This window comes from Oncorhynchus mykiss, chromosome 24 (genome assembly GCF_057628025.1).
Source record: "Oncorhynchus mykiss isolate SJ-2025 chromosome 24, ASM5762802v1, whole genome shotgun sequence".
Lineage (NCBI taxonomy): Eukaryota > Metazoa > Chordata > Actinopteri > Salmoniformes > Salmonidae > Oncorhynchus > Oncorhynchus mykiss.
In genome coordinates, this window is record NC_143045.1 from 26292953 (window position 1) to 26365041 (window position 72089).

The following is a 72089-nucleotide window of genomic DNA, read 5'->3' on the forward strand; positions in this document are numbered from 1 at the left end:
ATACCCAAGCTGCCATCTCTTCACCATCAGGCATGGTGCTACAGTATATACCCAAGCTGCCATCTCTTCACCACCAGGCATGTTACTACAGTATATACCCAAGCTGCCCTCTCTTCACCACCAGTCATGTTGCTAGAGTATATACACAAGCTGCCATCTCTTCACCACCAGGCATGTTACTACAGTATATATCCAAGCTGCCATCTCTCCACCACCAGGCATGTTGCTAGAGTATATACCCAAGCTGCCATCTCTTCACCCCCAGGCATGTTGCTAGAGTATATACCCCAAGCTTCCCTCTCTCCACCACCTCATGCCTGCTCCATCTGTCAAGAGCCCCTTTTCTATCATTATTTAGAAATAAAGATTTTGGTGGAAGTTAGGCACAGAGAGAGGCTAAATGAGAGACTTTAATGTGCTGCCTGGGCCTTGAGAGCTCTCCAGGCCCGGTCCTTTTCAAGCTTAATCGTGAGCTCTGATGAGATTTTAAAAAGCGAGCATAAGCCACTGTATGCAATTTACGCTCATTAGGACGCCATTTCACAAGGATTCATTATCAGGCCAATTATTTTGAATTGTATCATGCGAAAGGTTAGCTGTAGGTGACAGGGGAGAGGGAACAGCCTGGGGGGGAGCCGAGAGATGCAATGCCGCCCAGAGCGAGCCTGTGCATTTTAATGCCGTCTGAAATGAACTAGCCTGCAGAGCAAATTACATTGACCTGGATCACACACACGTCGACAGTGAGGAGGCAGAACCCAGCAGGAAACCTTTTAACCCTTTACCCAGTCATGGACACAGTCAGCCTGCCAATTCTACTTGCAGACAGACATGAATAGAGAGACAGCCTACCAACACCACTACATGAGTTTTTATAATAATCAGAAATTCGTGCGAAATGCATCATTAAATGTCTAGATGGCACAATGCTCATTTAAGCTTCTGACGAAGTTCTCCAATGAAAAAGATGCACAAGCCGTGGGGAAATAGAACTGAGGAGAGATTGTACTATAAGACCAGCAGCACAAGAAACATGACCTTATTTGTTTGGAGCTTGTCCTCGAGTTATGGAGATTTGGTCTCACGCTTAGACTCCCAGCACAGATAAATAAATAAACAACAAACAGACAAGCAGGTTCCAATCAATACCCTGACCAGTACACTGGTCTAACAGTCTTTCTTCCAAGCCTGAGCTGCTTGCGGAGGAGTAAGACAAACACGGTTTGTGAAAAGGGCTCTAACCCCCAGAGGAGCCAACCTGCCATTGATTATGGTGATGTCCTTTACTGTCCGGGTGACAGAGACGAACCAGACCAGCGGTCCTCTTTGTTTGTCTTCAGACACTGCATGCTTGCAGAATGATATGAATAAGCGTTCAACATTTTATTAAAGGGACACTTCACCCAAATGACAAAATGTATCTTACCATAGTTAGGGTTAGGGTTATTGGTTTCGAACCACCTCCGTTACACATGTACTGTAGGCCTGGTGTTGTGAACACATACAGTACCTTCAGAAAGTATTCACACCCCTTCACTCTTTCCACATTGTGTTGTGTTACAGCTTGAATTTAGCCTGAGCTTAACAAGTCACATATTGCATTGCATGGACTCACTGTGTGTGCAATAATAGTGTTTAACAATATTTGTAAATGCCTACCTCATCTCTGTACCCCACACATACAATTATCTGTAAAGTACCTCAGTCAAGCAGTGAATTTCACAGATTCAACCACAAAGACTAGGGAGTTTTTTAATGCCTCACAAAGAAGGGCACCTATTGGTAGATGGGTAAAAAAGAAAAGAAAAGCAGACATCAACTATCCCTTTGACAATGGGGAAGTTATTACACTTTGGATGGTGTATCAATACAACCAGTCACTACAGAAATGCAGGCGTCCTTCCTAACTCAGTTACGGGAGAGGAAGGAAACCGCTCAGGGATTTCACCATGAGGCCAATGCTGACTTTAAAACAGTTACAGAGTTTAATGGATGTGATAGGAGAAAACCTTGTAGTTACTCCACAATACTAACTTCATTGACAGAGTGAAAATAAGGAAGCCTGTACAGAATAAAAATATTCCAAAACATGCATCCTGTTTGCAAAAAGGCACTAAAGTAAAACTGCAAAAAATGTGTCAAAGAAATAAACTTTATGTCCTGAATACAAAGTGTTATGTTTGGGGCGAATCCAACACAACACATCACTGATTACCACTCTTCATATTTTCAATCGTGGTGGTGGCTGTATCATATTATAATTGTCATCGGCAAGGACTGGATAATTTTTTTATGATACAAAGAAACAATAGCACAGGCAAAATCCTAGAGGAAAACCTGGTTAAGTCTTCTTTTTTCAAATTCATCTTTCAGCAGGAAAATAACCTAAAACACAAGGCCAAATATACACTGGAGGTGCTTACCAAGATGACATTGAATGTTCCTGAGTGGCCTAGTTACAGTTTTGACTTAAATCGGCTTGAAAATCTATGTCAAGACTTGAAAATGGCAGTCTAGCAATGATCAACCAACTTGACAGATAAAGAATTTTAAAAAATTATAATATGCAAATAATGTACAATCCTGGTGTGCAAAGCTCCACCTCCGTTACACATGCATGCTTGCAGAATGCGATTTACCCAGAAAGACTCACAGCTGTAATCTCTGCTAAAGTTAACCCAGGGGGTGTCATGTTCGTCATAAGGAGTAGACCAAGGTGCAGCGTGGTATGTTTCCATCCTTTATTTTGGAATAGAAAACTTCAAAGAACAAAACAACAAAGCAAACAAACGAAACGTGCCGCTATAATAATGCTCTCAGGCAACTATACATAGACAAGATCCCACAAAGCACAATGGGGAAATGGCTACCTAAATATGATCCCCAATCAGAGACAACGAGAAACAGCTGCCTCTGATTGGGAACCATACCAGGCCAACATAGATATACAATTTCCCTAGATAACCCACCCTTAATCACATCCTGACCTAACCAACATAGAGAATTGTCACGTTCGTCGTAAGGATCGGACCAAGGCGCAGCGTGGTATGCGTACATTCTTTATATTATAAGAATGAACACTGAACAAACTAACAAAATAACAAAATAACAAAATGACATGTGAAGCTATACAAAATGAGTGCTGACAGGCAACTACACATAGACAAGATCCCACAAACACCAAAGGGAAATGGTTACCTAAATATGATCTCCAATCAGAGACAACGATAAACAGCTGCCTCTGATAGGAATCCATATCAGACCACCATAAACATACAAATCACCTAGACCTACTAAACCTAGACATACAAAAATCCTAGACAATACAAAACCCCTAGACAATACAAAAACTAGCGTACCCACCCTAGTCACACCCTGACCTAACCAAAATATAAAGAAAACAGAGATATCTCAGGTCAGGGCGTGACAGGGGGTTGAATAATCAATATATATTAGTGTTTTATTTGTCATTAGCTTTTTACAAATGTTATACTTTTTCTTCCACTTTGACAGAGTATTTTGTGTAGATTGTTGTCAAAAAAATTACAATTAAATACATTTTAATCCCACTTTGTAACATAACAAATTATGGAAAAAGTCAAGGGGTGTATATACTATCTGAAGGCACTGTAAGGTCTAACGCAAGACAGTTATAATACTTTAATTAAGGTATTTATCAATGATCAGATGGAAATATCCCAGATTGTATTTTTAATATATCAATAACCAGAGGTGTGGACTAAAGTCACATGACTTGGACTCGAATTCAGATTTAGCCCTTGGAAAGATGATACCCAAAATTATTATTTTCGGATATAAAGACTACACTGTACCCATCAAAAAACGGATTGCAACTTGCAAAACATGCGGTAAGAAAATAACAGACTGAGGAGCAACTTCTAACTCTGTTTGACACTTGAAGCTGCATAAAGAACGGTAAGTCGTGGCTAATATACCCGACAGCTGTATATAGCTTTTCTAGTGTAGCATGTAGGTTAACGTAACTTTAAATCAATGAGCCTCCACACAGTCAGTCAGTGCAGGAACGTGATCATTGCACCCAAGATTGTGCTACAACTGGCCAGGCAGTTGGAAGCCTAAATCCTGCCTGATGTTACTGCTGACCCTGAAATTATGTGTGTGTGTGTGTGTGTGAGAGAGAGAGAATGTTTGACGATATCGTCTGATTGTGATCCTCGATAGTCAATCACAATGGGGGGGGGGGGGGGGGTCTTTCTCATGGCTACCCATGTATTTCCATGGAACTGTAAAGTTTATTTGGAAAGTAATAAATATATATATTTTTAGAAGCATTCATGATTTGCGTAAATGTAATATACTAGCTATTACTCTTGTTAAAAATATGAAATGGGATTACATTTGGTGAAGAGCACATTATGACTTGTTTAGGAGTCGTAACTCAAAGTTTAGGACTTGAAACTTGACTTGAGTTGATTTGAGACTTGACTCGGACTTGCCAGTCTTGACTTGGGACTTGACTTGGGACTTGAGTGCTAATAATTGGACCAATGGCTTGGTCCCATCTCTGTTAATAACCCAGGTGGACAATAACCCAGATGTCTAAAACTTCACCACAGCCAGCCACAGAGTTGAGGCTCTGAATTGAACATCTCAGCTCTTTGAATGGCTGGCTCTCTGGGTTGGAGTGTATGTGACTACTGTATCTGCATAATACATCCTGTGGCATTTGTCGCAGTAAATGAGGATGAAAGGAGCAGGCGGCATTTGTTCCTCTTCAGTTGTCATGGGTACTCGGCTGATGTGTTCACTCTCCCGTTTTATCTGGGTTTTGTTTGGAGGGGGCAAGACACCGCAAATCCAACCCCTTAAAATGTTCTAATTTAACCTGATCTCCCTCCTTCTCCCTCCCTCTCCCTCCCCCTCTCCCTCATTGTCGCCCTCCCTCTCCCTCTCTTTGAGTGACCGTTCCGCTCCTCTGAATTAACTACTTTCACGCCTCTTATTGTCTGTCTGCACCTGGGCCTCGGCGATGAAGGACTTCAGCCCTGATGCTAGCCAACCCCACACACTACCAGCAACTTAACTTTCATTCTAAGACAAGGGTCTAAACATTGGACAAAGAGACATATTTACAAATGCACCCACAAACACAGACATACACAGACAGACATACACACCGGTACAGAGTTAATTGAAGTATGTCCCTCATATGTCGAATTAAAGAAAGCTGCCATTCAATTTCATTTTCCCACCCACTTGACCCATTTTTCACTGGTGAAAATACACATTCATTAAATTGCATTCAACATACAATTTGTTACTCTCCACCCATTCCACTATTGGATTAGTGCTTGCTTGAACAACTAGACTGATGTGGACAAGGGTGGTATTGGACATGTCAAAGATGAATGCTTCCCAGTTGCCCAGTAGGAGATGGTTGTTGCACTCAATCAACATGATGTGTGCGCATAGAACCAGGGCAGTAGCACTAAGGAAGAGAGAATGCTCTCCACACACTGAAAAAACAAGTCTTTGAACTTAATTCATATTATTTTACATATGGCATAGTGGTTTTGTCAAAAAATAACAATATAATTCAGGTGCAGGTTTAAGAGCCAGGTCAAACAAACTGTTCAGTGTGACAGACAGGGTTGTCATCCAAGCCCACCCAGTTTCCCAGTTGGTCTAATGTAACCTAGTTAATGGAACACCGTACGTTACTGTGCTAAGGGACTGTGTCGGTCTTTATTATAATTAGAAACTCAGTGGCTAATGGCAGAAGCTAGTCCTTTTGCACGTTCATATACGGTATGTGGCCTCATACTGTATGTAGTCTCGTACTGTTTTGCATGTTATATTGGCATTAATACATATCAGTTTGCAAACAATGTCAAATATATATATATATATATATATATATATATATATATATATATATATATATATATATCATTGAGTTAATAAAGCTGCATACAAACATGGTCTCTTTTCTGTTTTCTTGAGTAAGTGCTTTCTGTGGTGGGGCAAGCCAGCAGAAAATAAGGAGCGTTGCGCCAGGATTGGCTCAGTGTTCTGTCACTCATGGGGACACTACCTCACTGCCAAGTCTAAGGGTAGAAGCTCTAAAATTCTAGCACCTTGGGTGCTGCCATAGAGTTACATTACAAGTGCCCATCCAAGAAGGTTCAAGGTCATTGGCCACAGATAATATTATGTCAAATCACATCATAAACTCAGCAAAAAAAGAAAATTCCCTTTTTCAGGACCCTGTCTTTCAAAGATAATTTGTAAAAATCCAAATAACTTCATAGATCTTCATTGTAAAGGGTTTAAACACTGTTTCCCATGCTTGTTCAATGAACCATAAACAATTAATGAACATGCACCTGTGGAACGGTCGTTAAGACACTAACAGCTTACAGACGGTAGGCAATTAAGGTCACAGTTGTGAAAACTTAGGACACTAAAGAGGCCTTTCTACTGACTCTGAAAAACACCAAAAGAAAGATGAGCAGGGTCCCTGCTCATCTGCGTGAATGTGTCTTAGGCATGCTGCAAGGAGGCATGAAGACTGCAGATGTGGCCAGGGCAATGAATTGCAATGTCCGTACTGTGAGACGCCTAAGACAGAGCTACAGGGAGACAGGACGGACAACTGATCGTCCTCGCAGTGGCAGACCACGTGTAACAACACCTGCACAGGATCAGTACATCTGAACATCACACCTGGGGATAGGTACAGGATGGCAACAACAACTTCCCGAGTTACACCAGGAACGCACAATCCCTCCATCAGTGCTCAGACTGTCCGCAATAGGCTGAGAAAGGCTGTACTGAGGGCTTGTAGGCCTGTTGTAAGGCAGGTCCTCATCAGACATCACCGGCAACAACGTCGCCTATGGGCACAAACCCAGGCTAGGGCTAGGGCCATTCCCCCCAGAAATGTCCGGGAACTTGCAGGTGCCTTGGTGGAAGAGTGGGGTAACATCTCACAGCAAGAACTGCCAAATCTGGTGCATCCAGCTGGTGGCCACACCAGACACTGACTGTTACTTTTGATTTTGACACCCCCCCCCCCCCTTTGTTCAGGGACACATTAATCAATTTCTGTTAGTCACATGTCTGTGGAACTTGTTCAGTTCATGTCTCAGTTGTTAAATCTTGTTACGTTAAGTTTGCTGAAAATAAACGCAGTTGACAGTGAGAGGACGTTTCTTTTTTTGTCTAGTTTATCTACAGTAGCTTTGGCTGGACTGATCATGTCAACATCATACTTTCAAAATCTTAGCTAGCTGTCATCATCATGAACCAAGTTGACAATCTACTGACAAATCCTTTCCAAATGGAGTTCCCAGTTATCTTGAAAGCAACACAAATCCAGAGAAGACAAAATTTGCCCAAGAAGGACCACCTCACCACCTTCCTGTTCAAGTGAGCACAGCACAACAAGGTGAGTCCAAACATGTATTGTATGCTGCTGTATAAATTATGTAATATGCCATGGAGATATGTATACTGTAACTAAGAAAGTAATACTAAGTGTATGCTGTGTAGTAAGCTGTTAGTAGCCCTTGTGCCTCAGTAGTAATTTGGTCTATTTTCACCTTTTAATTTCCTACTGTTGGTGCAGCCTATAGCCTTTTTTTGAGAAGTGTAATCATCGAATATTGAAAGAGCTTTCATTGTCTGCTTAGATGCCCCCTTTATTTATCCTACGGTTATGACATGTTGTACAGGGAGAATACTGTAAGAATGGCCCATGTTCTGAATTCTGTCGCAGTACATTTCAAAAGTGCTGAACGAATAGCTATATCGACTACGTCCGTCCTAGCTCGCTCACTAATGTCTTAATCGCAGTTACGGATTGCCTGTTATCTGCTTGTTGTTCCCTTATGCCATAGTTTGCACATCTCAATTGTCATTAGAAACCACATTTGTTTAAGTAAGTCAGCCATATTAGCTATGTTTTTTTTAAAGGCAGTGAATGAGGCTGAATGAACTGTTTCGCTGCAAGACAAGGCTCCGCTGATAGCCAGGTGTAGCAGTGGTATAGTGCAATTAATGTATTGTTTGGTGTTGTGTTGTGTTGTGTAGTGGCTTTGCTGGCATGCATCCCACTTTTTGGGGGGTTTTGCCCCACTAAGATTTACATACTAAAATCACCCTGGCTGGGTGGTGCCAGGAAAATAACCTCTCCCTCAATTTGAACTAAATGAAGAAGCTGATTGTGGACTACAGAAGACAGCAGAGAGAGCACCCCCCATCCACATTGACGGGGCCTTAGTGGAGAGGGTGAAAAGCTTCAAGTTCCTTGGTGTACACATCACTGACAACCTAAAATGGCCCCTTCACAGACAGCGTGGCTAAGAAGGCGCAACAGCGCATCTTCAAGCTCAGGAGGCTGAATAAATGTGGATTGCTTCCTAAGACAACCATGTATTTCTACAGATGCACCATTGAGAGCATCCTGTCGGGCTGTATCCCCGCCTGGTATGGCAATTGCACCGTCCGCAACTGTAAGGCACTCCAGATGGTGCTGCGGTCAGCCCAACACATCACCGGGGGCACAGTGCCTGCCCTCCAGGACAACTACAGCACCTTGTGTCACAGGAAGGCCAAGAAGATCATCAAGGACCTCAGCCACCTGAGCCACAGCCTGTTCAACCTGCTACCATCTAGAAGGTGGAGACAGTACAGGTGCATCACAGCTGGGACAGAGAAACAGCTTCTATCTCCAGGCCAACAGACTGTTAAAACAGTCACCATTAGCCGGCCTCCACCCAGTACCCTGCCCTGAACCTTAGTGACTGCTGAGGAGATTTTTTGTCGCAAAGTTTTTTTTACTCATCTTATACATTAGTAATAAAGGCCCAGTTCATTAATTTGTTGGATTTTTTATTTATTCTCAGTTTTTTTTATTGATTTATCAGGGGATGCCGTAGCACCCTCAGCAACCCTACATCCCATGGCTATGCTCTCTGGCAGAGGAGTTATGGTGCCTTGGGGAATGAAATATAGATGACTGTCTATTGATGGATGACTGGAGAAAATGACCTTAAAAAGGATGCTGCGACTGAAGTAAACTGAGAAAAGGCAGTATTTCCAAGGAGGATGTCTTAAAATGCCTGCTATACATACACAAATGACAGGCATGCTCTCCCACATTAGACATTTTGTGAACCCTTCTCCCTTGCAAAGTACTTATACTGTGAATAATGCAACAAAAGATCAATCAGGTGTCTTCATTTTTCTCATATTCATTATATATTCACTAAATCCAAACCCAGTCACAGGTAGAGGGAGGAAAACCAAGGCCTCGTAAAAAAATATTGACGAGATAATTTAAATAGAAAGTACGGTGGAACAAGCATCTGCCCTTCAATTTGCCACAGATGACAATTACTCACTGAACTGTTTTGTGTGTGTGTGTGTGTGTGTGTGTGTGTGTGTGTGTGTGTGTGTGTGTGTGTGTGTGTGTGTGTGTGTGTGTGTGTGTGTGTGTGTGTGTGTGTGTGTGTGTGTGTGTGTGTGTGCATGAGTGTGGGTAGACCCCAAAAACAAAGAAATACTTGGGATGCCACCCAGTGGCTGAGGAGAAAGCTATCACTCTCCCTCTCTCTCTACAGTTGGTGAAATCCTCATAACCCTGGGTTATTATTCAACAATGACACTTCTCAGCCAATCAATATCTCATCATTGGAGTCTACACGGCTAGAGGGGTATACTACGAAGCAAGCTAGATCTACTCAGGGTTTTCTAACGCTAGCCAACTCCAGGTAGTTTCCCATTCCAGCTCAGGCTTCATCCGTAGCCTATTACGATGGCGGATATTGCTCATCAGCGTGCCGCTAACTCTAGCCAATAGGGTCCAGCTGCGACGTCATCTCTCAGAGCAGTCTTTCCTCTGGAAAAGTAGGGGTGTCAAAAGGAACCGTATAAGGAGAAATTGGGGTTTCAAAAGGAACCATAGGAGAAGTAGGGATTTCGAAAGGAACCGTAGGAGAAGTGGGGATTTTGAAAGGAGTCTTTTAACCTGGGGCGGCAGGTAGCCTAGTGGTTAGAGCGTTGGGCCAGTAACCGAAAGGTTGCTAGATTGACTCCCGAGCTGACAAGGTGAAAATCTGTTGTTCTGCCCCTGAACAAGGGGCACTGTTCCTAGGCCGTCATTGTAAATAAGAATTTGTTCTTAAATGACTTGCCTAGTTAAAAAATACAAAAAAACACTAGAACCGCCATGACGTGATATTACTATTTGAAATTGTATTAATAAATAATACATTGTCAAATGAATGCCTTTTTTTGTTATGGTAGCTAATGCTATCTACCATTTACATTATGAAAAACTTCACAGTGAGTGAATATACTTTTTTTTTGCATTACTGACATTTCTTACCGTTATCTTTGCATTCATGAAATTTCTTACCATGACTACTGTTCGAAAATCCAAACCATGTCTTGAATGGCACCTTTTGTAACCCCACTTCTCCTTATATGGTTCCTTTCAAAACCCCCACTTCTCCTTATATGGTTCCTTTCAAAACCCCCACTTCTAATTATATGGTTCCTTTCAAAACCCCCACTTCTCCTTATATGGTTCCTTTCAAAACCCCCACTTCTCCTTATATGGTTCCTTTCAAAACCCCCACTTCTCCTTATATGGTTCCTTTCGAAACCACCACTTCTCCTTATATGGTTCCTTTCAAAACCCCCACTTCTCCTTATATGGTTCCTTTCAAAACCCCCACTTCTCCTTATATGGTTCCTTTCAAAACCCCCACTTCTCCTTATATGGTTCCTTTCGAAACCCCCACTTCTCCTTATATGGTTCCTTTCAAAACCCCCACTTCTCCTTATATGGTACCTTACTAAACCCCCACTTCTCCTTATATGGTTCCTTTCAAAACCCCCACTTCTCCTTATATGGTTCCTTTCAAAACCCCCACTTCTCCTTATATGGTTCCTTTCGAAACCCCCACTTCTCCTTATATGGTTCCTTTCAAAACCCCCACTTCTCCTTATATGGTTCCTTTCAAAACCCCCACTTCTCCTTATATGGTGCTGTTAACCCCCACTATTCCTGGGGGCTGATTGCTGAGAGATGATGTCGCAGCTGGACCCATCTCACTACAAGTTTGTAACTGCACATGCATGTCGCATGTGGCTAGTCGAACGGTGAACTCGTTATTGAGATGATGCTAAAACATCAATCCACATGGGTAAATCAGTGCCACATTTTAATTTGTGCCGAAATCAAATTTAAAGAAAAGTTATCTTGCAAATGAAGTAGGCTTAAGTATTAAATAGACTTTTAAACGTGCCGTCTTTATTTTACTACTTTAGTGTGGTTATCAACGGGCAAAATATTTTTTTCCCACTCCCATTGATAAAATAATAGTATTAATACTAAGGTTTTACTGACGTAAATGTGTAATGTATTTTAACACCCAAAACATATTTGATTAATTAAGGATGTAATAAGTTATCTTCCTCAAATGAAGTGGATGATGATGCAATCTTTGCTAGAGGAAGGGAATCTGATTTAGGCTAATTGGTCCTCAACTCAAGGCTCAGACACTAAATTCAGGATAAACATATACTGAACAAAAATACTAACACCAAGATGTTACTGAGTTACAGATGATAGAAGGAAATCAGTCAATTGAAATACATTTGGCTCAAATTTATGGATTTCACATGACTGGGCAGGGGCACAGCCATGGGTTGGCCTGGGAGGGCAGAGGCCCACACACTGGGGAGTCAGGCCCAGCCAATCAGAATGAGTTTTTCCCCACAAAAGGGCTTTATTACAGACAGAAATACTCAGCACCCCCACCCCTCCTCAGATGATCCCGCAGGTGAAGAAGCCGAATGTGGAAGTCCTGGGCTGGTGTGGTTACACATGGTCTGCGGTTGTGAGGCCGATTGAACGTATTGCCAAATTCTCTAAAACAAGCCTGGTGGAGAAATTAACATTAAAATATCTGGCAACAGCTCTGTTGGACATTCCTACAGTCAGCCTGCCAATTGCATGCTCCCTCAAAACCTGAGACATTTGTGGCATTGTGTTGTGTGACAAAACTGTACATTTTAGAGTGGCCTTTTAGTGTCCCCAGCACAAGGTGCACCTTTGTAACGGTCATACTGTTTAATCAGCTTCTTGATATACCACACCTGTCAGGTGGATTAATTATATTGCCAAATGATATATGAGCACTAATAGGGATGTAAACAAATTTGTGCACAACATTTGAGAGAAATAAGCTTTTTGTGAGTATGGAACATTTATGGGCTCTTTTTTTTCAGGTCATGAAACAAGGGACCAACACTATACATGTTGTGTTTATATTTTTATTCAGTATAGATAGCCCTGAGTTAACCTGTCCCGGATCAAGTTAGCTCTTAAGGATTCATTGCCATAGAAATGTACCTGGCTACAAGGTGAGCCACTTTCATGCTACCGGTTATCCCAAGTTTAACCAAAGTTACCTGCTAACTCTTCAAACTACATTCATAGTATAGGGCTCTGATTCTTGGTCCTAGAAAAAGTGAGTGTGAGCTGCCGACATGCTCCAGTGTGTTCTGTACATGCAGCTGTCAATCTGTCGGTCCACAAACAGAAGCAAAGTACATGAATTACGCTTGCTGTCTGAGTCCATTTAAATTTGATGACCACTGAAATTGGATTGCTGATTTGAATTCTGGATGTTTGTACACCTATTCTTACATGTTTACATACCGTTCATATGCAAGATGAACATATGAATGCATTATGAGTATGAGCTGTTGTAGTGTTAATTGTCCAGCCCAAATCAATTGCTCTTCCAGGTAAAACTACACATCAGGAGAAAAAATGTAAAACTTTCATCCAAGCTCGAGGGATTTTTCCTAGCATAGGCTAGGCTGTTTAAGGTGGAAAATGATTGTATGATAAGGACATCATAATGGCTACTGGGTATGCAGGATATCAAATTGAAAAATAAAACATGACATAAAAAAAAATTCAAACTCCCTCACCCACTGTGACTGACAAGCCTGGCTTTATTGTAAGCAATAGAAAGGCAAAAACAATTAAGGCTCTTTCAGACACTGACTGTATAATGCCAAAGAGATTAGATATCTTTGTGACAGCACTGCCATAGAGCAGGAAGACAAAGACAGAGTGGGATAAAGAATTGAAGAGAAAGACATTTCCATTTCGATCCATTTATGAATATGGAAAATGTTAAATACAGACATTGAATAGCTTACTGAATGTTCTATTGTATATAGGCTATGGTGCAGTATGTACATTGACTATATGCATTCTACAGCCTCTTACAAACCTGAATTAAAACACAATCAGTTATATATTTTACTGATCTACACAACCTAGGCTACCCAACATTAAGGAGAAAATACTTTTACATATTTAATTAATTCAGTTTTATTTTCTATCACTGACCATATTGACAACCAGCCAGGTGTACATATACACATAATATACAAATACACAGAACTGCCCTAACATTTTTCACATACAGAATTCACCCTTAAATGCTGTTGTTGGCATCTAGTCTCTCCTCCACAGCCCAAAAACGGTGCTTCTTTAGAAATCTATGCCAGAAGCGGAAATGTTATCCACGCTCACACTCCAGTGACAGAGAGAATGGCATTTTGATCAATTAAATTCCAGCCCATGCTCAATTGGAATCATTTGTATCCAGAGATCCTTGCCAGGAGTCTGGCAGGAAAAAAGTTAATTACCTGCCTGAAAATACACTTTGAAAGAAATAGAGAAATCTTGGGGGTGCTGCCAAGAAGTCATTTACGCAGACAGTGTTTCTCCAGTTTTTAAAGGCCTCCATCGTAAAGTTCATTGTATTAATTCCATCTTAAAACGAAGATTGCTCTTCACATTTCTCCACCTGGAACTTACAAACGCAAGCATGCAACACATACAAAAAGCAGAATATTCAGCAGGCTACATGCTCACCCACCCCTCTACAGAAACTATACTTAACAAAAATATAAACGCAACATGTAGTGTCGCTCCCATGTTTCATGAGCTGAAATAAAACAAAAGCACAAAGCTTATTTCTCTCCAATTTTGAGCACAATTTTTTTTTTACATCCCTGTTAATGAGCAATTCTCCTTCGCCTAAGATAATTCATCCACCTGACAGGTGTGGCATATCAAGAAGCTGAACAGCTAAACAGCATGATCATTACAGGTGCACCTTGTACTGGGGGACAATATAAGGCCACTAAAATGTGCAGTTTTGTCACAACACAATGCCACATATGTCTCAAGTTGAGGGAGCATGCAATTGGCATGCTGACTGCAGAAATGTCCAACAGAGCTGTTGCCAGAAAATGTAAGCCTCCAACATCATTTTAGAGAATTCAGCAGTACATCCAACCTGCCTCACAAACACAGACCACGTGCAACCTCGCCTGCCGAGGACCTCCACATCCGGTTTCTTCACCTACGGGATCATCTGAGGAGGGGGTGGGGGTGCTGAGGAGTATTTCCGTGTGTAAAAAAGCCCTTTGTGGGGAAAAACCCATTCTGATTGGCTGGGCCTGGCTCCGAAGTGGCCATTGCCCATTCATGTGAAATCCATAAATTAGGGCCTAATGAATTTATTTCAATTGATTTCTTTCTTTCTATGAACTGTAACAGTAAAATGTTTGAAATAGTTTACATATTTGTTCAGTATATATTATTTAACATTTAAAATAAGATAAAGGAAAACAGTGCAAAATCAACACCTTCAAGGATTGCGTCAAGCCACAGGTTTTGCCAACACACCCCACTGAGTGTCCGTTTCTCCCCTCAGCCTGTGGACACGGCAGACAAAGATTGTTTGTCTCATTCCAAACTTGACTCTCTCCCTCCTCCCCGATTCTTTCCCTCCTCTACATCTCTCCCCAATTCTATCCCTCCCTCCTGTTCATTAGGCCCTCAGACAGTCTTGCCATCCATCCACCAAAGAATTGCTTTCGCTTTGACTATGTGCAGACAATCACCCATTCCATTATGGTGTTGATATTATTTCTCCTCTCTGTGCGAGCGCAGAATAGACTGTGAGACGGACAGTTTTCCCTTTCGATAAACAGAAAGACAGCTGATAATGAGAAACACCGCCAAGGTCATCTTTTTGAAAAGACGATGGAGGAAAGAGAAGGGGGAACTGTGGTACTGTGAAAATGCTCATGGATGCTAGCTTTTTCCAGAGCAAATAACCCCGACCAGTGCTGTTCCACATCAAAGCCACGGCTCTAGATATAAGCCCTCTTTAGATGTATTTTCAAATGGCAGTTGAACTGCAGGGCTGCTAGGTCATATAGTGGATCAATGCCTCTACAAGTGGTGAGAACAGGAAGAATGATGATTATCCTGATTAGAGAAAGGGTAACCTGCAGAAGTTATAATAACCGGTTACTGTTTAATGTTATTCTGGTAGTTTGAGATACGTATTGAAAAATACATATATGCCAAGATTATGTTCAGAACAGGATGCAATGTTGGTGCGGTGCTTATTTGAATTGTGGCAGTAGACGCTAACATAAAATATAGTTTTGTACAGTTTAATTATTAATCATTCAGTGTATAGGTGTTGATGTCAAACCTTTCCTATCTGGTGGAATACCTTCCACAGATGTTACCTTACATTTATTTTAATATGGCACCTGTGATGCTTCTTTACTCACATTCTCATCTCCAGTCGGCTGATGTGGTTATGTGATCAGTGGTATTTCTCTGTGAAGCAATACGGCATTAATATCTCCATTTCATCCCAGATGCTCAGGCAGGCAGGCACTACCGAATTACACTGTCACAGCAGCAAATGGAGAATGCAATATCAACTTTCACTCACAGCCTGCTTGTCTTGCATGAATGTTCTGCAGCGTGATGGAAACATAACAGAGGATGAGCGGCAGAGGAAAAAAGGAAAAGAGGCCTCATTCTAGAATATAGAGTTACTTTACCTATCACTCACAATGCTAATTGATCATCATATCATATCAACAGGGGTGGCCTGTCGTAAGTCTGAAAACAGACTGCAGCGTAACCAGTTGGACGTACAGTGCATGTATGTACACACACAATATACATTTACAGCCTTATGCAGAACATCAATCTTACAAGTTTCCAGCCCAAAAATGTACAATAACTTGGACTCCTACACACCACCACACAAAACCCTGCAGTCAAGACGGACGGTCGTGAAAGCTGCCCAGGCACACCCATAACAAGTAGTCTTTCTTGTTAATCCACATTGTTCAGAAAGTCTGGACTGAGGAGTATGTCTTGTGTTGGACAGATACTGAAAGTCCCCTTTTTAGTCAGTGGAGGTGGATGATTGGTTCCATCTAGGTGAAGAGTGTGGTTGAAGCCATGCTGCAGAGGCCTACTGTGGATTCAATGGTACTTGTGTAGGCTTCTCTTTTCCTGGTGCCCGTGTTCCGCCAGGTGCATCTGCCTGCTGTTCTGCCAGCATGTCTGTCAGCTTCATGCCCAACACTGGATTCCTGGTCTCTGACGCCACCTGCAGGCCAAGCGGCAAAAGTGCAGCCAGTCAGTTTAACAGAAGGTCTCATGATTGTAAGTGATTAGTACATATCTGTCTATACAGTATTTGGGAAAAGGGCAGCCAGCATTACAATTAATAAGTTGTATCATTTGAACAGTCTACTCACCGCAGGAATACCCCTCCTCCTCAACCCCAAGCCCTCAGCAAGGAGAGCCTTCCCAGTCTCCTCAAACAGGGACTGTTTCTCCAGCTCTCCCTGGCTCTCGAACTCTGTGTACTTCTCCACAAACCTACAAAAAGGAAGAAAAAAAAAGAGAAACAAAAACACACGTACTTGTGTGTGTGTGTATCATATATATATATATATATATATATAATTAATCACATTGTTGGTTTGTTAAGTTTTGGGATTCCACATGTCTGTAATGCTGGATCCTAACTACTGCAATTCTATTCTTATGAATTGCAGACTTGTGAAAATTTGCCCATACCTTTGGCATGTTGAAACAAAGCTGGATTTGGAGAGATCAAAAGCTCTGGGCCCTGTTCCATACCCCTCATAAAATGTCCTGGAAGAGAGACTAGTGCTGATCAACAAATTGACATTTCCATTCCTAACAGCTTTTGAATGACAGTAAAAAGTTTAAGGCAAATCGTTTAACTAGCTTACGCTCTGTTTTCATCCTCTCTGTAGAAGATGTCTGGCACAGCCTCTTCTTTCTTCCCATATCTCTTGGCCACTGGTCTGACATAAAGTGGGTCCTTCATGGGTGGAAAGGTCTTGTATACATCATACCAAATGGGCTTGTCAGACTGTTTGACAACTCCAGATCGCATAAGATCTCTGACTCTGAAAAAGAAACCAGTGAGCAATTAGCAAAAATGTAAACAATAGAGCAAATGCATCCCATGCACTCTCAATTTCTCAATTGCAAAGAGCTAGCTAACGTTAGCATTTATTTATGTTATGCTGAACCATAGGCTAGATAACATTGGCTACAAGTAGCAGAAAAGTCACTCAACCATCAAAGAAAATTGTTTCTACCGAACATTAGCTAGATAGCAAACTCTAAAGGGTCTACAAAACTAGATAGCATCCTCCAGTAACCTTGACAACAAAATGATGCTAGCTAACATTAGCAGCATGACATTTGAACCTACCGCGTGAACACGGTCCCGAATTTTTCAAGTCGACTTCCAGCCATAATGGACTTGAATTTAACTACACTATGCGTGTAAAATGCAGCTAGGTATTTATACAGTAAACTCAAAGATCATAGTTAGCAACCACCAACAACAGAGCATATTTTCACCAGCATGGACGACCACCACCTCCGCATGTAGTTTCTGCAGGGACAAACTGCACCGAAAGCGCACTGTAAAAACATGGGCCGGGTTCCAGATCGTCTGCATTTTAAGCGCTGCGGTCACTGGCACTGAACAAGAGGCTTTCAATGAGGCATAAACGACAATCCGTGGCAACCCGTCATTCAGGGCAGGTGGAGCCCCACCTGTTTAGCAAAATTATTATGCCCGTTTTGCATGTTATTTTGGCATTAATACGTGTCACATATCAGTTTGCAAAAAAATATTGTTTATAAAGTCGCATTGAAACAGGGTCTCTTTTTTGCTTTCTTGAGTAAGACAGATCCAAAATGCAGGTGTTTTAGCCCAGCTCAGTGCTTTCTGTGGAGATGGGGCGGCCAGCAGAAAATAGTGTTGGGGTTGGTAATGGTCTCTAGTTGTGCTGTGATTGGCTCAGTGTTCTGTCACTCATGGGGACACTAGTCACTGCAAAATCTACTGTACAAGGAGAGCTCAAAAACTCAAGCCCCATGGGTGCTGCCATATAGTTACATTAGAAGTGCCCATCCAAGAAGGGTCAAGGTCATTGGCAAGAGAATACATTGAAATCATGTTATATCTTGATTGGACTGATCATGTCAACATCATACTTTCAAAATCTTAGCTAGCAAGAAAGCTGTCTTCATCATGAATCAAGTCGGCAATCTACTGGCAAATCATTTTCAATCCTTGTGAAGAGAAATTATGAAAATAGATGACAGATAAAACGTATCGGTGCTCATCGGCCATTGGACATAAACATTACACAACAAGTTGGAAATCTCAAATTCAACAATGAGTGATTTTGAAGGAATCAGTGGCTAACTGCAACCACTTGCCTGCTATTCAGTGGAGTGGGTGTGTGGTCCAAGTCTATGTTTAAGGGTCTCTTTTCCAAGCTTAAATGGATAAACATTCAACATTGGCCATGCTTTCAATCCAGCATGACTTTTGCCACGTTCAAAACAACTGGAAACTTAGAACGGGGAAATATCAGACTTCAGTGAGGTCAAGACAACTGGGAAATCTGAAAAAAACAAGCTCCGACCGGGCAAATACGTTTTGAACGGTCATCCAACTTGGAATTCCAAGTCGGGAACCTGGGCCTCTTTCTAGAACTCTGACCTGAAGATCACTGACGTCATGATTCAACCGTGTTTTTTTCAGAGTTCCCAGTTGTCTTGAAAGCACCACAAATCTAGAGAACGCCAGACTTGATGACAGAGTTTGATGACAAAATTTGTCTATGAAGGACTGCCGCACCACATTCCTGTTCAAGTGAACACAGCACAAGGTGAGTACAAAAATGTATTGTATGCTGCTGGATAAATGATGTAATATGACAGGGAGATATGTATACTGTAGCTAAGACAGTAATACGAAGTGTATGTTGTGAAGTAAGCTGTTAGTAGCCCACGTGTTTCGCCCTAATAATTTAGTCCTTTTTCCCCTCATAATTCAGCCTACTGTTCTGACTTGGTGTACAGGGAGTTTTACTGTAAGAATGGCCCATGTTCTGTTTCTGGCACTGTACATTTCAAAAGTGCTGAACAAATAGTTATATTGACTACGTACGTCCTAAGCTCTCTCCTTAGTGTCAATGTAAATTACAGATTGCCTCTTATCCGCTCATCGTCCCCTTTTTCCATAGTTTGTACATTTCATTGTCAGTAGAAACCACATTTGCTTAAGCAAGTCAGCCATATCAGCTTTGTTTTTTTAAAGGTAGTAAATGAGGCTGAATGAACTGTTTCGCTGCCAGACAAGGCTCTGCTGATAGTAGCAGTGGTAATATGTTGGGACTGCTTTCGGGACTGCTGTTGGGACAGCTTAATGTAGGCCCTAACAGTTTGTGGGCACCGTTTGACACCGTTAGAGTACAATTAATGTATTGTTTAGTGTTGTGTTGTGTAGTGGATTTGCTGACATGCATTTAAAAAAAAAAAAGAGTTTGCCCCACCAAGATTTACAGAGCATTCGGAAAATATTCAGACCCTTTGACTTTTTCCACATTTTGTTACGTTACAGCCTCATTCTAACATGTATTACATCTTCCCACACTACCCCACAATGATAAAGCAAAAACATTTTTTTTAAAACATTTTGATAATTTATATTAACATTTACATAAGTATTCAGACCCTTTACTCAGTACTTAAATGAAGCACCTTTGGCAGCGAATACAGCCTCGAGTCTTCTTGGGTATGATGCTACAAGTTTGGCACACATGTATTTGGGGAGTTTCTCCCATTCTTCTCTGCAGATTCTCTCAAACTCTGTCTGTTTGGATGGGTGTCAAGAAAATGTTGTTCTCATGTTCATTTTCCAATGCAATTAATACACTCTGTCGGTTTCTAAGATGTTAATACAACATCCTCATCGTCTAACAATGGGTCAAGTTACCACCTTCTGAATTCTCAGATGGGTCATGGTGTATTTAGGAACATTGCTCCCACAATAAGACAGCTCAGACCAATCAGCACTCCTGTAAAGCCCCACCCTTTCCCGGAGAACATATCCTCAGCTAGAGGCTAGCCCACACTTTCACTTCTATGAACAGGGATGACAAGACTGGGTCAGGGAATCTTCGTTAGAGAGAAAACCCCCAAACCTTATTGGTTTCGGTTCTCCTCCTAACACTGTGATTGTTCGACAGTGTCAGGGTGTCTTACCCTCCTGCAATGTGTGATATGCACCCAGGTAGCTCCTTCAGCTATTCTCAGCTATCCTGGCTGTCACCAGGAGTACTTGGCCCCTTCCAACGGGGCTGCTTCCCGTCTATTCTCCTCAGGGACTGGATTGAGTGAATCACCTTCCCCTGTAATTCACTTGTAGTGCATAAAATCCTGGACATACAGGTTTGGTTAACAAACAGTTTCTCATTTGTTCTATCTGATTATATCTTCAACTTCTATGCCTACTTGTTAGCTAGATTATTATTCTTTTTTTATTTGTTTATTATCCAATAGGCCACAAAGTGTCCTATCCTAGGCCCCCCTAGGCCCTGTCCTATCCTAGGCCACTACTACCCAACAACTACCCTTTGATACCTGGCTCTGCCCAGGTAACAACCTTGCCGCATCTCTAAACAATGACTTAGGTAAGATTAGTAAATGATCCTTATGTCTGACATTATCATGTAGGAACGCCCCTTTCGTTCTCCACATGTCCAATTCTCCCTTGGGCGTCCGTTCATGTCTATCCTGTATCAATTCTCTATCAAGTGTCTTATCTACTTTAAGAGTTATCTGTGCTGCTTTGTATGTTCTTAGATGTATATGTGCTTGTCTATTTAAACAGTAACCTTTCTCTCCTTTCTTATTTCACAGGCACTAGTCAATGCTACTCTTTCGACCTGATTGTGCAGAATAATTTCTGGGCAATGTTTCCATGTTTAACACCTTAGTTCCTGAAACCAACTAAGCTTTCATTCCCCTTTTTACTCCAAAATTTAAACGTACCATGCACTTCGCTAAATTTATAACGTATGTCAGTCAATCCATAAGAATAATAACATTTCAATGGGCACAACTCTATCGTAATTATCTCTTCGTTATTATTTAGAATTCATTAGATTTAGGTAATTGTCTCTTCTATGATTCAGCATTTTGAATACGACTCCATTCCCAATACGTTATTCCAGAGGGCTATTTAGGCAAGACAGCGTATTCCAACGACATCGCCCCGCTATTATTTAGAATGGATTGGTCTTTCAATTTAACCTAAACAAGCTATTAAAACGTTCAGTTTCTATCCTAAACAAACACTAACTTACCGTATCTCTCCCGGCAAAACATATCAGCATTTGAATTATAATCAGAATAGATTTTAGTCTATCGGTGCCAAGGTTGAGATACGAACCCTAGTCTCCCGAGTTGTAGGCAAAAGTTTTACTGCTGAACCACCAACGCCATTGAAATGATTGAGAAAAAAATAGCCTGTTATTTAACCCTCGACCTGCTGTTTCCCTTGACTATCTACACCTTTCTTTTGACTGTCTCTATATACTTTTACACAAATATAATCTTTATAGAACAAAAGGAACATTTGTTGTGTAACTGGGAGTCTCGTGAGTGAAAACATCCGAAGATCATCAGAGGTAAACGATTAATTTGATTGCTTTTCTGATTTTCGTGACCAAGCTACCTGATGCTAAGTGTACTTAATGTTTTATCGTGCGATCGATACATTTACTCAAACGCTTGGATTGCTTTCGCTGTAAAGCATAATTTCAAAATCTGACACGACAGCTGGATTAACAAAGGGCTAAGCTGTGTTTTCCTATATTGCACTTGTGAGTTCATGAATATAAATATTTATAGTAATATTTATTGAATGTAGCGCTATGCTATTCAGCGATTGTTGATGACACTTATCCCATTAGTGGGATTGCAGCCATAACAAGTTAATGTGTGTTTCTCCTTTCTGGAAACGTTATCTATAGAGTTGAATGTCGATCGGACATTAGGTCTCACCCGGACAACTACAAGCTATTACCCAGGGGTCGTAAATCCCTAGTTAACCTCCTATTTCATGTTGCGTCAGAGGACTTTTAAAGTTAACATCTCGTATCTCACTCCGCTATATTAGGCTTCCCTCACCTCCTTTTTGAACACTATCCATGTGTTGAATAGGTTTAAGTTATCCTGTCAGTTACTGTTTGTACAAAACGACCGTCCTATCTAACAACACCTATTTAGTATCCCTGCTTAATCTCGGGTATTCGGACCTCTGTTATTAAGTTTAGTTTTATTTATGGCAGTGCACCTTACCTCAGGTCATCGCGGACTTACTTGCTTGCTTGTCTACAAAGTAGAATTCCTGTGTGAATCTGTTTGGAATACTCAAGCTCCTATTATTGATAAATTATAAGCATTTTAGAACATCAAATCAAAGATATCTTCAATTATTCCCCCCAAATCCGAGAATAAAGACTACTGACCTTGTCTTGCAGACTGGGAAAATCAATGTAGGTTGGATCTCATCACCATCTCTGTCATGTACCAGTTCACCACCGGCCTGAAATAAACCCTCAATTCAGAGCTCAGGTCTTTGTCTTACGGATCCTAGATCACCCGTGCACGGTTTTCAGCAGTTCCTTGGGACGACAGAGGCAGATTTTGAGATCCGGCTCGAAGGACCAATTGTCAAGAGAATTTTGTTCTCATGTTCATTTTCCAATGCAATTAATACACTCTGTCTGTTTCTAAGAATTTGTAAGGTTCTTATTTAAATTAAACGGACAGAGATCAGTCAGCTTAGCCAATAGCGTTTATTCTCGAGAGCTCTGCTCATAATACCATGTTCATTGGTTTATATACTTCACATTTCGTCATAAAGTTACCCTCCTCCTCTCAGATACAATGGCAATATAGTTCACAAGCCTTCTCACATTGTCTGCCACCTGTTAAACAATCTACTACAAGCCCAAGGTCTCTTCCCTCCCTGGGTGGGGACAGAATGTCCTGTAAGAAACACAGTATTCTAGCCGGTTTGACGATAGCTCCATTTGTTTCTAACAAGGAACAGAAAGTCCTTGTTCTAATTTTTGACTAGAACTACACATTATATTCAGTGTTTTGATTATAATAAGATTCATACATTCATACAGTGACAGGGTAGTATTCTGTTTAGTTATAGTTCTACGTTAAATGTATACATCATTTAGTCATTATTCATAACAATGGGGAGCTTTGCGGCATAGATATTTTCAGGTCTCACCAGAGACGTTTGATCGGGTTCAGGCTCTGGCTGGGCCACTCAAAGACATTCAGAGACTTGTCCCGAAGCCAACTCTTGCGTTGTCTTGGCTGTGTGCTTAGGGTTGTTGTCCTGTTGCAAGGTGAACCTTCGCCCCAGCCTGAGGTCCTGAACACTCTGGAGCAGGTTTTCATCATGGATCTCTCTGTACTTTGCTCCGTTCTTTGCCTCTATCCTGACTAGTCTCTCAGTCCATGCCGCTGAAAAACATCCTCACAACACGATGCTGCCTCCACCATGTTTCACCGTAGTGATGGTGCCAGATTTCCTGCAGATGTGATGCTTGGCATTCATGAAAAATAGTTAAATCTTGGTTTCATTAGACCAGAGAATCTTGATTCTCATGGTCTGAGAGTCTTTATGGGACTTTTGTCAAACTCCAAGTGGGCTGTCATGTGCTTTTTACTGAGGATTGGCTTTCGTCTGGCCACTCTACCATAAAGGCCTGATTGGTGGGATTGTGTCGAGGCACAGATCTGGGGAAGGGTCCCAAAGCATTTCTGCAGCATTGAAAGTCCCCAAGAACACAGTGGTCTGGTCTCCATGATTCTTAAATGGAAGAAGTTTGGAACCACCAATACTCTTCCTAGAGCTTGCCGCCTGGCTAAACTGATCAATCAGGAGAGAAGGGCTTTGGCCAGGCTGGTTTCCAAGATTCCTATGGTCACTCTCCCAGAGCTCTATAGTTACTCTGTGGAAATGGGAGAACCTGCCAGAAGGACAACAATCTCTGCAACCCTGTCTCGGAGCACAACTGACACTTCCTTCGACCCCAAGGCCTGGTTTTTGCTCTAATATGAACTGTCAACTGTGGGACCTTATATAGACAGGTGAGTGCTTTTCAAATCATATCCAATCAATTGAAACATCTCAAGGATGATCAATGGAAACAGGATGCACCTGAGCTCAATCTCAAGTCTCATAGAAAGGGTCTGAATACTTATGTAAATAAGGTATTTCTGTTTTTTATTTAGCATAAATTTGCCAACATTTCTAAAAGCCTGTTTTTGCTTTGTCATTATGGGGTATTGTGTGTGCTGTAGATTGCTGAGGAGTTTTATTATTTAATACATTTTAGAATAAGTCTGTAATGTAACTGTTAGATGAATTTAGTAACTATGTGTTCATTAACCAATTCAATGAAACTACTCCGTCTGTTATATCAGGATTTGTAGGATACTGATAGAAATGAAGACAGACAGAGGCCCAGTCTACAATAGTACAATAGTTAAATGTTTATTCACGGGAACGTTGTGGTCATAATACCATGTACATTGGTCTATATACCTCACGTTTTGTCATAAATGTCTCTCCTCCTCTCAGATACAATGGCAATATAGTTCACAAGCCTTCTCACATTGTCTGCCACCTGTTAAACAATCTACTACAAGCCCAAGGTCTCTTCCCTCCCTGGGTAGAGACAGAATGTCCTGTAAGAAACACAGTATTCCAGCCGGTCTGACGATAGCTCCATTCGTTTCTAACAAGGAACAGAAAGTCCTTGTTCTAATTCTTGACTAAAACTACACCTTATTTTCAGTATTATGATTATAATAAGATTCATACATTCATACAGTAACAGAGTAGTATTCTGTTTAGTTATAATTCTAAGCTAAATTTATACATAATTTAGTCATTTTTCACAAAAATCCCATAACAGTAACAAAATGTGGAAAAGTGAAGGGGTAAAATCACCTCTGACTACAATGATTATGTAATGTGATTTTTTTTAAATTAATGTTCACAACATGTAAATCACATTCTGATTACAAGCATAGTAAACATTTTCATAATACAGATTCAACAATCCCACATTCCGTTATATTGTACAAACACTACATAGACTTAAAACCTATGCATCTGTAATCAATCTTTAATGTCATCATGTGAATATAAATGTTATAATCATCTCTTTGAAATATACTTAAAGTGACATTTTTCAGGCAGAGGGCCAAAGGATGGCTAGGTGGTATGCTTGGGACCACCAACAGCTACAAACATTTTCCAAAGTGACAATCCTAATCTATCACCAAAAACAAAAACAGGGCATCACAGGAATAGCGAAAAATCCATGTTATGTCTAGATCTTTCTCCGTCCATTGAGTTTATTCCGACAAGCCAGCAGAGCCCGACCACCTCACTTCTGAAACTGGGCTCCGAAAATGTCCTCATGGTACCTCTTCTGGATCTGCAAATAAAGAAAGAAACCATAAAAGCATGGTAAAACACTGTCCACTTACTACAGTATTGGAACTAGATTAAGAGGCATCATGGCATTCATATTAGTTTTCATATTAATGATTGAGAGGAAAGTGAACCAACCTTTAGTTGGGTCAGGTATTCTCCTGCCTGGGTGAGGGTGATGCCAAGCTGGCTGCTCAGAATCTCCTGTACTGCTAGAGTAACTCCCTGGGCCATGTTCACACCCCCACACACATAGAAGTGACCCTCCTTCTGGTGCAACACACTCAGCACCTCCTCTGCCATCCTCTCCCTCAGGACATCCTGGACATAGACCTGCTCACACACAGAGGCTAAAAGTTAGGAATAGGAGGCACAGTACAGGGAAATAGGAACAATTTTAAGCTTCAATCTTCCATTGAATCTCAAGCCAATCTGATTCAATCAAGCTTTTCAAACGCTCACTCAGTACATGATTTGTTTCAAAATGATGCAACAGTACCTTTGGGAGACCTGGCTGGCGGGAATATGCGTTGGTAACACTCTTCAGGACCCCTCGCCTTCTCATCTCCAGTGTCTCCTCTTTGTATAAATGGTCAGTCTCCGAACTCTGGCAGCCAAACACCAGGCTCATAGGACTTTCAGAGAACTCTGTCAAGACAAAACCGTAGCCTTTAAGGTCAGAGAGCTTGTATCAACAGACACACAGACAGGCACACAGACAGGCACACAGACAGGCACACAGACAGGCACACACAGACAGACAGGCACACACACTACCTGGGTGTTTCATGTCGTGTAGCCGTTGTTGCCAGAAGCTTCTGAAGGGCGCGATGCCACTGCCAGCCCCCACCAGAATGACTGGAGTGCTGGGCTCTGCTGGGAGGTGGAACCCACCTGAACTGTAAACAATAACACATAATCAGTTAGCTTCACTTTAAATAATAATCTCAATTAATTTGACTGGGGATAGGCTACAACCTAGCATTTTGTGCAATTGAAGAGTGTACCAGCCTAGTGACATACAGTATGTTACAATATGTTCTATACCTGTAGATAAAACATGGTACCAGGTCTCCTTTCTTGATGGTATCCAGCCAGGTGCTGCAGACCCCGTGGTGAAGAGGACCCTGTCCATCTAGTGTAAGACCATTACAGAAAAATACAGTACAGTTACATTCCCAACCAAGAGATAGCAGTTCAAATTCCTTTCAAAGCATTTGATAACTGCTGTATTGTCATTTCTAAGTTGATTTGCCCTGTCCTGTACCTTGGATGAGAGTGTTTACTGAATGTAAAAAAAAATGTCAAATCTAATGTTCTGTACCTTGTGTGTGATAGTTGAGCACTGTCAGAGTGAGATGTAGCTCGTTGGGGTGGAGCTGAGGGGAGGAGCTGATGGAGTAGAGGCGGGGCTTGAGCAGAGGTAGCTGGCTGAGGAGGAAGGCTGCAGAGAGTTCTAAAGACGGGAACTCCTCCAGGACTTCCAGGAAGTTGGGAACACGGAACATCTTCCAGGTCGTGTACTCCTGAGAGTCCTGACGGCAAATGAAGACAGAAGCTAAATAACTTGCAAAATATCTGTTGATATAATTTTTTGGAAAGTGCATAGGCTTACACAATGATTTTGACATTTTCTTCAATTCCAATAGGTAGTATGTCAAAACCTCTTCTTTCATGATATATTTCATTTTTATTTCAAAGACAATAATGAACACTAGTCCTGGAGACAAACAGAAGTTACCTTTGCCAAGGTCAGTAGACGCTGTCGGTGCCCTTCCTGTTTCGCCAACTGAGAGAGCTTGTGGAGGAGGTTCTGAGAGGGGGGCGTGGTCACATCCAGGAAGTAGGTGAGTGCCTGAGACAAAGGGCATGCTGGGATGCGTCCAACAGTCTGCCAGTTTTTCTCATCATCTTTTGGGAAATAGAAATGCAGAGTAATCTTAATAGCGGCAATCTTTCGAAGACGTGTCTTCCTCACAAAACTTGGATTTTACCGTGGTTACCTCAATCAGCACCATTATTAATGAATAGTGTTGTACCTCGGCAGGTGTCAGAACGGTATTCCAGTCGTAGGCACTGGTTTGTTGGGGGCGTATGGGGAAGGAACTTTAGGATGCCAGCCACCAGTTGAGGGAGATTCCCTGGGAAAACACCAACATGGTCTCCTGGAGCAAAGTTCATGACCTCTGCACTTCTCTCCCTCTCCAACTCCACCAAAATGGTGGACCGGCTAGAAACAAGAATGACAATGCTAATTTAAACCCTGTCAAAATTGAGTCCTGTCAAAAACATTGAAAGAATTGCAATAATAACATGCTAGATGACAAGAACTGAACCTTGAATGGGGGCTCTGTAGATTATGTTTGCTCTTCAGTTTCATAGGGAAGACAGTTTTAGAGTGAATGGCTGAAAGTGCTGTAAAAGAGACAATGAAAATCATCACATACAACTGGCTGACTGAAATACAAGACTAGTTTATAATGCTTTATATTGCTACACCAGTCCCTTGTCAAATGTCCATCCCCTGGTCCATGTGTAGTACCTGTGATGCGGTCCTGGGGGCAGCTCTCCTCTGCTACGCGGTGTCTCAGTGGGTCCCAGGCCTCGCAGAATCGCTCTGCCCCAGGGAGCTGCAGACTCAGCTGTCCCTGGATCTTGAACTCCTTATAAGCATCCTGGAAGCAGAGAAAGGGTCCTTAGGCTCAATGATTCAAAACACTACGTAGATCAATATGATATGCAAATGCTTGTGAGAGTAAAGATCATAACAGGTCTTTTTTGTAATGATACTTGAGCATATACTGTAGTAGACATACCAGGAGTATGTTAATATGTATGCTATAAAATATACTGCAAACAGGATCGTCGACACATAGCTAAGATCCACTTTTAAGAGTGTGACATCCTTCCTTGTCTGCCTACCTTGAGAGCGGTGAGAGCCCAGGCAGAGAAGGCCTCCTCCTGTCCGTTCAGTTCATCCCCCTCTCCAGTGGGGGTCACCCGCTCTGCCCCGAGCTCCTCCAGCTTGGCATCCACGGCATGGGCGAAAGCACAGAACTGTGGGTACATCCTCGAGCCCAGCCCAAACACACAGTACCTGGGGGAGGAGAGGGGAGATAAGACCAGTTTCAAAACTAAAGAGGTGTCTGAGAAACTGCAACTTCATCAAATTAGTACATCTTAAAGGTATGTACGTGCCTTCAGAAAGTATTCAGTCCCCTTGACTTTTTCCACATTTTGTTAGGTTACAGCCTTATTCTAAAATGATTAAATAGAGGGGGGGAAAAAACTATCTACACGCAATACTCCATAATGACAAAGCAAAAACGGTTTATTTTTTTGTGCTAATTTATCACATTTACATAAGTATTCAGACCCTTTACTCAGTACTTTGTTGAAGCACCTTTGATAGCAATTACAACCTTGAGTCTTCTTGGGTATGATGCTTCAATCTTGGCACACCTGTATTTGGGGAGTTTCTCCCATTCTTCTCTGTAGATCCTCCCAAGCTCGGTCAGGTTGGATGGGTCGCGTTGCTGCATAGCTGTTTTCAGGTCTCTCCAGAGATGTTCAATCGGGTTCTAACTCTGGCTGGGCCACTCAAGAACATTCAGAGACTTGTCCCGAAGCCAGTCCTGCGTTGTCGTGGCTGTGTGCTTAGGGTCATTGTAATATTGGAAGGTTAACTTTTCCCCAGTCTGAGGTCTTGAGCGCTCTGGAGCAGGTTTTCATCAAGGATCTCTCTGTTCTTTGCTCTGTTCATCTTTCCCTCGACCCTGACTAGTCTCCCAGTTCCTGCTGCTGAAAAACACCCCTACAGCATGATGCTGCCACCACCATGCTTCACCGTAGGAATGGTGCCAGGTTTCCTTCTGACGTGACGCTTGGCATTCAGGCCAAAGAGTTGAATCTTGGTTTCATCAGACCAGATAATCTTGTTTCTCATGGTCTGAGTCTTTAGCTGCAGAGATGGTTGTCCTTCTGGAAGGTTCTCCCATCTCCACAGAGAAATTCTAGAGCTCTGTCAGAGTGATCATCGGGTTCTTAGTCACCACCCTGACCAAGGCCCTTCTCCCCTGATTGCTCAGTTCAGCCGGGCGGCCAGCTCTAGGAAGAGTATTGGTGGTTCCAAACTTCTTCCATTTAAGAATGATGGAGGCCACTGTGTTCTTGGGGACCTTCAATGCTGCCAAAATGTTTTGGTACCCTTCCCCAGAACTGTACCTCGACACAATCCTGTCTCGGAGCTCTACGGACAATTCCTCCGACCTCATGGCTTGGTTTTTGCTTTGACATGCACTGTCAACTGTGGAACCTTATATTGACATGTGTGTGCCTTTCCAAATCATGTCCAAACAATTGATTTTACCACAGGTGAACTCCATGGATGATCAATGGAAACAGGATGCACATGACCTCAATTTCAAGTCTCATAACAAAGGGTCTGAATACTTATGTAAACAAGTTATTTCTGCATTTCTTTTTTTGTTGTTGCAAAAAAGTCTTAAAACCTGTTTTTTCTTAGTCATTATTGGGTATTGTACGTAGATTGCTGAGGATTAAAAAATATATAAATAATTTAGAATAAGGCTAGAACGTAACAAAATGTGGAAAAAGTCAAGGGGGTCTGATTCCAAAGGCACTCTACATGTACAGCCCAATATGGAGAGGACAATGCAGAGAGAAATGCTTGAGATACTACTTACCTTAACTTGTTCCTGAGATACTGCAAGGAGAAAAGCTGTTTCTTAAAACTCTAGAGAAAGAAATATTAACATGTGTTGAATATTGAGACATTACATTTTATAAATGTGGGGGAAAATACTTGTTAATATCTTCAAAATACAGAAACACAAAAACACACCTCTCCATTTCCAGGGGAGTCTCCATTCCCAAAGGTGCTAGTTACCACAACCAGAAGGCTCTCCTGTTCCATGTCACTGAAGTTATAGTCCTCCATACAGAGCAACTTTAAAGATATACAGAGCAGCTTTAGTTAACTTTGTAAACATTCTGGGCAATTTTGAGGACATTAGTGACTTAAGACATCAGATTGTACATTATTGTACATTATACAAGCATTATACATTATACAAGCACATCTACTTGCTAACTCCCCGTTATGTGTTCTGCAAATTAACTCTTACTGAGCTCAATATAGTCCTCACATACATATAGATTCCAATTAAACTAGAGTTTTACATTTATTCACAGTGGTTAACACACACAAATGCCCTGAAGCACATTAGACTGAGGCAGTAAGCCCTCTATCAGCCTTAATATATATGAGATAGATCTCCTACCCTGGAGTTGAAGGCACCGTTTAGCATGGAGTTCAGTCTCTGGGCCAATGTCTGTGATTTCCCTGTTTCAGTAGCGTACAGAACAGTGCAACGCACCCTTTTAGCTAGCACTCTGCTCATGAGGGTGGAAGAAAAGAGCGCCGCCCTATAGGAAGGAACCAGACATGAATGATAATACTTTGTAATGCATTATGAGCATGGCTTAGCTCAACCTCAACCATTATGTGCATTTACAATGGCTGGCGAAAGTTTTCACCCCCCTTGGCATTTTTCCTTTTTTGTTGCCTTACAACCTGGATTTAAAATAGATTTTGGGAAGGTTTGTATAATTTGATTTACACAACCTATTTGAAGATGCAAAATATTTATTGTGAAACAAACAAGAAATAAGTCAATACTTTGTAGAGCCACCTTTTGCAGCAATTACAGTTGCAAGTCTCTTGGGGTATGTCTCTATAAGCTTGGCACATCTAGCCACTGGGATTTTTGCCCATTCTTCAAGGCAAAACTGCTCCAGCTCCTCCAAGTTGGATGGGTTCCGCTGGTGTACAGCAATCTTTAAGTCATACCACAGCTTTTCAATTGGATTGAGGTTTGGGCTTTGACTGGGCCATTCCAAGACATTTAAATGTTTCCCCTTAAACCACTCAAGTGTTGCTTTAGCAGTGTGCTTAGGGTCATTGTCCTGCTGGAAGGTGAACCTCCATCCCAGTCTCAAATCTCTGGAAGACTGAAACAGGTTTTACTCAAGGATTTTCCTGTATTTAGCGCCATCCATCATTACTTCAATTCTGACCAATTTCCCAGTCCCTTCCGCCGAAAAACATCCGCACAACATGATGCTGCCACCACCATGGGTTTGTGCCAGACAGCATTTTCCTTGATGGCAAAAAAGCTCAATTTTAGTCTCATCTGACCAGAGTACCTTCTTCCATATGTTTGGGGAGTCTCCCACATGCCTTTTATTTTTTCTTTAAGCAATGGCTTTTTTCTGGCCACTCTTCCGTAAAGCCCAGCTCTGTGGAGTGTACGGCTTAAAGTGGTCCTATGGACAGATACTCCAATCTCCGCTGTGGAGCATTGCAGCTCCTTCAGGGTTATCTTTGGTCTCTTTGTTGCCTCTCTGATTAATACCCTCCTTGCCTGGTTCGTGAGTTTTGGTGGGAGGCCCTCTTGGCAGGTTTGTTGTGGTGCCATATTCTTTCCATTTTTTAATAATGGATTTAATGGTGCTTGATGTGATGTTCAAAGTTTAGGCTATTGTTTTATAACCCAACCCTGATCTGTACTACCCAACCCTGATCTGTCCACAATATTGTCCCTGACCTGTTTGGAGAGTGCCTTGGTCTTCATGGTGCCGCTTGCTTAGTGGTGTTGCAAACTCTGGGGCCTTTTAGAACAGGTGTATGTATACTGAGATCATCTGACAGATCATGTGACACTTAGATTACACACAGGTGGACTTTATTTAAGTAATTATGTGACTTCTGAAGGTAATTGGTTGCACCAGATGTTATTTAAGGACTTCATAGCAAAGGGGGGAATACATATGCACGCACCACTTTTCATATATTTATTTATTTTTTGCATTTTTGAAAAAGTTATATTTTCATTTCGCCAATTTTGACTATTTTGCGTTTGTCCATTACATGAAATACAAAATAAAAATAAATTGAAATTACAGGTGCAATGCATCAAAAGGGAGCGGCAGGGTAGCCTAGTGGTTAGTGTGTTGGACTAGTAACCAAATGGTTGCAAGTTCAAATCCCCGAGCTGACAAGGTAAAAATCTGTCGTTCTGCCCCTGAACAGGCAGTTAACCCACTAGGCCGTCATTGAAAATAAGAATTTGTTCTAACTGACTTGCCTAGTTAAATAAAGGTAATACAAATAGGAAAAATGCCAAGGGGGATGAATACTTTTGCAAGGCACTGTATAGCTATGTCAATGATATGATTAGGACTGCACTATAATTTATAACTCATCATGAATGTGTTTATAAATCATCACAGATATGGTTGTCATAGTCCATGGAAGATTACCTGGCCACCGCTTTGAAGCTGATCTGTTGCTTCTTCAGGCACATCTCTCCATTTCTCCAGACATGGGTCATCCAGGGGTCAGGCTTTGAACAACAACAACAGTCACAGACGATCCTATAGCAACTGTCCTGTAATTCTGTAAGGTGAACCTTAACCAGATGAATTATATAGCATGCACAATACAGGATGGTGTCTCAGAACCTACCTGGTAGTAGAAGAAGGGAGAGAGGATGTAGTTGACCATCTCCTGGTGGAAGATGGGGGTGAGAGAGCCAGACATGGGAGGAACCAGCCAGGCCCAGTCTGCAGGGCAGCCGCCGCGCAGCCGGAACTCTGTCTCCAAGTGCTTCATGAAGGACTCGGCTGCAGAGTGGTGGTCTGTGATGGTTACCTTGTTCTTCTGCAGTGTACAGTAATGAGACAAAAGGAGTGCATTTATCTCAAGGAAAACTCCAGATGACGGCTGAACCATTGTCATTGTAGTGTAGCATCCTTTGGCAAAATAGCATTAATACTTTAATGCAGGGAAACTTAAATCAGTTTTATGTAAGTTCTCCCAGCATGTTACATGTGCAACCAGAGAGAAACAATTCTAGACCACCTTTACTCCACACACAGAGACGTGTACAAAGCTCTCCCTCACCCTCCATTAGCAAATCTGACCAGAACTCTATCTTCCTGATTCCTGCTTACAAGCAAAAACTAAAGCAGGTAGTACCAGTGACTCGCTCAATACGGAAGTGGTCAGATGACGCAGATGCTATGCTACAGGACTGTTTCGCTAGCACAGACTGGAATATGTTCTGGGATTCTTCCAATGGCATTGAGGAGTACACCACATCAGTCACTGGCTTCATCAATAAATGCATGGATGATGTCATCCCTACAGTGACCATATGTACATAACCCAACCAGAAGCCATGGATTACAGGCAACATCCTCACTGAGCTAAAGGGTAGAGCTGCCGCTTTCGAACCCAGACGCTTAGAAGAAATCCCGCTATGCCCTCCAACAAACAGGCAAAGTGTCAATACAGGAATAAGATTGAATCCTACTACACCGGTGCCGATGCTCGTCGGAAGTGGCAGGGCTTGCAAACTATTACGGACTACAACGGAAAGCACAGCCATGAGCTGCCCAGTGACGCAAGCCTACCAGATGAGCTGAATGACTTTGATTCGCGATTCGAGGCAAGCAACACTGAAGCATTCATGAGAGCAACAGCTGTTCCGGACGTCTTTCTGATCACGCCTTCTGTTGCCGATGTAAGACCTCTAAAAAGGTCAACATTCACAAGGCCGCAGGGCCAGACGGATTACCAGGACGTGTACTCTGAGCATGTGTTAAACCAGCTGGTAAGTGTCTTTACTGACATTTTCAACCTGTCCCTGACCGAGTCTGTAATACCAACATGTTTCAAACAGACCACCATAGTCCCTGTGCCCAAGAACACCAAGGTAACCAGCCTAAATGACTACTGACCCGCAGCACTCACGTCTGTAGTCATGAAGTGCTTTGAAAGGCTGGTCATGGCTCACATCAACACCATTATCCCAGACACCCTAGACCCACTCCAATTTGCATACTGCCCCAACAGATCCACAGATGACGCAATCTCTATTGCAATTCACACTGCCCTTCCCACCTGGACAAAAAGAAGACCTACGTGAGAATGCTGTTCATTGACTACAGCTCAGCATTCAACAACATAGTGCCTACAAAGCTCATCACTAAGCTAAGGACCCTGGGACTAAACACTTCCCTTTGCAACTGGATCTTGGACTTCCTGATGGGCTGCCTACACACAGGTGGTAAAGGTAGGTAACAACACATCTTCCACGCTGATCCATAACATGGGGGCCCCTCAGGGGTGCGTGCTCAGTCCCCTCCTGTACTCCCTGTTCACCCATGACTGCATGGCCAAGCTCGACCCCAAAGCCATCATTAAGTTTGCTGACGACACAACAGTGGTTGTTATCCTGGACGTGTGGTGCCAGGATAACAACCTCTCCCTCAACATGATCAAGACAAAGGAGATGATTGTGGACTACAGGAAAAGGAGAACAGAGAACACCCCCATTCTCACCGACGGGGCTGTAGTAGAGCAGGTTGAGAGCTTCAAGTTCCTTGGCGTCCACATCACCAACGAACTGTCATGGTCCAAACACACCAAGACAGTCATGAAGAGGGCACTACAATGCCTATTGCCCCTCAGGAGACTGAAGTGATTTGGCATAGGTCCTCAGATCCTCAAAAAGTTCTACAGCTGCACCATCGATAGCATCCTGAATGGTTGCATCACTGCCTGGTATGGCAACTGCTCGGTCTCCGACCGCAAGGCACTACAGAGGGTAGTGCGTATGGCCCAGTACATAACTGAGGCCAAGCGTCCTGCCATCCAGGAACCCTATACCAGGCGGTGTCAGAGGAAGGTCCTAAACATTTCCAAAGACTCCAGCCACTCTAGTCGTAAAATGTTCTCTGCTACTGCACGGCAAGTGGTACCGGAGCGCAAAGTCTAGGTCCAAACTGCTTCTTAACAGCTTCTACCCCACTCCTGAACAGATAACCAAATGACAACCCGGACTATTTGCATTGACCCCCGATTTTTACACTGCTGCTACTCTGTTTAATTATCTATGCATAGTCACTTTACCTCTACCTACATGTACATATTACCTCAATTACTTCAACTAACCTGTGCCCCCGCACTTTAAGTCTGTACCAGTACCCCTGTATATTGCCTCGCTACTGTTATTTTAGTTTTGCTCTTTAATTATTGGTTATTTTTCTATTTTTGTCTTTTTTTCATTTTTATTTGTATTTATTTATTGTTTACTTCAGTTTATCTATGAAATACTTTCTTAACACATATTTTTTTCTTAAAACTGCATTGTTGTTTAAGGGCTTGTAAGTAAGCGTTTCACTGTAAGTCTACAATTGTACCTGTTGTATTCGGCGCATGTGACAAATTAAAATGGATTTGATTTGATTCGAAAATTGTAGGTATTTAAAAAAAATGTAACAAAACAGCAACAAGAACATAACTTGGGATTTCTACTGGTAATAACATCATTCAACAGGCACTCGTACATCTGAGCTATCTTTTTTGTAGGCAGGCGCATGGTAACAGTTGAATAAGATGAGAAAATAGAATAATATGCCTTTGGATTGGCCCTGTATATGTGAAGGTTACCTGGAAACTGTATATGACTGCAACATTGATGGTCACCAAGGCCTGGTCCTTCCACAGTGAGGACAGCTTGTGTGTCTCCAGGCCCATCCTGCGACCCACTTCCTGTACGGACAGGAAGCCAAAACATTCTCATCCATTGCATCATTGTCAAGTCAGCCAGAAATGTGATGCAGAAGCGTGAAACAAGAAAACATTTTTAAACAGAAAATTAGATTTTTGGTTATTGCTGATGAGGTTTCCTCCTCCATTTCAAAACATATACTAATCCTGATGAGCACAACCCTGTGCTGTAGCCATGGTGATTACCTATGAAAGTGAGTCTTACCTCCAAGATGTTATAACGCTGATAGTCACAGAAATCCCTCACGCCAATCTCAGTGCCCATGTACCAGCCATTAAAGGGACAGGCTGGGAATTCAAGTCCACCAATCTCCATCAGCATGTTGGACACCGCAGGCAGAGCATACCACTTCAGTCCTAGGTCTTGGAACCACTTATGCCTAATGACAAAAGAGCAACACAATATATCTGATAATAATATATAAAAGAACATGCCCAAAAACACCACCACTAGGATAGATGTGGTTAGTTTCTGTAGTGAATCATTCAGTCCTCATTGTGACATCTTTTTCATACACAATGAGCACAATGAGTTACATACGCACAGTTGTGCTCACTCTACCAAAGGTGCTTGAGACACTTCACTCAATTCAGTATTGTGTCCAGTGAAACGAATGAAGGACCACTTTGGAGTGGTTAGACATTGAAATAAAAGAAAATGGTACAGGTCATTGGGCCCTCCTAGAGCTGGCTTTGGGAAACTATTTGGATAAAGGAATGTTGCCTTGCAGACAAGTTCTATAGAGCTCTTCACTCTCTCCCATTCAGCTCCGTTCCTCAAGAGCTCCAGACGGCTGATTTAAAAACAACCATTTTATAATTCAAGCTCTTGAGCAACTGTGGGCAATGGTTTGAATTTACCCAGGCAGCTACATAACACATTGACTTAATTAGATAACTACTACTTAAAAACATCACCATGGCTATGGAGGCGTGATGGTCTGAATCCTATGTATCTCTGATGAATGCAATCAATGGCAAATCTAGTATGGAATCAAACGGATTTGCATACACACGTGTCATAACATAACTGCTATGTAGTGGTATCATAACCAAGCAACATCTCTTTACCAATGAAAGTCATTGTATGTAGTGGAATAGCTATGATAACTCTGCAGGCTTGACCTTGTATTTGTTCTCAAAAGTGTGTTTAGATAACCATCCAATAGAAACCAAACAAGTCACTCACTGGGGGTGTTCCATGGAAACCTCCAGGATCAGGTGTGGAGGGATTTCATAAAGGTCTGGGTCCTCCCCGTTGACCTGCAGGACTAGTGGCAACACATCGAAGAGGCCGTATTGAGGTTTCCATCCAAGCTGGATACAGATCTTTAAGAACACAGGACAAAAGTAACTAACTTTTAAAAATGTATCTTTTCAAATGAACACATACAGTATCTGAGCTCTATCTTAGATGTTTGAATGGACGTTATTGAAATAGCTGGGGTAGAGCATGGTGGCTATAGCTACTAGATATAGTACCTTAGTGAATTCTACACTGGATGGGTCTCCCTGGATACTGCCATCAGGCATCTGGTAACCTGCATACTTCAACAACTGGCTGTTCCACACCCGGAAATCATGCCCGTCTTCCTTTCTCGGAGGAAAGACGGTAATCGCAGACCTGAAATAAATAAGACACAAGAAGAAGATCTGTAATAACATATGGACAAACTAAAATACTCATGGAAGGACCTTGAAAAACTGTCCCTAAACAAAGTGAATGACCTATAGCAGGGTTCTGTAATGCTTGTCGTCTGGGGAAGGAGAAGAGGACCAAGGTGCAGGGTGGTAAGTGTTCATATTTTAAATATTTGAATGAACACTGAAAACAAAACAAACAACGAACAGTCCTGTAAGGTGCAACACAACACTAAACAGAAAATAACCACCCACAAAACACAATGGAAAACAGGCTACCTAAATATGGTTCTCAATCAGGGACAACGAATGACAGCTGCCTGAATGAACATAGACAACCCACCCAACTCACGCCCTGACCATACTAAAACAAAAGATAAAACAAAGGAACTAAGGTCAGAATGTAACAGGTTCCCCAATATGCAGCCCATGGGCAATTTTATTTGTTTTCTGAGGAAGAAATGTATAAATAGCCTAATCATTTTTGTTGTTGACATAAAAAACTAACACAGTCACTAGGAAATCAGCTCAAATCAGCTTAATGCATAAATAGAGAGGCATATGTGATCGTATCCCAATGTAATCAAGGTTTGAAATTATTCTGTTTTTCTCAAATACTATATCTGTTTGGGATTCTTACAGTCAATATGCAGAGTACAAATGATTTATAACTATGTTCTGGCCCCCCGACCATCCGCTCAAGGAAAAATCAGCCTATGGCTGAAATGTAATTGAGGACCCCTGACCTACAGTATTGCCCTCACGGAATAAAGGGTTGAAGGTTCAAGTGAAGGGCAAGAAATAACATGTGATACAGGTGTATTAGCAGAATGTATTTTACAATTGTACATTTTTGTATTTTAGGAGACACTCTTATCCAGAGCAACTTACAGTTAGTGAATGATTTACAGTTAGTGGAACAAACCTGTAGTTTACATTTGACACATTTCTAACTTCACACAAAGTCAGTGGTGTAAAGTTCTTAAGTAAAAAATAATACGTAAATACTTAAGTTGCTTTTGGGGGTATCTGAGCTTTACTATTCATATTTTTGGCAACTTATACTTTAATTTCACTACATTCCTAAAGAAAATAATGTACTTTTTACTCCATACATTTTCCCTGACACCCAAAAGTACTTGGGTTATGTCTGAGTTTTGTCAATAAAAAATACAAAATAAAATTGTGTCACCTGGTTTGATTAATGTAAGAAAGTTGAAATTATTTATAATTTTACTTTTGATACTTAAGTAACGTTACATTTTAGTAATTCCATTTACTTTTGACACTTAAGTATATTTGAAACCAAATACTTTTACACTTTTACTCAAGTAGTATTTTACTTGGTGACTTTCCCTTTTACTTGAGTCATTTTATATCAAGTCATCTTAACTTTTACTCAAGTATGACAATTGAGTATCTTTTCCACCACTGCACTGAGTTGAGAGTTTTCCTTTGAAGAGATTGTCTTGGTGTTTTCTGCCCTCTCCTATGATCTCATACTTCCAATCCTTTCATGTTTTACGAGGAATGCTGCATTAGTTAGGCTACCTCAGAAAGTAGGGCTGTCGGTCACCTAGGACTAGATTAAATCCGTGCGTCTAAAATGCACGCTATAGCCCGATTTAAATGGAAAGCCAATGTTGCAGTGTTCGTTGAGACTTCATTCACGTTAACGCTGCATATGATGGCTCAATAGAAAATGACCTTTCAATTACAATCGCGCTATAATGCGGATGTTCCACGCAGCGGATTTAATTTAGCCCCTTTTCTTTCTGTTTACCTTAGGTTTCCTCCATTTGTGGCAAACTGTAAGTGTTCGCACAGAAACTGGAACATTTCCTGAGTAGTCTTGCACTTTCTGGCATCAAACAGCTGCAGAACAATCCAAAAAACATGTATCATTAATTAGGTTAACCTACACATAGAACACACACGCCCATGATAATGCATGAAAAACACAAACAACAATAGATACTGAGATTGATACCCAATAGATAATGAGAAACATAAATGTATCTCTTCTGCCTTGTATGTTTTCTTACTTGTAAATTGGACCACTGAATCCTGCCGATGCATCTTGGGGCGTTCCTCCATGCTTGCCGAGCACCAAACGCTAATTCCTCAACAGTCAATTGATAGGTTCCTGTGGAATCTATCTCCATAGTAATTTCCTCCAATCTGGCGAGGTGGTGTTCAATTTTGGGGCTATGCATTTGGGATTAAATTAGGATATGTGTAAATCATGGAAAACAAACAAATAGTACAATATAGAGGGGATCAAATATTTTTCCATTACAAACCTTTTGTAAGGCCCACATAGATGCTTCATAAATTATCTTTAAACAAATTCGTACAATAGGCTATAAAGGCTAACTGGAGTAACTAGTTTCCCATACAGTCATAATTTATGAAGCATCTACGAAGGCCTTGTACAGTAAAGGGTTTATAAAGGCTCTTAAATGAACGACAGAAAATATAGGCTACAAACTATAAATGCCTATAAGGCATTAAACAATATTGCATTATTAACCAACAGTGTGTATTTGACAGATGCTACACTTAGTGGTGTCAGGCAATGGGTTGAACACATTTGGAATAATAATAATAATCGTCATCGTCTTTAGAGAATAATTACACTTATTACTTACATTTTGAAGGACTTGTAGTATTGGTTGATTAGGTCGATAGCCTGAGGTAGGATTTCAAGAGTAGAAACTTTGGGACCGCGCAATAGAGCCTTCGGAGTCATGACAGAACCTTCACAAACTTTTGATGTGCATGGTTGGTTCTGTATATGAAATAAAATAAGAGCGTTTCAATTAAAAGCCATTGCTTTATTTTATAGTGTTCAATCTTTTATGAAATAGAAAACACTACAATTCAGGCGCAGCTTCAAATGTTGAGCAAAATAGCTAAACAAATAAATTGCGGTACAATACCACGCCACACACAAAGCATCATAAACTGCAAACGCACCTTGACTGCCTGGTGGTGCAGCATGTCTTTGAGACTTGAGCCATCCTTCACGTTACGCACGGGTATAGAAAACGGACACCTGTTGGCTCTCGTTTCCCACTATTTGATGAACATCCAGGAGAAACGGGTTAAACTTATGTCGCTTGCTTTAAGCACATTTTCTACATTTATTTCGTCTGTAATCTCAATTCTTACCTTATTTGGTTTAGTCTGGTGAGACAGTTTGGTTTCATCATCCTGAAGCAGCTTCATCTTCATAATTGTAAAATAAATGCAGTTCATTATCATATTTGGAAATGCCATTTATCTAAATGATTCAAAATGTAAGTGCTTATAGGTTATTTTACTTTGAGTTAAATAATTTTAAGTTCATTGAGTAACAAACAAATATTAATATTTTGTTTGATTAAAGTAAAAAAACAAATGTTAAAGATAAAATGTGCTCAATAGCTTTCAGTGTTGTGGCATAAACTCTTAAAAACGTTCGAATTTAAATTATATAGTAATCCCGGTATGTATTCTTACCTTGAACTCAAGGTGAGGTGAGCATCAATTCCTCTCTGAAATTTTCCTCCGGAGTTTTTTCCATTTATACCTGCCTGTAACGAAACTTGGGCAGGCTTATAGGGACCTGCCCCTGTTGTGTTACAGGCAGGTAGACTATCATGAATTACAAATAACATTTTTGTGGCCAGCTTGTTTTTGAGGTAGGTCTAATTGAATCTGGCTTGGTTTCAACACATTGTTTGGCAAACCCCATTAGAAATTAAAGACTGTAACAAACAGGTGGGAAAAATCCCTTTAGAAATACAATATTGAATTCCCACAGATCTGTTGAGGCATTCATTAAATATGCAGTACATTCATTACATGACAAGACACAGCAGATGGATCAACGGAAATGCTGTGTTTTTGCAATAAATTGCATTTTTGTAAGACATTTCTCACATAATTTCACGTTTTCTAGTTTTGGATGACAACTGCAAAGCGTAGACATCAAATCAAAATAAAATGTTATTTGTCACATACGCCGAATACAAGCCCTTAACCAACAATGCAGTTCAAGAAATAGAGTTAAGAAAGTATTTACTAAATAAACTAAAGGAAAAGGGAAAATAAAAAAAGAGCACAATAAAATAATAACAGTCTATATGCATGGGGTACCAGTACCGAGTCAATGTGCTGGGGTACAGGCAATGTAAATAGGCCACTGTGTAACAGAATATAACATCATAAAAAGGGTAAATCCACATGAATTCAATCACTTTTTGAAAGCATCCTTTCATTACAAGTTTGCCCTGTAATCAGGCCAGGGATGATGTCCAGATGTATGGTTGTTTCCCGGAGCATCGGGGAAATAGAGTTATGCGTTTGATGTTATGGAAAACAAGACATCTTCCTGGGTTGCATCACCTACATGTATGTACAAGGTATCAGGAAAGGGAGGGTGCATTTGAGAAAAGTATTTCCTGATTTGGAGCCAGGCTTGTACAAGGAAGCACTTGGGTGTCAAGTGCTTCTCTCACATTGGTTGCTAATTGCCTTACTCAATATTTAACTATGTGACGTGAGTACATTTTTGGAAAGGGATCAAGGAAGTTGGACAACATCTCATATCCCCATTCCTGAACTCTGAGAGTTATTCTGATCCAGCCTGATCACCTGCATCGTGTTGGTGTGTGAGTCAAGACTGAAGCATCTCCAGATGAGATATACCTGAAGGAAGACAAGAGAGCGGGAAAAAAAGCTTCCTTCTTATTGGAAATATACTGTACAGTTATCATGCTCCACAGAACAAGGTAGCGGTGGTATTTTATATATTGAAACTAGCTCAACCCCAATCGGTCTGTCAAAAGTTATACTCCTCTGAACTGTATTGTAACTAAAAAGTCAGACAAGTTGCACCCAAGTGCCTTCATTTATTTACCACTGTGTGCTCTGTATTGCTGTAATTATACATCTATACCGGTAAATAAAATGGTTGTTGCTGGAATATTCAGGTTTATTGTTTCAGGTTTATTGTTTCAGGTTTATTGTATTCAGGTTTATTGTTTCAGGTTTATTGTTTCAGGTTTATTGTTTCAGGTTTATTGTATTCAGGTTTATTGTTTCAGGTTTATTGTTTCAGGTTTATTGTTTCAGGTTTATTGTTTCAGGTTTATTGTATTCAGGTTTATTGTTTCAGGTTTATTGTTTCAGGTTTATTGTTTCAGGTTTATTGTATTCAGGTTTATTGTTTCAGTTTTATTGTTTCAGGTTTATTGTTTCAGGTTTATTGTATTCAGGTTTATTGTTTCAGGTTTATTGTATTCAGGTTTATTGTATTCAGGTTTATTGTTTCAGGTTTATTGTTTCAGGTTTATTGTTTCAGGTTTATTGTATTCAGGTTTATTGTTTCAGGTTTATTGTTTCAGGTTTATTGTATTCACGTTTATTGTTTCAGGTTTATTGTATTCAGGTTTATTGTATTCAGGTTTATTGTTTCAGGTTTATTGTATTCAGGTTTATTGTTTCAGGTTTATTGTTTCAGGTTTATTGTATTCAGGTTTATTGTATTCAGGTTTATTGTGTTCAGGTTTATTGTATTCAGGTTTATTGTATTCAGGTTTATTGTATTCAGGTTTATTGTTTCAGGTTTATTGTATTCAGGTTTATTGTTTCAGGTTTATTGTTTCAGGTTTATTGTATTCAGGTTTATTGTTTCAGGTTTATTGTATTCAGGTTTATTGTATTCAGGTTTATTGTTTCAGGTTTATTGTATTCAGGTTTATTGTTTCAGGTTTATTGTTTCAGGTTTATTGTATTCAGGTTTATTGTATTCAGGTTTATTGTGTTCAGGTTTAAGTTATCTGTATGTATTGGTTGGCCTAAAAGATGTTACCATTGTACTGTATATCCACACTTTGTATAGGGTACCCAAGAACTGTAAGGATTCTTATTATATTTTTGTGATTGAATTAGTTTTTATTTGTATTAGTTTAAAATAGTTTTATTTAGTTTCATTTTGATAAAAACATGTTTTTATTTTTTTAAGTGTTAGGGACAGAAAGTATCCTATGCATGGGAGTTTGGGGGGGCGTGTCGTCCCTTCATGCCACTGAGGGAAAGTAATAAATACATAAGGTGATGGGCCAGGACAAAAGTTTGGTTCATTTTAAATTATCAATCAATCAATCCTAATGTGACTTGGATTTAAAAGGATAAGAGCCTAGACTGGTGCAAGAAATATGGTGGAAGGAAACTCTCGTTCATGTTTATTTTTATTTTATTTTTTATTTTACCTTTATTTAACCAGGTAGGCTAGTTGTGAACAAGTTCTCATTTACAACTGCGACCTGGCCAAGATAAAGCACAGCAATTCGATACATAAAACAACACAGAGTTACACATGGAATAAACAAAACATAGTCAATAAAACAGTAGAACAAAAGAAGACAAAAAGTCTATATACAGTGAGTGCAAATGAGGTAAGATAAGGGCAATAAATAGGCCATGGTGGCGAAGTAATTACAATATAGCAATTAAACACTGGAATGGTAGATGTGCAGACGATGAATGTGCAAGTAGAGATACTGGGGTGCAAAGGAGCAAGATAAATAAATAAATAAATACTGTATGGGGATGAGGTAGGTAGATAGATGGGCTGTTTACAGATGGGCTATGTACAGGTGCAGTGATCTGTGAGATGCTCTGACAGCTGGTGCTTAAAGCCAGTGAGGGAGATATGAGTCTCCAGCTTCAGAGATTTTTGCAGTTCGTTCCAGTCATTGGCAGCAGAGAACTGGAAGGAAAGATGACCACAGGAGGAATTGGCTTTGGGGTGACCAGTGAGATATACCTGCTGGAGCACGTGCTACTATGGTGACCAGTGAGCTGAGATAAGGCGGGGCTTTACCTAGCAGAGACTTGTAGATAACCTGTAGCCAGTGGGTTTGGCAACGAGTATGAAGCGAGGGCCAAATGGTGGGTAGTGTATGGGGCTTTGGTGACAAAACGGATGGCACTGTGATAGACTGCATCCAGTTTGTTGAATAGAGTGTTGGAGGCTATTTTATAGATGACATCACCGAAGTCGAGGATCGGCAGCATTAGTGAAGGATGCTTTGTTGCGATATAGGAAGCCAATTCTAGATTTAATTTTGGATTGGAGATGCTTAATGTGAGTCTGGAAGGAGAGTTTACAGTCTAACCAGACACCTAGGTATTTGTAGTTGTCCACGTATTCTAAGTCAGAGCCGTCCAGACTAGTGATTCTGGACGGGCGAGCAGGTGCAGGCAGTGATCGGTTGAATAGCATGCATTTAGTTTTACTTGCGTTTAAGAGCAGTTGGAGGCCACGGAAGGAGAGTTGTATGGCATTGAAGCTCGTCTGGAGGTTAGTTAACACTGTGTCCAAGGAGGAGCCAGAAGTATACAGAATGGTGTCGTCTGCGTAGAGGTGTACCAGAGAATCACCAGCAGCAAGAGCAACATCATTGATGTATACAGAGAACAGAGTTGGCCCGAGGGTTGAACCCTGTGGCACCCCCATAGAGACTGCCAGAGGTCCGGACAACAGGCCCTCCGATTTGACACACTGAACTCTATCAGAGAAGTAGTTGGTAAACCAGGCGAGGCAATCATTTGAGAAACCAAGGCTGTCGAGTCTGCCAATAAGAATGTAGTGATTGACAGAGTCGAAAGCCTTGGCCAGGTCAATGAATACGGCTGCACAGTAATGTCTCTTATCGATGGCGGTTATGATATCTTTTAGGACCTTAACTCAGTGGCTGAGTTGCACCCATGACCAGCTCTGAAACCAGATTGCATAGCGGAGAAGGTACGATGGGATTCGAAATGGTCGGTAATCTGTTTGTTAACTTGGCTTTCGAAGACCTTAGAAAGACAAGGTAGGATAGATATAGGTCTGTAGCAGTTTGGGTCTAGAGTGTCACCCCCTTTGAAGAAGGGGATGACCGTGGCAGCTTTCGAATCTTTGGGAATCTCAGACGATACGAAAGAGAGGTTGAACAGGCTAGTAATAGGGGTTGCAACAATTTCTGCAGATCATTTTAGAAAGAGAGGGTCCAGATTGTCTAGCCCGGCTGATTTGTAGGGGTCCAGATTTTGCATCTCTTTCAGAACATCAGCTATCTGGATTTGGGAAAAGGAGAAATGGTGTGGGCTTTGGCGTGTTGCTGTGGAGGGTGCCGGGCTGTTGACCGGGGTAGAGGTAGCCAGGTGGAAAGCATGGCCAGCCGTAGAGAAATGCTTATTGAAATTCTCAATTATAGTGGATTTATCGGTGGTGACAGTGTTTCCTAGCCTCAGAGCAGTGAGCAGCTGGGAGGAGGTGCTCTTATTCTCCATGGACTTCAGTGTCCCAGAACCTTTTTCAGTTAGTACTACAGGATGCAAATTTCTCTTTGAAAAAGCTAGCCTTAGCTAGCCTTAACTGCCTGTATATATTTGTTCCTAACTTCCCTGAAAAGTTGCATGTCACGGGGGCTATTTGATGCAGATGCAGAACGGCACAGGATATTTTTGTGCTGGTTAAGGGCAGACAGGTCTGGAGTGAACCAAGGACTATATTTATTCCTAGTTCTACATTTTTTGAGAGGGGCATGCTTATTTAAGATGGTGAGGAAGGCACTTTTAAAGAATAGCCAGGCATCATCAACTGATGGGATGAGGTCAATGTCATTCCAGGATAACCCAGCCAGGTCAATTAGAAAGGCCTGCTCGCAGAAGTGTTTTAGGGAGCGTTTGACAGTGATGAGGGGTGGTCGTTTGGTCGCAGACCCATTACGGATGCAGGCAATGAGGCAGTGATCGCTGAGATCTTGATTGAAAACAGCAGGAGTGTATTTGGAGGGCGAGTTAGTTAGGATGACATCTATGAGGGTGCCCGTGTTTACGGATTTGGAGTTGTACCTAGTAGGTTCATTGATCATTTGTGTGAGATTGAGGGCATCAAGCATGGAGTGTAGGATGGATGGGGTGTTAAGCATGTCCCAGTTTAGGTCACCTTGTAGCACGAGCTCAGAAGATTGATGGGGGGAAATCAATTCACATATGGTATCGAGGGCATAGCTGGGGGCAGAGGGAGGTCTATAGCAAGTGGCAACAGTGAGAGACTTGTTTCTAGAAAGGTTCATTTTTAGAAGAAGAAGCTTGAATTGTTTGGGTACAGACTTGGATAGTAATACAGAACTCTGCAGGCTATCTTTGCAGTAGATTGCAACACTGCCCCCTTTCGCAGTTCTATCTTGGCGGAAAATGTTATAGTTAGTAATGGAGATTTCAAGGTTTTTGGTGGTTTTTCTAAGCCAGGAATCAGACACGACTAAGACATCCGGGTTGGCAGAGTGTGCTAAAGCAGTGAGTAAAACAAACTTAGGGAGTAGGCTTCTAATGTTAACATGCACGAAATCAAGGCTTTTACAGTTACAGAAGTCAACAAATGAGAGCAGCTGGGGAGTGGAGCTAGGCACTGCAGGACCTGGATTAACCTCTACATCGCCAGAGGAACAGAGGAGAAGTAGGATAAGAGTATGTCTAAATGCTATACGAACTGGCTGTTTAGCACGTTCGTAACAGAGAGTAAAAGGAGCAGGTTTCTGGGCACGATAGCATAGATTCAAGGCATAGTGTACAGACAAAGATAAGGTAGGATGTGAGTACATTGGAGTTAAACCTAGGCATTGAGTAATGACGAGAGAGATATAGTCTCTAGAGACGTTTAAACCAGGTGATGTCACCACATATGTAGGAGGTGGAACAACATGGTTGGTTAAGGCATATTGAGCAGGGATAGAGGCTCTACAGTGAAATAAGTCAGTAATCACTAACCAGGACAGTAATGGATGAGGCATATTGATATTAGAGAGAGGCATGCGTAGCCAAGTGAACATATGGGTCCAGTAAGTGGTTGGGCTGACTGGGAACACGGCGATTCTGACAGTTAGCAGGCCGATGCTAACATGCTAACAGTTAGTAGGCCGGGGCTAAACAAGCTAGCAGTTAGCAGACCGGGGCTGGCAAGCTAGCAGTTAACAGACCAGGTTAGCAAGCAAGCAGTTAGCAGGGGCTAGCAGTTAGCAGACCAGGGCAGGCAAGCTAGCAATTAGTAGACCGGGGCTAGCAAGTTAGCCTTTGGGGGACGTCGTGATGGGGGTAAGTCTATTTTTGCCTCTTCGTGCGGTGACGTCGATAGACCAGTCGTGGAGTTAGTAGGGTTCCAAGTAGTTCTTGGTAGCTAGCAGGCCTAGCAGGTTAGCAGAATGGGCCTTCAGTGGGCTTCGCGCCTGAGGGGCCTGTTGGAATCCTCGGGCAGATAATGTCGGTATTCCAGTCTTAGAGGATCGGCGGGGTTCCGTGCCCCGTACCGGCAGTAGAAGGAGTCCGGATATTGTAGCCCAGGAGTGGGCTTCGGTGGTAGCACAGGAGCCCTGACCGGGCTAGCTTCAGGCTAATTGGTGCTTGCTCCGGGTTGGAAACGCTAGCCAGGAGTGGTCACCCGGGATTGCGGTTAGCTAGTTGCGAAGATCCAGATGAAATGTTCAGAGTTTGCGGTAGGAATCCGGGGATATGGAGAGAAATAGGTCCGTTATGCTCTGGTTTGAGTCACATTGTTCGAACTGGCTAGAGCTTTCCAAGCTCAAGGTTAGCTGATGACCGCTAGCAATGGTTTGCTAACTGATAGCTGGTAGGTAGTTAGCTGGCTAGCTTCAGTTGAGGGATTCAAGATCCGAAGTAAATAGAAATACTTTAGAAAAAAGCAGATCCACGCCACATTGGGTGATGGAATTTACGACCTCTGACCACAGCAGCCTAGTTGAAGGAGGCAAGGGGGAGGCAGGGAGAGGGGGATGGGGTTGCTATACCCAAAGAGGCCAACGTCATGACACAGGTATGCTAGATTAGGGTTGGAGTGAAAACCTACAGGACAGCAACCCTCCAGGAACAGGGTTGGAGAGCCCTGAATTAGAGGTTCAAGGATCCTGGGCCACACCAACACAGACATCAGAGGGTCAGAGGAAAGTAGAAAATTACAATGTTTATTTTAAATACAAATGATAATAATAAAATCTCTTTTAACATAGAACCCAGTCTAGTCCATTATGAGCTGTTCCAGGGTTTGCGACCGAATCTGCCGGGGTGTGGGAACTAAAAACTCAGTCCAGTCATTTGGGAGCGGCTAGAGAATATTTCATTTGGCAGACTCCAGTCCTGTTTTTTTCTCCAGTCACAAGCTTCCTCGAGCCCTCACTGCATGCAGATACTGAAATCAAAAAAGAGGAGGAAACCTCCAGTGAATTCCGTTTCTTGGAATTCTGTTGACTAATCACAAAAATGTTTAGTTGTCATACAAAGGCAGAGCGTTGAATGTTAATTACCTGTTCAGGTGCACTTTGAAGGATCCGTCCTTCAGAGATGCCTCATCACCTACGTCTTGCCTCAATCCCCTCTCGGTCTCCGGTGTCACCTTCCAAATCACCAACAAGTACACCACCCAGTCTAGGGAACAATCTGTACAGGTCAGGGATACAGACAGGGGTCCTCAGTACCACCATCTTAACCAATCGTTGGATCACATTCACACCAACTTGTGTGATTATTTTTACTTCCCTTTTCATAAAAGAAGACAAGCCCATCACAATCAGAAGAGTAGGACTTCCAGAGTTGTTGGTTGTCTGGACCTGTCGGACTGACTGTAGAAGATGACACGCTGCTACGCAAGTGGTGGCTGCCTGCCAGGAAGGAGGCGGTCGACAGGGTTTCCACCCCCAAATCCAAGAGCCCTCGGGTGTGTCTGATAGTCTCTTTTTATAAGGGTTGTAGGAACGGCGTTAGCAAATAGCTTTAGAGGTAGTTAATGCAGAGTGAGGTGTCATCAGGAAACAGTTCAATATCCAAAGAAAGTTCATGCAAACAAATAGCCATCACACACAATCATGTAATACAATAGAAATAATCAACCTCATAGAAAGCACATGCAATATACAATAAATGTGAAAATACTGTTCACTCCGTTACTCTTCTCCCCCCTTTGTTTTTGGTGTCGTCCTGATTAGCCATGTTAAAGACAAGTATTTATTCCTTAGTGGCCTCTCACCTCTAGTTTGTTTTGCAGAGCGTCTAACTGGGGCTTGTTTCTCCTCTACCTCATCTGCTTCTGGGGCTAACCCTGGTGCTGCGGGCTGCTCAGCTGCCAGCTCAATTGCCTCTAGGGCTGTGGGCAAAAGACATACCGGAAACCACATAGGTCTACTCATCCTTCCCAATTCTTTCTACCTTCCCTGTGTCATGACGTTGGCCTCTTTGGGTATAGAAAGCCCATCCCCCTCTCCCTGCCTCCCCCTTGCCTCCTTCAACTAGGCTGCTGTGGTCAGAGGTCGTAAATTCCTGAGAAGACCTCATGGACACATAGTTATAGAGAGTCGTTTTTCATGGAGAACAAAGGAAATCCTTCCACCTCACAGAACTTGAGGTACGAACAAATTTCATGTTCCGGAGAAAGTATAAAAGATCGGTGAAGAATCCAGCTACGAACTGGTCCGTTTGTCACAACTTGGGAAGCTCATGGGAGACGGTGTGGCCACATTACCATAACGCTGTTTATATAATAGCCCCAGATATAAGGTTTACATCTAATTGTTGTACAAGATGAATGAGTGAGTATGATACTGTTTACACAATTTTACAATGTGATTTTGGACTGTTTAATGAAGGAAAACTCAAAAAGGGAATTGGATTTGAACTAAATCAGAGGACCGCCTCTGAGCCCAGTTAGGGTCAGACATCCTGGGACCGCCCATTTCTGCCATTCCGAATAAAATCCAACTTTGAAACATTATCACCAGACCATGTTTCTCTCAATCACGGGAGTACAAAGGTTGTAGACCATTGCTGAATCTTTTAACCATACCACGTGGTTAAACTCTTAGACTATCGATACCGACAGAATGAGAACAAGTCTTTGATATTAATTACTAGTCTGCAGTCACTTTGAACTATCCCCTATAACCAAGACAGAGAGGGAGAGAGAGACGGACAATTCTATGAAAGACACAAACTTTTCACCAGTGGTCAAGACGACACACTGAGCGTAAATATATATATTGATTGCAATTGTTCCCGAATGAGTGAGCATTCATGTGTAAATGATTAGCATTTCAATTGTTATAGTTATCACTTTGTAGTGACTTCTTAGTCGACCCCCACTTCCCCTTTTTTCTAACAAGCCGCCATGACGGTTTAGCCCACTAGGGCGCATCTTCCTATCATTACATTTACCTTGTTTGTTTGTTTGTTTATGCATTTCTGTGAATTACTTAGTTAGTAATAAATAAATGATTTAAGACAATTGATGTATCGATGACTCATAGTGAAGACTGGGTTCGTGCAGATAACCAACAATTTACGACGTTTGGAATGAGACTAACGTGAGGTAAAGTAAATCATTCATTCATTCGAAGACTAATCGATCAGATAAAATAATTTGTCATCTGAATATTTTTCCTTGGTGCCCCGAATTCCTAGTCAATTAGTTACGTGATTAATCAGTTGATCGTGTAATAACTAATTACAGTGAATCTTTGATAAAAATTATCAGTCTTCAGTTAATGATAGTAAAGACACAACATTTATGACACCCCGTTGCGAGGAATCTAATATAGAATTAGACTTTGCTGTGGAATTCTATATATCAATTGTACAAATAGAAGTGTACGGACAGACTGCGTTGTATACATTCAAATTGGTTGTATGTGTTTTCCCATTTGAAGAGGCTACAGTGCGCCTCCGGTAGTATTCTTTAGCGTAAGAGCAATGAGTGATAAATTCCAGATTTAGTCCGTTAGGCCAAACGGTACTATTTTCTGTCGGTCAATATTAACTTCTAGAGCCAGAAAGGTTAGAAATTAGAGGATAGATCTTCGGCATTCGAGCCAAAGTATTTCTGTCCGCCTACCACAGTAAACCAGTGTGGACTGACTAGAGGCATACCCGTTTTATGTACCGTGTCGCTCTGGTCAACATAACGCTAGCAAAGTATGCCGAATGGGTTAATGTGAGACGTCACTAGTAAACCCACCCTTTCCATAGTGAAAGGGACCCTATTTTGTGCTTAGAACGTGATATAGCACGAGAGGCTAAGCTAACAGAGAGGGAACATTTTTCACTTCCTGTGTTCCGTTTAAATGATTTCAGCATTCAGCATCACTGGTGGTGAAGAGTCGCAAGTACATCTCTTTAAAAAAAGTGTTGGAAATCCAAACGTGGATCACGTTAAAATAATCCAGCAATCTCAATAGCTTGGGTATTATCGTCTCATTCAATTTATTTATTTAAATTGTCGGACATACCTTTCTAGGTTATTCCAATTAAATGAGACACCTTAAACTTTGCAATAGTAACCTAGATGAACCAACTTCCCAGGTTAATTTAAATTTAATTCCCAGATAGCCTATCCAGGTATGATTAATCATTATCATTGATTAATTCAATTTGCTTTTGCAAATTCATTCACGTCCAACTTCCACAGTACTGTCCAGTACTGATGGTTCATTAACGTCTATAACGTCTTTGCAGCTCCCAATATATTCCAAAACCAAACTTTGGAAAATTAGGAAAAACATTTTTTCCTTTCAAAATGTTCTAATAATGTGCAAGCTATCAGAGGGGGTAGTCCCCACTCGCTATCAGAGGGGGTAGTCCCCACTCACTATCAGAGGGGGTAGGCCCCACTCGCCCGCTAATTAGTGAACCTCCACCCGCAAATGGATTGATCTCTGACCTCAGCAGCAATACCAACCCTAATTATGCCATTAGTGGAAAAGCAGACAACAACGCTTTCCAAAATCAACCATCGGGCACAGGCCTTGTAAAGGTTCTCTCCAGTCTAGCCCTGATGTCTTGCCATCCGAGATTGGCATCTGTCCAATACCGCAGTGCACAGCTGAAGCACGAGTAGGTAATGGGAGACATAAAGGGACAGAGGGAGAGAACCGGGAAACCAATGACAAATGCAGAAAAGGGAAAAATTCTGCTAGCTATGGAACTGCGCTTGAAAACTGAACAATTAAATGTAATTGCAAAAACGTAGGACGATGAACAAGCACAAGCTCTTCAACAAAATCGTCTTCTACAGGAACAAAATCATATGGCGAGTGTAGAGAGTATAGAGATATTGTTATCCACGTCGGCACCAACGATGTTAGGATGAAACAGTCAGAGGTCACCAAGTGCAACATAGCTTCAGCGTGTAAATTAGCTAGAAAGATGTGTCGGCATTAAGTAATTGTCTCTGGCCCCCTCCCAGTTAGGGGGAGTGATGAGCTCTACAGCAGGGTCTCACAACTCAATCGCTGGTTGAAAACTGTTTTCTGCCCCTCCCAAAAGATAGAATTTGTAGATAATTGGCCCTCTTTCTGGGACTCACCCACAAACAGGACCAAGCCTGGCCTGCTGAGGAGTGACAGACTCCATACAAGCTGGAGGGGTGCTCTCATCTTATCTACCAACATAGACAGGGCTCTAACTCCTCTAGCTCCACAATGAAATAGGGTGCAGGCCAGGCAGCAGGCTGTTAGCCAGCCTGCCAGCTTAGTGGAGTCTGCCACTAGCACAGTCAGTGTAGTCAGCTCAGACCATGTCTGTGCCTCGACCTGGGTTGGGCAAAACTAAACATGGCGGTGTTCGCCTTAGCAATCTCACTAGGATAAAGACCTCCTCCATTCCTGTCATTATTGAAAGAGATCGTGATACCTCACATCTCAAAATAGGGCTACTTAATGTTTGATCCCTTACTTCAAAGGCAATTATAGTCAATGAACTAATTGCTGATGTCAATTTACAAAAAAAAATGACGTTTTCGTCTTTTGAGCTTCTAGTCATGAAATCTATGCAGCCTACTCAATCACTTTTTATAGCGACTGTTTACAGGCCTCCTGGGCCATATACAGCGTTCCTCATTGAGTTCCCTGAATTCCTATCGGACCTTGTAGTCATAGCAGATAATATTCTAATTTTTGGTGACTTTAATATTCACATGGAAAAGTCCACAGACCCACTCCAAAAGGCTTTTCGGAGCCATCATCGACTCCGTGGGTTTTGTCCAACATGTCTCTGGACCTACTCACTGTCACAGTCATACTCTGGACCTAGTTTTGTCCCATGGAATAAATGTTGTGGATCTTAATGTTTTTCCTCATAATCCTGGACATACGGGCGACCATTTTATTACATTTGCAATTGCAACAAATAATCTGCTCAGACCCCAACCAAGGAGCATCAAAAGTCGTGCTATAAATTCACAGACAACACAAAGATTCCTTGATGCCCTTCCAGACTCCCTCTGCCTACCCAAGGACGTCAGAGGACAAAAATCAGTTAACCACCTAACTGAGGAACTCAATTTAACCTTGCGCAATACCCTAGATGCAGTTGCACCCCTAAAAACTAAAAACATTTCTCATAAGAAACTAGTTCTCTGGTATACAGAAAATACCCGAGCTCTGAAGCAAGCTTCCAGAAAATTGGAACGGAAATGGCGCCACACCAAACTGGAAGTCTTCCGACTAGTTTGGAAAGACAGTACCGTGCAGTATCGAAGAGCCCTTGCAGCTGCTCGATCATCCTATTTTTCTAACTTAATTGAGGAAAATAAGAACAATCCGAAATTTCCTTTTGATACTGTCGCAAAGCTAACAAAAAAGCAGCATTCCCCAAGTGAGGATGGAAAAGGCTGTTGCGCAGCAACTCACTGCATTCCTGAAGACAAACAATATATACAAAATGCTTCAGTCTGGTTTCAGACCCCATCATAGCACTGAGACTGCACTTGTGAAGGTGGTAAATGACCTTTTAATGGCATCAGACCAAGGCTCTGTATCTGTTCTCCTGCTCCTAGACCTTAGTGCTGCTTTTGATACCATCAATCACCACATTCTTTTGGAGAGATTGGAAACCCAAATTGGTCTGAATGGACAAGTTCTGACCTGGTTTAGATCTTATCTGTTGGATATCGGTTTGTCCTCTGACAAATCAACTGTAAATTTCGGTGTTCCTCAAGGTTCCGTTTTAGGACCACTATTGTTTTAACTATATATTTTACCTCTTGGGGATGTCATTCGAAAACATAATGTTAACTTTCACTGCTATGCGGATGACACACAGCTGTACATTTCAATGAAACATGGTGAAGCCCCAAAATTGCCCTCGCTAGAAGCCTGTGTTTCAGACATAGGAAGTGGATGGCTGCAAACTTTCTACTTTTAAATTCGGACAAAACAGAGATGCTTGTTCTAGGTCCCAAGAAACAAAGAGATCTTCTGTTGAATCTGACAATTACTCTTAATGGTTGTACAGTCGTCTCAAATAAAACTGTGAAGGACCTCGGCATTACTTTGGACCCTGATCTCTCTTTTGACTAACATATCAAGACTGTTTCAAGGACAGCTTTTTTTCCATCTACGTAACATTGCAAAAATTAGAAACTTTCTGTCCAAAAATGATGCAGAAAAATTAATCCATGCTTTTGTTACTTCTATGTTAGACTACTGCAATGCTCTACTTTCCGGCTACCCGGATATAGCACTAAATAAACTTCAGTCAGTGCTAAATACGGCTGCTAGAATGCTGACTAGAACCCAAAAATTTGATCATATTACTCCAGTGCTAGCCTCCCTACACTGGCTTCCTGTCAAGACAAGGGCTGATTTCAAGGTTTTACTGCTAACCTACAAAGCATTACATGGGCTTGCTCCTATCTATTTCTCTGATTTGGTCCTGCTGAACATACCTACACGTATGCTACGGTCACAAGACGCAGGCCTCCTAATTGTCCCTAGAATTTCTAAGCAAACAGCTGGAGGCAGGGCTTTCTCCTATAGAGCTCCATTTTTATGGAATGGTCTGCCTACCCATGTGAGAGACGCAAACTCGGTCTCAACCTTTAAGTCTTTACTGAAGACTCGTCTCTTCAGTGGGTCATATGATTGAGTGTGGTCTGGCCCAGGAGTGTGAAGGTGAACGGAAAGGCTCTGGAGCAACGAACCACCCTTGCTGACTCTGCCTGGCCGGTTCCCCTCTTTCCACTGGGATTCTCTGCCTCTAACCCTATTACAGGGGCTGAGTCACTGGCTTACTGGTGCTCTTTCATGCCGTCCCTAGGAGGGGTGCATCACTTGAGTGGGTTGAGTCACTGATGTGATCTTCCTGTCTGGGTTGGCGCCCCCCCTTGGGTTGTGCCGTGGCGGAGATCTTTGTGGGCTATACTCGGCCTTGTCTCAGGATGGTAAGTTGGTGGTTGAAGATATCCCTCTAGTGGTGTGGGGGCTGTGCTTTGGCAAAGTGGGTGGGGTTATATCCTTCCTGTTTGGCCCTGTCCGGGGGTATCATCGGGATGAGGCCACAGTGTCTCCTGACCCCTCCTGTCTCAGCCTCCAGTATTTATGCTGCAGTAGTTTATGTGTCGGGGGGCTAGGGTCAGTTTGTTATATCTGGAGTACTTCTCCTGTCCTTTCCGGTGTCCTGTGTGAATTTAAGTATGGTCTCTCTAATTCTCTCTTTCTCTCTCTCGGAGGACCTGAGCCCTAGGACCATGCCTCAGGACTACCTGGCATGATGACTCCTTGCTGTCCCCAGTCCACCTGGCCGTGCTGCTGCTCCAGTTTCAACTGTTCTGCCTGCGGCTATGGAATCATGACCTGTTCACCGGATGTGCTACCTGTCCCAGACCTATTATTTGACCATGCTGGTCATTTATGAACATTTGAACATCTTGGCCATGTTCTGTTATAATCTACACCCGGCACAGCCAGAAGAGGACTGGCCACCCCTCATAGCCTGGTTCCTCTCTAGGTTTCTTCCTAGGTTTTGGCCTTTACAGGGAGTTTTTCCCAGCCAACATGCTTCAACACCGGCATTGCTTGCTGTTTGGGGTTTTAGGCTGGGTTTCTGTACAGCACTTTGAGATATCAGCTGATATATGAGGGGCTATATAAATACATTTGATTTGATTTGAATTTGATATGCTACAGGAACAACTCGATTTAGCCAAAATTAAACACAATGATGTCCACGCCAAACTAGATAAATCTGAAGAGTTATCTACAAACAGGAGCGCACAACTTGATAACATGCATGCAGTTCTGTTGAAAGTTACTCAAAGTAACACGGTTCTACACAAAATGCTACAGACCAAAGACGATCAGTTAATGAACACAATGACGAAGTTGGATGACAAATCAGCAGAACTATTGAAGTCGCTGACCAAATGAATGATGAGAGAACTCAGGTGATGAAGATGGAAATATTGATTTCTAAGCAAGCGGAGGAAATCTCATCACTGAATCTCTCGCTCCGTACTCAAGACCTCTATCTGCAAACCATGACAGATAAGTTTGAGACCGAAAGGAGCAAGTGTGACACTCATGTGTCCAAAATCAGTACTCTAAGCGCTCAAGTGGACTCTGCAATGCAGCAGAATACCACCCTTAGGTACCATCTCGAGGAAGTCCAGAATGGTCACGCTCTACAGCGTGACTACCAATCCAGGCAACAGGGATTGTAGTCCTGTACTCACAGTACAGGTTTCAGACCTTGCCTCCCTCATGTGACCCTCAGTCTTCTCTTCTTGGCCATTCGGCACTGAGTAATATTGTGCCTCTTGGCCAACAACAACAAGGCTTGGCCAACCCTCTCCGCCCGCTTGGCGCGGAATACCTTGACAAACTCATCAAGAATTTCCCCACCTTTGACCCCGTTCCAGGTCAGCCAAACGATACTGAGACGTTCCTAGCTGACATAGAGGACCCGTTGGATGGCTACCCGAATGCTACGGGTTCTGACAGGGTTTACCTGTTGAAGCAAACATCGAATAGACAAGTGACAAGGTTCATTCGTCTACAACAGCAACACTTGCTAAATGACTACGTTAAACTTGCCACAGCTTTGAAAGTAGAATTCAGTGGTGCTGCGACTCGGAAACACGATAGCTCACTGGCTAACACCGTCAAACAAGCTCGGAACGAACACCCACAAGGTTACTATCATAGGCTTCGTTCAGCTTACTTTGGCCTACTCACTGAAACAGGCATGGAAGACCTGTTACCTTTTAAACAAATGTTCCTGTTGAACATGTATCCTACCTTCATTACCTACTTGGGCCCTGCCACCCACGTTGGCTTGCCTATCTTGCAAGTACAGCTTTTGAGGCATCAAAAGTTCACAACGCTAAGGGCCCTGACCACTCAATTTCGAAGTTTGACCAGGAGCACTCACTCCAGTTAGAGGGTGCATTATCAGGTATTGGAGCATTGAGAGATGACGCGCAACAACAGTTTCTACCGCGAAACCATGATTCCAATAACCTCCGCGGTCTAAATAACTGCAAAGTACGTCACCATCAACACGACTACCGCTACAATCGACCTGTTCACTATGTTCCTGCACCCAACCCACAAAAAGTGTCAGAGCATAAGGGTAACAAAGGGTTGAAGGACGATCAAAACGTAGATCAATGTTCTCCAGAAGTTCCACTACGTGAAGAACTAAAGCGAGAACAATTTGTGAAAAGGGTAAAAGATAAGTCACAAGGACTTGTCGAGGAATTACCGGACACCAAGTCCGCAGAAATTAATACCCATAGCAAGGACGTTAAAGTTCTAATTTCTCCCGCTCTCATTCAAGACCCTATCCAGGGCCCGCTTGATCAAGAAACAAGCCCCCAGGCTTTGTCTATAGACTCTGATACAAAGGTTGCAAAGAAAAAGTTCAAACGCTTTGTTAAAGCCAAGCGCACTCAAAATCGGAAAAGTCAATCTGCTTCCACCTTGAACAGAAATGGCACATCACGTCGTTGCGAACGACCACTCCACTTTGTGGGGAATATGTCCACTAACCACAAATCTAAACGGCCATACCTGGAAACAGTCCTGAAGTACTTTTACTCAAGCCACAAGCTTCCTGGTGGAGGAGATACTGAAATTAAATAAGCGGAGGAAACCTCCAGTGAATGACATTTCTTGGAATTCTGTCCACTAAATCACTTTAAAAAAAAAATGGGGATACATAGGCTGAGTGTTTTGAATGTCACTTGATTGTTCAGGTGCTCTTCAAAGGATCCGTCCTTCAGTGAAGAGTCGGACTTCTGGAGTCATTGGTTGTCTGGACCTGCTGGGATGACGGGAGACGAGGACGCGCTGCTGCAGGAGCTGGCTGCCCACCAGGAAGGAGGCGGTCGACAGGGTTTCCACCCCCAAATCCAAGAGCCCTCGGGTGCGTCTGGTAGTCTCTTTTTATAGGGCTGTAGGAATGGCGTTAGCAAATGGCTTTGCAGGTAGTTAATGCAGTGGGAGGTGTCATCAGGAATTTTTTTCCCCTTTTTCTCCCCAATTTCGTGGTATCCAATTGTTGTAGTAGCTACTATCTTGTCTCATCGCTATAACTCCCGTACGGGCTCGGAGGTTGAAAGTCATGCGTCCTCCGATACACAACCCAACCAGCCGCACTGCTTCTTAACACAGCGTGCATCCAACCCGGAAGCCAGCCGCACCAATGTGTCGGAGGCTACACCGTGCACCTGGCAACCTTGGTTAGCGCGCACTGCGCCCGGCCCGCCACAGGAGTCGCTGGTGCGCGATGAGACAAGGATATCCCTACCGGCCAAACTCTCCCTAACCCGGACGACGCTATGCCAATTGTGCGTCACCCCACGGACCTCCCGGTCGCGGCCGGTTACGACAAAGCCTGGGCGCGAACCCAGGGACTCTGATGGCACAGCTGGCGCTGCAGTACAGCGCCCTTAACCACTGCGCCACCCGGGAGGCTTCATCAGGAAAGTTTGATTCAATGTTGAAAAAAAGTCCATGCAATTAAATAGTCATCACACGTGATCATGCAGTACAATAGAAATAATCAAGCCCATAGAAAATAGCACACGCAATTTTAAATATAGAATAAATATAAAAAGCACATGCAATATTAAATAAAATATTAAAATACTGTACTATTCACTCCGTGACATAGCCAAGAACTGTCAAAAAGCACCTAGGTCAGGTTTTCCGAACCCTTTTCTCTTGCCCATTCAGACATTTCAAATTTTTGTTTTAACCCTAAACTGGCACACTTGATTCAATTAGTCAACTAATCATCAAGTCTTTGACTAATTGAATCAGGTGTGCCAGTTTAGGGTTAAAACAAACATTTGAAATGTCTGGGGGGGGGGGGGGGACAAAGGAGAAGGTTGGGAAACCCTGACCTAGGCGATATGGCAGACACATGAACAACAGCCCCATTGATGAACAATAGCCCTATTGTTTCTTCAATCAATCGCCTTCTTTCAGTGGAAACATACTGTACAGTCATGCTCCACAGAACAACGTACAGGTGACATTTTGTTTTTCTTCAACGTCAATCGTTCCGTCAAAAGTTCAATGCCTCTGAACATTCAGGGCCGTTGTCTCACCGGTCTGGTACCTTCATTACACACCCCTCTGAATGTACGGTGCCTTCAGAAAGTATTCAGACCCATTGACTTTTTAAACATTTTGCTGTGTTACAAATCTGGATTAAAATGGATTTAATTGTCTTTTTTTTGTAAGCGATCTACACTAAATACTAACATTTGTAAAAAATAAAAAAAAATATCATGAAACATAAATGACTATCTTAGATAAGTATTCAACCCCAGAGTCAATACATGTCAGATTCACTTTTGGCAGTGATTACAGCTGTGAGTCTTTCTGGGTAAGTCTCTAAGCTTTCCACACCTGGATTGTACAACATTTGCCCATTATTCTTTTCTACATTCTTTAAACTCTATCTAATTGGTGGTTGGTCATTGCTAGACAACCATTTGCAGGTCTTGCCATAGATTTAAGTCAAAACTGTAACTAGGCCACTCAGAAACATTGCCAGTCTTCTTGGTAAGCAACTCACGTATATATTTGGCCTTGTGCTTTGGGTTATTGTCCTGCTGAAAGGTGAATTCATATCCCAGTGCCTGTTGGAAAGCAGGTAACCAAGTTTCCTCTAGGATTTTGCCTGTGCTTAGCTCCAATCCGTTTCTTTTTTATCCTGAAAAACTCCCCAGTCCTTAACGATTACAATCATACCCATAACATGATGCAACCACCACTATGCTTGAAAATATGGATTGCAGTGCTCAGTAATGTGTTGTATTGGATTTTCCCCAAACATAACACTTTATATTCAGGACATAAAGTTAATTGCTTTGCCACACTTTTTGCAGTACTACTTTAGTGCCTTGTTGCAAACAGGATGCATGTTTTGGAATATTTTTTATTCTGTACAGGCTTCCTTCTTTTCACTCTGTCAATTATTTTAGTATTGTGGAGTGACTACCATGTTGTTGATCCATCATCAGTTTTTCCTCCTATCATAGCCATTAAACTCTGTAACTGTTTTAAAGTCAACATTGGCCTCATGGTGAATCCCTGTATCTTTCTAGTGACTGGGTGTATTGAAACATCATTCAACGTGTAATTAATAACTTAATCATGCTCAAAGTGATATTCAATGTCTGTTTTTCTTTTCATTTTGTACTCAACTACCAATAGGTGCCCTTCTTTGCGATGCATTGGAAAACATTTCTGGTCTTTGTGGTTGAATCTGTGTTTGAAATTCACTGCTCAACTGAGGGATCTTACAGATAAGTGTGTGTGTGTGTGTGTGTGTGTGTGTGTGTGTGTGTATGTGTGTGTACAAGGATGAGGTTGTCCTTCAAAAATAATGTTCAACACTATTATTAAACACAGAGACCATGCAACTTATGTGACTTGTTAAGCACCTTTTTACTCCTGAATGTATTTAGGCTTGCCATAACAAAGGGGTTGAATACTTATTGAGTCAAGACATTCCAGCTTCTCATTTTTAATTAATTTGTAAAAGTTTTAAAAATCATAACTCCACTTTGACATTATGGGGTATTGTGTGTAGGCCAGTGACAAATCTCAATTTAATAAATTTTTAATTCAGGCTGTAACACAACAAAATGAGGAAAAAGTCAAGGGTTGATTGAAATATGAACTTAGGTCCACACTGGTCGGTTGTAGTAATTCTGTAAAGTTGGTTGCCAATCACAAAATAAAGTCCAACGAAGAAAAATAAGCCTGAAGGAAGGAGGAGGGATGATGAGTAACGAATTTGGTTTACCGTTTTATCTGTGGATTAATTGTCGAAGTAGAGGACCTTGTGCATTTCAGGTAAAATAGCAACCCAATGTTTTTATCCCAGGACAAATTAGCTAGCAATAGCAAGCTAGCTAAATTGCCATAAATGTTTATATACAGTGCATTAGGAAAGTATTCAGACGACTTTTTCTACATTTTGTTTTGTTACAGCCTTGTTTTAAAAAAAATTATCAGCAAAATCTACACACAATACCCCATAATGACAAAGTGAAAACAGGTTTTTAGACATTTTTGAAAAATGTATAAAAAAATTCTAAACACAAATACCTTATTTATTCAGACGCTTTGCTATGAGACTCGAAATTGAGCTCAGGTGCATCCTGTTTCCATTGATCATCCTTGACATGATTCTACAACTTGATTGGAGTCCACCTGTGGTAAATTCAATTCATTGGACATGATTTGGAAAGGCACACCTGTCCATATAAGGTACCACAGTTGATAGTGCATGTCAGAGCAAGAACCAATTTTCTGTAGATCTCAGAGACAGCATAGTGCCGAGACACAGATCTGGGAAATGATACCAAAAAATGTCAGCAGCATTGAAGATCCCCAAGAACACAGTGGCTTCCATCATTCTTAAACGGAAGAAGTTTGGAACCACCAAGACTCTTCCAAGAGCTAGCCGCCAGGTCCAACCTGAGCAATCGGAGGAGTAGGGACTTAGTCAGGGAGGTGACCAAGAACCCGATGGTCACTCTGACCCATTCAAAGCTTTAAATAACTCTACCTTTGCAGGCTGTTCTGGGATTGATTTGCACTTTTTGCACCAAAGTACGTTCATCTCTAGGAGACAGAACGCGACTCCTTCCTGAGCGGTATGAAGGCTGCGTGGTCCCATGGTGTTTATACTTGCGTACTATTGTTTGTACAGATGAACGTGGTACCTTCAGGCATTTGGAAATTGGTCCCAAGGATGAACCAGACTTGTGGAGGTCTAAAAAACATAATTCAGAGGTTGGAGAAAGTTGCATCCATAGTTTCTGTGTTTGGGCTCCGTGTTTTAAAAGCATTTGAAAATTAGGTGGATATCTAACGCTTGGCCACTGTTCTTTCGGCTTCATACTGCAACGTGGGTAATAACCACTACAGTTACGGTTACGTCGGAGTTAAAACAGGAGTTGAAACAGTTGTGTGAAGACTACCTTGAGCTAGTCGGGGCAGACCTTCAGTACTTTTCTCAGTAGTCCGTCTGGACCCGGGGCTTTGTGTGGCTTGAAATTTCACAAGCATTATGTGGCCACCTCATTCTCTGTTATCTGGACAGGAGAGGATTTGGGGATGCTGTCACAGATTTGTTCACATTCGTCTTTAAATTGAAAGTGTCAAATCTTTCATAAATCAGTTAAGGTAATTTACAAAGGATGAACAGTCTGTAATTTTAGTGTTGTCTCTTTTCCTTTCGCTTCCCATCATTGCATTATGCCCTTCCCATGGTCATCTTGGATTGCCTGTACAGAACCTCTGTTCCACTGTAAGAGGTGCGTGACTGGCTGCAGGGAAGTCAGGCGCAGGAGAGCAGAAATGGGTAACAACCGGAGCAGTTTAATTTAGGCAAAACAAACTGCACCCAGAAACAACAAAATAAGGGTTTAAATAACCAGTCGAAACCCAGTTAGAAATGCACAACCCTTTACAACAAACAATTCCACACACGGACATGGGGGGGAACAGATGGTGTGTGGGAAAACAAGACAAAACAAATAGAAAATGAAAGGTGGATTGGCGATGGCTAGAAAACCGGTGACATCGACCCCCGAACGTCGCCCTAAAAAGGAGAGGAACTGACTTTGACGGAAGACATGACATCCACTTTATCCTTGAAGTCCTTTTTAGCTTTCCAAACTTTTGACCTGAATTAATTTTCTTTCTCCTTTACAGCATCTCCTTTCAGGAAAAATCTAACTTTCTTTAATTGAAGTACATTTTCAAGTCCTTAGACACCCAGGGCTTTTTGTTGGGAAATACATTGACAGTTTTTTTGTTAATAACAGTATACTCATAGAACTTGAATGTATGATGCTGTCTGTCAACTTGTGGGGATCCCTGCATGAGTCAAAGAACACCTCAGAGTGTGTCACATCAAAGCAGACCTTGAGCTCCTCCCTGCTTTTTGTCCATACCTGAATGGATTTCTCTTCAGGTTTTTCGCGTTTCACCTTCTGCCTGTATCTCGGTAGGAGATGGATAACGTTATAGTCTGATTTCCCGATGGGTGCGCTGCACACTTCTTTGTATGCATCATCTACATTGCCATAACACTGGTTCAGGATGCGAATTGAGCAAGTCGGACAGGTAACGTACTGTTGCAGAGTGTAGAGGTGCACGGGGAGGGAGAGCATATTCAAATGCCCAAGCACAAATACTGGCTGGTCATACAATCATTGAAATCGTCTGTAATCCTGTCAGCAGCTTCCTTAATGTTAGGTTCAGGCACATAGACCAGAATAATGGTAATCTGTACAATCTCGCATGGTAGATGTGCAGCGTGGCTTCATGCAGAGCTACACATCTCCTTCGCATAGAGGTGATCAGACTGTTAATTGTGGCCTGTGGAATGTTGTCCCACTCCCTTCAATGGCTGTGTTAAGTTGCTGGATAGTGGGGGGAACTGGAACACATACATGTCAATCCAGAGCATCCCAAACATGCTCAATGGGTGACATGTCCGGTGAGTATGCAGGCCATGGAAGAACTGGGATATATTCAGCTTCCAGTAATTGTGTACATATCCTTGCGAGATAGGGCTGTGCATTATCCGCCACCATGATAATGCTGAAATGAGGTGATGGCGGCGGATGAATGGCATGACAATGGGTCTCAGGATCGCACCATGGTATCTCGGTGCATTCAAATTGCCATAGATAAAATGGAATTGTGTTCGTTGTCCGTAGCTTATGCCTGCCCATACCATAACCCCACTGCCAACATGGGGCACTCTGTTTACATTGACATCAGCAAACCGCTTGCCCACACAACGCCATACATGTGGTCTGCGGTTGTGAGACCGGTTGGCCGTACTGCCAAATGACAAAGGCGGCTTAAGGTAGAGAAATTAACATTCTATTCTCTGGCAACAGCTCTGGTGGACATTTCTGCAGTCAGCATGCCTATTGTAAACTCCATCAAAAATATAGACATCTGTGGCATTGTGTGACAAAACGCCACATTTTAGAGTGCACTTTTAGTGTCCCCAGCACAAGGTGCACCTGAGTAATGATCATACTGTTTAATCAGCTTCTTGATATGCCACACCTGTCCCGTGGATCATGAAAAGGAGAAATGCTCACTAACAGGGATATAAACAAATCTGTGTTTATGGACCATTTCTGGGATCTTTTATTTCAGCTATTTCAGCTTATATTTTTGTTAAGTGTACATAGCCCCCCACCTATTGATTTATGTGATGTTGTTTTTTTCTCGATCTGCTCTAATGACAGTGTATCCATCAATGTTCACATCAATATTGTCCTGCTTGAGCCACATTTCTGTAAAGCAGATTAGATTGGATCTCCTCCTCTTCAAATGTAGCCTTTGCCGGTAACTCATCCAGTTTATTATTACATGACCGCACATTTGACAGGGTGATCATCAGGAACGGGGGACGGCTTCCCCGCCTCCACCTCCGTAGTCTGTTCATAACACCACCTCGAGCCTTGTTTCTGCTTAGTTTCCCTTTTTGACTTTGTAGAACAACCCTCAGGCAAGGCAATGCTGTTTTGGAGAGTGTGAGCTTTATCTCAGAAAGAGAGATACTCACGGCAGTACGTGATGGTGGTTCATTTACTCACTGACTCCATATAACCTCCGGTTGTGATTGTACATTTTTTGTTGCATATTACAGCAGTTAGGATAAAGAGAGTCACACATGCCACATACAATCCACTTGGATATAGACAAAACAAAACAAACTTGAGTGATATAACTATAAACAAACAAATCATGCAGGTAAGATCAGGGTCTGGCAGCAGTGCCGCGCCCCTAGTGTTTCCTCTCATGAGATGTTAATGCACAGTAAGAAAGTGTGACAAAAAAACTCAAAAATTTTTTTTGACACTAAAAAGTATTACTATGCAGAGAAGCATGGAAAGAAGAGCCCAGGAGAGCAGTGTGAAACCAAAGAAGTACAAAGATACATGGACTTCTCTTAAATTTGTCACAGACTATTTTCTTTGTCTCCCCTATCCATCAATGCTAATGTGGGCTGTAATCTCTATAGTACAGAGCTTTATCTTAGCTGTATGTTTTTGTACCAGCAATGCAATGAAGGTGAAAGTGAGCTAATTAACAGCATGTGTTGCTATGTTTGAGGTAAGGACTAAAATAAATGACCATTCTATCAGCTATAAGAATAAAATGAATGATGACTGAAATATATTACCTTTTTCATATTTCAGAATGGAAGGCTAGGAACTCCATAAGAACAGTGGAGACGTAGTGAAGTCCAGAGTTAGGGATGTTAATCGAAACGGAATCTAAGGGAACAACAGGGAGGGGAAGAAACAGGGAGGGGAAGGAACAGCAACAGGGAGGGGAAGGAATAGGAACAGGGAGGGAAGGAACAGGGAGGGGAAGAACAGTTATGACATTGATGTTATTATGCAATTTGTATTTGAATTTATTAGAGATCCTCCATTAGCTTCTTCCGGGGGTCCAAACACATTCAGGCACTTACATCCCAAATGAAACAAAAGATGAAACAGTACATCATACAGCATAACAGTATTACACCCCTACATATGGGGCATTTGGAAAATATTCAGACCCCTTGACTTTTTCCACATTTTGTTATGTTACAGCCTTATTTTAAAATATATTCAATTGTTTTTTTCAAATTATTAAAAATGTTCAACTGAAATATCACATTTACATAAGTATTCAGACCCTTTACTCAGTACTTTGTTTTTTGCACCTTTGACAGCTATTTTAGCCTCAAGTCTTCTTGGGTATGACGCTACAAGCTTGGCACACCTGTTTTTGGGGAGTTTCTCCCATTCCTCTCTGCAGATCCTCTCAAGCTCTGTCAGGTTGGACGGGAAGCGTTGCTGCACAGCTGTTTTCAGGTATCTCCAAAGATGTCAGATCAGGTTCAAGTCCAGGCTCTGGCTGGGCCACTCAAGGACAATCAGAGACTTGTCCCGAAGCCAGTCCTGCGTTGCCTTGGCTGTGTGCTTAGGGTCATTGTATTGTTGGAAGGTGAATATTTTCCCGAGTCTGAGGTCTTGAGCGCTCTGGAGCGGGTTTTCATCAAGGATCTCTATGTTCTTTGCTCTGTTCATCTTTCCCTCTATGCTGACTAGTCTCCCAGTCCCTGCCGCTAAGAAACATCCCCACAGCATGATACTGCCACCACCATGCTTCACAGTAAGGATGGTGCCAGGTGTCCTCCAGATGTGATGCTTGCCATACAGGCCAAAGAGTTCGATCTTGGTTTCATCAGACCAGAGACTTTTGTTTTTCATGGTCTGAGTCCTTTAGGTGCCATTTGGCAAACTCCAAGCTAAATGCCTTTTACTGAGAAATGGCTTCCATCTGGCCTGAATGGTGGAGTGCTGCAGAGATGGTTGTCCTTCTGGAAGGTTCTCCCATCTCCACAAAGGAACTCTGGAGCTCTATCAAAGTGACCATTGGGTTCTTGGTCATCTCTCTGACCAAGGCCTTTCTCCCCCGATTGCTCAGTTTAGCCGGGCAGCCAGCTCTAGGAAGAGTCTTGGTGGTTCTAAACTTCTTCCATTTAAGAACGATGGAGGCCACTGTGTTCTTGGGGATCTTCAATGCAGCAGAAATGTTTTGGTACCCTTCTCCAGGTCTGTGCCTCAACACAATCTACAACATTGTAGAATAATAGTGAAGACATCAAAACTATGAAATAACATATGGAATCATGTAGTAACCAAAAAAGTGTTAAATCAAAATATATTTAGAATTTTGATTCTTCAAGTATCCACCTTTTGCCTTGATGAAGCTTAGCACACTCTTGGCATTCTCTCAACCAGCTTCATGAGGTAGTCACCTGGAATGCTTTTCCAACAGTCTTGAAGGAGTTCCCACATATGCTGAGCACTTGTTGGCAGCTTTTCCTTCACTCTGCGGCCCAACTCATCCCAATTGGGTTGAGGTTGGTTGATTGTGGAGGCCAGGTCATCTGATGCAGCACTCTATCACTCTCCTTCTTGGTCAAATAGCCCTTACACAGCCTGGAGGTGTGTTCTGGGTCATTGTCCTGTTGAAAAACAAATGATAATCCCACTAAGCGCAAACCAGATGAGATTGCGTATAGCTGCAGAATGCTGTGGTAGCCATGCTGGTTAAGTATGCCTTGCATTCTAAATGAATTACCAACATTGTCATCAGCAAAGCACCCCCACACCATCTTCTCCATGCTTCATGTTGGTAACCACACATGCAGAGATCATCCGTTCATCAACTCTGCGTCTCACAAAGATACGGAGGTTGGAACCCAAAAATTTCAAATTTGGAGAAGGAGAGATTTCCACCGGTCTAATGTCCATTGGTCGTGTTTTTTGGTACAAGCAAGTCTCGTCTTCTTATCGGTGTCCTTTAGTAGTGGATTCTTTGCAGCAATTCGACCATGAAGGCCTGATTCACGCAGTCTCCTCTGAACAATTGTTGTTGAGATGTGTCTGTTACTTGAACTCTGTGAAGCATTTATTTGGGCTACAATCTGAGGTGCAGTTAAATGCCGATTTCTGAGGCTGGTAACTTAATGAACTTATCCTCTGCAGCAGACGTAACTTTGGGTCTTCCTTTCCTGTGGCGGTCCTCATGTGAGCCAGTTTCATCATAGCGCTTGATGGTTTTGCCACTGTACTTGAAGAAACGTTCAAAGTTCCGTATTGACTGACCTTCATGTCTTAAAGTAATGATACTTATTTGAGCTGTTCTTGCCATAATATGGACTTGGTCTTTTACCAAATAGGGCTATCGTCTGTATACCAACCCTACCTTGTCACAACACAACTGATTGGCTCAAACGCATTAATACTTAAAGAAATTCCACAAATTATCTTTTAACAATGCACACCTGTTAATTGAAATGCATTCCAGGTGACTACCTCCATGAATCTGGTTGAGAGAATGCCAAGAGTGTGCAAAGCTCTCGTCAAGGTCAAGGGTGGCTACTTTGAAGAATCTCAAATATAAAATATATTTAGATTTGATAAGCACTTTTTTGGTTACTACATGATTCCATATGTTATTTCATCGTTTTGATGTCTTCACTATTATTCTACAATGTAGAAAATAGTAAACAAAGAAAACCCTTGGAATGAGTAAGTGTTAGGAATATCAATTATATCTTCACCAATTTCATTCTATTGTGGTGAAAAATTATATTAATACCTAAATAAAGCTGGACTGCATCACCACATGCCAATTCAACGTTTGAATTAGTACTTTTTCAAATGGGTTTTGCAGTCATCAAGCTTGGAATGTGGTTCCAACATTATTTAATAGGGAGCCTTCATGTCATATTGAGTTTGGATATGTTAATCTGTTCTTGATTTACAAAACCATGTTTGGAGCTGTGGCTCAACACACCATGGCCACCAGCGGTATTGCATATATTGCAGAAATATGGGGGGGGGGGGGGGGGGGGGGGGGGGGATATATATATATATTGGGGGGGATTCCATGACCAAACATGGCTTGTTACAAAATAGTTTCTTCGAGCAACTTTCGAGCATGCTTTAAAAGGCAACGTCGATAGCGCGTTGGACTTCGGGCTAGAAGAAACTCTAGCATGCTCGAAGTTTCTATTGCTTCACGGTTTGAAAACAAGTGTAAGTATGTAAATGTTTATAAAAATTGTTATATTGATATTGGAGCATCTAATCTAATAAATATCTAATCATCTAATCTAATAAATACTATGTTTAAACATTTTACACCTTTTATGTGACAATTCAACACCTATACCCATTACCCGCATATGGCCTAATGGCCATAACCGCACCTGCATTGCAATGGACTTCTGCACAGCATATTTCTGACAGGGATGCACAGAATTTCTCACCGCCTATCCAATTTGAGCAGCTGTGCCATGATTTGGCTTTCACCTTCAGAAAATACAGTATTATGCCGCAAGTAGCCAACAGAACCCATGCAGAAAAACGCACTTGTTGTCTCCATGCGCAAAACAGATCGCAAGTCAATGATGCCGGGGTAGCCTACAGAAAAATATGCAGTTAAGGTAATAAACGTAATAGCATGGTATACATAGGCCTATATGTTTTGTCGATATATATGTAGACCTATAATTTTATCTATAGGTACTCCTAGCCTATTATGCATTTAATAAACTTCCATATGAATACGCGCTTATTATCGCATAGGCCTATATTGCGCAATCCAAATTGACGGTCAGTCGGCCATCATAAACTCAACTGTAGTTTCCTGCAACAAATCAATCAATTAAACACTTTGGCCTAAAGTAGACGGTTTCTAGAAGTAATAAAATGTTAAGTAGACAGTGGTTTGCTGTTGTGCAGCTGCATGATGTCAAGCCGATGAAGTCGTCATCCTTTTTTCCCACGTTGCTTAGGCTACTTACTGCATCTTTCTCTGACTTCTTGTCTGTCTGCCATAACCATAAAATGTATTCTGGGTAAAGTAAAATGAGCCTCAAGCTCCCGCCTTTGCCTGTGCAACAGCGCGTTCAAAGCGTTCACCCGACACCCCTCACGCAGGTCCACTGATTTTTCGGAATCACTCTTTCAATGTGCCTTTTCATTGAATGTACAAAACATTAAGAACATCTTCTGTGACAGACTGACCAGGTGAAAGCTATGATTCATTATTGATGTCACTTGTTAATTCCACTTCAATCAGTGTACATGAAGGAAACAGGTTAAATACGATTTTTTAAGCCCTGAGACAATTGAGACGTGGATTGGGTATGTGTGCCATTCAGAGGGTGAATGGGCAAAACAAAATATTTCATCAGTTGAAACACAGACACTTGTTAGTGTTGAATGCATTTGTTTATTTACACCATTAACATAATTTGTCAACATATTGTGATATGGAATCAACTTGTAAAATACATTGAATTTGCAAAAATGTAGGTTTAACAGAGAAAGATAAATGACATAATTGTGATATGATACTATTAGGCTAAAGCATTTGCAAGAAGCTATCAAAAGCTATTGTTTCATTGCAGTTTGTTGACAAATTGATGAATGTTTGTGGGATTAATGTCCACATCCCAACCAAAAATAGACGTTAAAGAATAGGACTAAGCCACTGGCTATCCAAGCTGTATACATCTCCCTCAAATGTTGATATTTGGTTTGCAACCAAACAATTCCATATTTATTTTGCAATACAGTAACTAGCCTAAAGTGAATGTAATCTTCCAAACATCCATGGCCACATTTCTGGGGTTACTGTAACTACAAATGTCTTCTTATGTGATCATAGAACACGTGCATGTTCAAGATAGCATGCAAATGTTGCAGGTCTGTGGAGATATTCACAATGTCTATAATAATCTGTGCAGAATCTAGAACAGCATTGAAACAAATCAAACTTTATTTGTCACATGCACTGAATACAACAAGTGTAGACCTTACCGTGAAATGCTTACTTATAAGCCCTGAGCCAACAGTGCAGTTCAAGAAGAGTTAAGAAAATATTTACCAAATAAACTAAAGTAAAAAAATAATAAAAAACAACACAATAATGAGGCTATTTACAGGGGGTACCGGTCCCGAGTTAGTGTGCGGGGGTACAGGTTAGTTGAGGTCATTTGTACATGTAGGTAGGGGTGAAGTGACTATACATAGATAATAAACAGCTAGT

The 72089-nt window shown here is 41.8% G+C and overlaps 2 protein-coding genes across 4 annotated transcripts; both read right to left on the reverse strand.

Annotated features, from left to right (window-relative positions):
* Positions 1–13389: 13389 nt before the first annotated feature.
* LOC110504068 (small ribosomal subunit protein mS23) lies at positions 13390–17877 on the reverse strand. The gene is made up of 5 exons (XM_021582887.3): positions 17661–17877; positions 17170–17349; positions 16991–17068; positions 16666–16789; positions 13390–16514 (listed from the first exon to the last, which is right to left on the reverse strand). The coding sequence occupies exons 1-5, from the start codon at positions 17702–17704 to the stop codon at positions 16377–16379; spliced, it is 564 nt and encodes a 187-aa protein (XP_021438562.3). The 5' UTR covers positions 17705–17877; the 3' UTR covers positions 13390–16376.
* A 6938-nt stretch (positions 17878–24815) lies between these two features.
* nos2 (inducible nitric oxide synthase) lies at positions 24816–48962 on the reverse strand. Of its 3 annotated transcripts, NM_001124359.1 has the most exon segments (28): positions 24816–25791; positions 25926–26120; positions 26287–26435; positions 26565–26686; positions 26835–26922; positions 27112–27322; positions 27529–27698; positions 27827–28017; positions 28124–28202; positions 28330–28462; positions 28710–28884; positions 30494–30543; positions 30652–30756; positions 31091–31235; positions 33132–33214; positions 33337–33531; positions 36328–36429; positions 36653–36827; positions 37637–37776; positions 37930–38071; positions 39872–39963; positions 40134–40296; positions 40740–40879; positions 41068–41166; positions 41263–41319; positions 41593–41698; positions 42730–42783; positions 48239–48962. In NM_001124359.1, coding segments are annotated over 25 exon segments (3252 nt in total). In that variant the 5' UTR covers positions 41593–41698; positions 42730–42783; positions 48239–48962; the 3' UTR covers positions 24816–25740.
* Between the last annotated feature and the right edge of the window lie 23127 nt (positions 48963–72089).

Bases quoted from the DNA above. Each gene is read 5' to 3' on its own strand.
- LOC110504068 (XM_021582887.3), bottom strand. From the start codon at position 17,704: ATGGCTGGAAGTCGACTTGAAAAATTCGGGACCGTGTTCACGCG. The intron at 16,790-16,990 runs GTATGGGCAAAT...TCCTTTTTGTAG, and splicing joins TTTGTTTCAACATGCCAAAG to GTTTGTGGAGAAGTACACAG. The intron at 16,515-16,665 runs GTGAGTAGACTG...CTTGGCCTGCAG, and splicing joins GGAGGAGGGGTATTCCTGCG to GTGGCGTCAGAGACCAGGAA.
- nos2 (XM_090218056.1), bottom strand. From the start codon at position 41,370: ATGGCATTTCCAAATATGATAATGAACTGCATTTATTTTACAATTATG. The intron at 36,430-36,652 runs GTAAGACTCACT...CTGTCCGTACAG, and splicing joins AGCGTTATAACATCTTGGAG to GAAGTGGGTCGCAGGATGGG. The intron at 26,121-26,286 runs GTACTGTTGCAT...GTGTGTGAGCAG, and splicing joins GCCAGCCAGGTCTCCCAAAG to GTCTATGTCCAGGATGTCCT.